The sequence below is a fragment of the Idiotropiscis lumnitzeri genome, chromosome 16, assembly GCF_059441095.1.
Source record: "Idiotropiscis lumnitzeri isolate Australia: NSW breed Sydney's pygmy pipehorse chromosome 16, RoL_Ilum_1.0, whole genome shotgun sequence".
Classification (NCBI taxonomy): Eukaryota; Metazoa; Chordata; class Actinopteri; order Syngnathiformes; family Syngnathidae; genus Idiotropiscis; species Idiotropiscis lumnitzeri.
The window spans coordinates 841,102-913,190 of record NC_142406.1 but is presented as its reverse complement, the minus strand read 5'-3'; the positions used below and the strand labels follow the sequence as shown (position 1 = coordinate 913,190).

Sequence of the window (72,089 nt, the reverse complement as noted above, 5' to 3'; positions counted from 1 at the left end):
CCGCCTCCCGGACGTCCGCCCGAATGGCCCCGACGGGACTTGCTGGTCTGGCCTCCCGGACATCCGCCAGACCGGCCTCGATCACGGGTCGTTGACCCACCTCCCGACCCGTTCCGCCCACCCTCGTTCTGTCATGATCCGCGTCGGGCATGACAGGGTTTGTTATTGTTTTTGTGTGCATGCGGTCTTGTTATTGTTTTGATCAGCTGAGTAGGGGCGTTTCCCCTCAGCACCTCGCCCTCACCAGCCACGCACCTGCTCCCCATTAACCTCACACACCTGATGCCCATCCGCACTCCTAACGACTGGACTATATTAACACCTCATCCCAACAGATCATGGTCGGAACATTGCTTCACCTTGTGGACTGTCACGGCCGCTCCCTGCTCTCGTTCTCGCTCATGCTCACGATCCCTAGAATTTGCCACTGTCCTTGTTCCTTGTTTTCGCTCCCGCTCTCATCCCCCTGTATTTGTCACTGCCTTTGTTCCTCGGTTTTTGGTTCTGTTTGATCACGTTTAGTTCGTCTTTGTTATTTGCACCCTGCCACGTTTGTTTGTCCTAGTACCTTGTTTGCCTTTTGGTTTTGTTTTGTAAATAAATTCCCTTTAAGTTACCCTTATCCATGCTTCCTTGCATTTTGGGTCCACCCCCCTCCTCGCCGACCGGCGACCCTGACAGTCATGTCTTTGAAGCTTTTTCAAACGCCTTGGGAATCTTTTGTGCAACACGTCATATCTGTGAGTCGGTCGGGTTTTGCTGGGACGTTACAAAATGTTTGGGAAAATTGGGAAAATGAGATAAATGTAGGTCATGTACTCACCATACTTACGCTGTTTAACGATGAGATAAGATACCGTCTCCGTCATCAACAACCTGTGGCGGTCGCGCATGAACTGAAGATGTATGAAGATATGTTGGAAGCAAAAGTTAATCCTTCTGTTTTAACCATGACTTATAGACTTTTTACGACTTAGAGATTTCATATCATTATGTAGATGTTTGTGTGTGTAACCATATTTAACCTTGTCAGATGTTTTTTTTTTATGTCACCAGCATGTTTCATCGTATTAGCACGACTCACAAAGTTATTACCTTGCTGTGAACCAATAAAAATAGATGTTTGTCAAAAAAGCAGCATTTGTGTCCGTGTGTTTAGATAAATATTGGTGTGATGATTGAAACTAAATCATAAGCCATCATGAGCGTGAAGAGGTGGTTGAAAAAACTTTACTACGATCCCACTCAACCCGCCAGCTTTGGAGGCGTAGATCGCCTTCATTTAGCTGCCCGGGAGAAATTGGGTGAAAAAGTGACGCGTCATAAAGTCAAGGACTTTTTATCATCGCAAGATGCATACACCTTGCACAAACCGACTCGAATTAATTTCGCTCGGAACAGAGTGTTTGTTTCAAAATCTATGAATCAATTTCAGGACGATCTATGTGACATGCAGGCTCTAGCGGAGTACAATGACGGTTTTAAATATTTACTCACGGTCATCGATGTGTTTTCAAAGCGTGCATACGCGCGTGTCCTGATGAACAAGACGGGACCAGAAGTCGTTCGAGCCTTTGAATCGGTTTTGCTCTTAGCGGCGTCCCTCAAAAATTACAAACAGACGAGAGGAAGTTATTTTTCAACAAGCATTTTCAAAGGTTGATGAAAAAACACAATATTCATCATTTTGCAACTGTCAGTGATTTGAAAGCCTCGGTGGTCGAAAGGTTTAATCGAACTTTAAAAACCAGAATGTGGAGATATTTCACCGCAGAGAACACACGTCGTTATATCGACGTATTACAAGATCTACTCGACAGTTACAACAAAAGTTATCATACAAGTATAAAAATGAAACCTAATCAAGTCACTCCAGAGAATACTTGGCAGGTCTTCCAAAACCTGTACGGCAACCTAAAACCTGTAGGTAGTGATAGAATAAAAATGAAATTTAAATCGGGGGATCTTGTTAGAATATCAAAAGTGCGAGGCGTCTTTGACAAGAAATATGAACAGAGATTTACAGATGAACTGTTTACGATAGCAGAGTGTGTACCACGTTTTCCGCCTGTTTACAGGCTTAAAGACTACGACGGCAAAATCGTGCGAGGATCTTTCTATGCACATGAACTCTAGAAAGTCACGATAACTAAGGATCAAATCTTTCATGTGTAGAAGATTATCAAACGGCGTAAAGTCGGCGGACAGAAACAGTTTCTCATACGTTGGAAGGGCTGGCCTATAAAATATGACAGTTGGGTCCCCGCTACACAAGTCGTGGATCTATAAATAAGAAGCTTTTACAAGAACTATCGACATTTGACACCATGGATCCGAATCTCGAAGGTGGATTTTACGTCACACTCCCCTCCAATTCAAGTTCTGATGTGTATATAGACAATACGATAGCGGAATACAGAGTGAATCTGGCCCATCACATAGCTCTCGAAGGGAACTGGGAAGTGGCGTTGAGTGAAATATCATATCCCCATACATGGTTCAACGTACGTGAAGACCATTCAACTTTTGAATATGTGGACACATGGGAAAACGGGGCCCCGGCTGAAGGTACTTTGATACCTCAATACCTTGACGAAAGCAAATTCACCATCAAAACTTTAACCCTGCCTGCGGGTTACTACGATTATGTAAAAATCGGAAACAATGTGGATGCTCTCCTCAAAAAAATCCATCCAGAAAACAAAGTCATATATACACCGCTAAAGGGGAGATTTTTTTGGTCAGGGATTGGTTGTTTCAGGATACGATTCCATGCGCCATTAGCTTACATTTTTGGGGCATCCCCCGATGAATGGATTAGCTGCGGACCACAGTGGACAGCGACCCATCATCCCGCGGATATAAAAGCGAGCATGTACCATCTATATGTTTATACAGACGTGGTGTATCATCAGGCAGTGGGTGACGCTTTTGCTCCGCTCCTGAGAACTATACCTATCGAGGACAGTCACGGAAACATTGTGTTTAAAGCCTTTAACCCTCTTTATTACATGCCAGTCAGTAGAAGGCATATTGAAGATATAAGAATCAAAATCAAGTCGGATCAGAATCAACCCGTGGAATTTACACACGGGAAAGTTATCGTCACTCTACACTTTAGACCCAGATAGAAAAAATGGTGGTGTTGGAGACGCATCCTGATCTTTACCGTTTTGTCGACTATTATGAAAACCAGGCGGGCGGCTCGTTATCCGGTTTTCACGGATTACCTGTCCAATACGGCCGAGGCTTGGGATCAATCTTTGCCAAATTATTTAGTTTTGTGAGTCCATTAATCAGAAGAGGGTTCAGCGTCGCCAGACCTCACCTGCAAACGGCTGCGAAAAACATTGCAACGGATGTAGCAGGTCGGGTGTTAGAACAAATACACCGTAAGGCGGAGCCTCAAGAAGGTTCGGGTTTAATGGTTCTGGCGCGAAGACCTGCAAAACGGCCCGTCGGTCAGCGGTTGAGAGCACCTAAAAAACGCAAACGCACATCCAAGAAGAAATCAGTCACAAAAAGGAGACGACGAAGAAACAAGGGAGACATTTTCTCTTTAGAAATATTGACCAACGTTTTTCTTTTCATCATGGCTCTTTTACACCACAAGTCCGCAGAGTGCACCCTAACGGAACTCGACTTGTTTACCCCACCCATGACACAACTATCGATCGAACAAAGTCAATATGTGGAAATGTTACCTATCTCAGCTCTCACCGATGATGGTCCTGTGGAGTTTTTCGTGCCTGCAGAAGGATCCAAATATCTCGACCTGTCAGACACCCTGCTTCGACTGTACCTGAAAGTGCTCAACAGAGATGGTAGCAATTCGTCGGCATCATTAATTAATTATCCTTTGAATACAATATTCTCACAAGTGGACGTGACGTTGGGCGACTGGTTGATTTCACAATCTAGCGCAACCCATCCATACAGAGCTATGATAGAGACATTGTTAAACTTTTCAGAAGCCTCTCTAAAAAGCCAATTCACAGCGGCTATGTTTTACAAAGATACACCAGGACATATGGATTCAACAGCCTTAACGGGGGATGCTGTTAACAAAGGTTTGATACGCAGAGCGGAATTTGTGACGGGTTCCCGACCATTCACCGTGATAGGACCTCTACACACCGACATATTCTTTTGTGAGAGACATCTTCTCAATAACGTGGATCTGCGAGTGAAACTCATCAAAGCCAACGACTAATTTTGTTGAATGAGTCCTCCCGATATGAACTATCATCTGAAAATCATGGGCGCATCCCTCTTTGTGAAAAGAGTCGCCGTCTCACCGGCCATCTCTATCGGTCATGCAGCGGCGCTCAACAAAGAAAATGCTTCATACCCGTTATCAAGAATTAACGTGAAAACTTATTCTATCCCCCAACATTCCAGAACATGTCAGCAAGACAACCTTTTCCTCGGCCATACACCTCGTTATGTGGTGTTAGGGCTTGTCAACCACAACGCCTTTGTGGGCAGAAAAGATTTGAATCCTTTTAATTTTTCGCATCATAATTTGGAATATTTAGCGCTATGCCAAGAAGGGGGACAGATTCCAGCCAAAGCTTTCCAACCCCAATTTAATGCGGGAAACGCTGTTCGAGAGTTTCATAACTTGTTTACAGCGATAGGAAGACAATTGAAAGATTTACCTCTTTGCATCAACCGCGAGGATTTTTCAGGCGGATACGCGCTCTATGTTTTTAATTTAAACCCCAATGATGACTCGGGAGATCTTGCAACCGTCTCCAACGGGAGTTTGAGGTTAGAGATGAGATTCAGAGTCCCACTCCCTCACACAACCACCCTTATCGTGTACGCATGCTACGATTCCATCCTGGAAATTAATTCAAAACGACAAGTCTTGGTGGATTATTACTGATGAACGGGAGAGAGCTGGAGAAACTCATGGAACGTCTACAAGGGAGGCGTTTACGCTTTGGATGAAATAAATTCGCTGCAACCTACCCCACCAATCTTCTACATCGTCAACACACATCCTCGCAACCTACCTGGAGAGCATTGGCTAGCTCTAACGCTGGAAAAAGATGGAACGAGTACTTTTTTCGATGCTTTTGGATTTCCCCCGGAATTTCAATATTATCCGCAAACCATTAACTCATTTTTGAAAAAACATTCCCGCCGTATTTTGTACCATAACAGACGGCTACAACACGAACTGTCAATCACCTGTGGTCAGCATTGCGTCTATTATTTAACCCATAGAGCTTGCGGGTTGAGTTATCAGGATGTGTTAGCATGCTACAAGGATGATGTGTTACAGAATGACGCCATGGTGTCTACCTTTGTTGAACATTATCATACGTGTGTAGAAAAACCATGTAACGGACAGGCGGCGTGTTCTTTTCACAAATTTAAAACGTGTCATTGTCTGTAATCATTTCAAAATGTTTTTATTGAATAAAACATGTGTAAAAAACATACAAACATTTTCGATTTTTCATTGACACCTATGAGGGGGAATAACCCAACCACTTTACAGAAGCATGTCTTCTTTTTCTACTCATCTTCTTCCTACTGGATGTCCTCTTCTCAATATCACCATCATGAGAGCTTAACGACCCTCGGAGTTTCAATCTTCTGAACTCATCGCGGGCGTGGGGGTTGACGATGGTGGTTTCAGGAATATTGAGTTCGTATAGTGTGCAGAAACTCCTTCCAGCCTCTGGGTGTTCGAGTCGCGATGTTTTTGCCAGTCACAGTAATCTGTCTGAGTAAATCGGTCATATGAGATCCTTTTATCGGTTTATCTTGATACATAAATTCGTGACGAGGGGTCCAACTTCTATGAGTGTCCTTGAGTTTTCTCAAAATATAGTTGGTGTTTTTCCGATAACGAGTCGGAACGTTTTGCAGGATATCGAACCAGGACTCAGTTTCATCCCCCACCTTTTTGTCTTGCACTTCGACAACCAAGCTCTTTGAAGGGTTCAAAACTTCTCGTGTTAGCGGTAGGGCCATTACTAGGGGTCGTTCTTCCGAATCAGTTTTTACCGCTAAATGAGGCTTCGCCTCTGTCATGATCCGCGTCGGGCATGGCAGGGTTTTGTTTTTATTTTTACCTTTCCATGCTTTTGTGTTATTGTTTTGTCAGCTGAGTGGGGGCGTTCCCCCTCAGCACTCGTCCTCACCAGCCACGCACCTGTTCCCCGTTAACCGTCACACACCTGATCCCCATCCGCTCCCTTAATGACCGGACTATTTAAGCTCCCCATACCGACTACTCCGTGTCGGGTCATTGCCGCTATTTACGGACTATCACGACCGCGTTTTGTTCTCGTCCATGTGCTTGTTCATATTCTCGTTCCCGTTTACGTCCCTCAGCGTTTTGCCCCTGCTTTCGTTCCTCGCCCTCTTTTTCTGTTAGTCACGTTTTGTTACCTTTGTTATTTTGCTCCCTTCCCGGTTGTTTTTCCTTGTTGAATCCCTTTAATAAAATCCCCTAATGTTATCCATTTTTCTGCCTCCTCGCCTTTTGGGTCCACCTCCTCCTCGCCGTAAGGCGATCGTGACAGAATGACCCGACCAAGAAAGGACCCAGCGAGGGGCTCACGGCGGCGTCAAGGACGCCGTCGCACGGACAACCGCCCTCTCAGCCTGCCGACCAGGCCCGCACCGCGTCTGTTTCATTCCCTTCATCTCACGGTTACGTAATCGACGGTCTACCTGTAATTCCTCCACACCTGATTATAGATTCGGATCACGACGACGATTTTGAGCACCATGCCCCTTCACCCACTGACTTCCTACTAGTTGCCGACACCATCGATGATTCTGAGCACTATGCCCCGCACGTTTTTGTTGACTCGGATCACGAGGACGACGCCGACTACATCTACGCTCTGTTAGACGCCCAGTGCAACCCGGACTCAGTTAGGACCAGTCACTTTCTTCCCCCCGAACAATTCCTGACACCTTTTTCGTTTGAGTTTTTCGAGACCACCTCCCACTCTACCTCGCGCGCTTCACGTCCCAAATCTCAGAAGTCACGGTCACGTCGCACACCTCGTTCACCATTGGTTTCAGCACCTGATCACGTTCCCCTGGCATCTCCTAGCTCACGTTCACCAGCCCCAGTAACCTTGGTCCCTTGTGTTCCCCGTTCCCCTGATTCCCTATGGAGGCAGGCTGATAGAGATCAGGGCCCCCGGTTCGGCTGCACCCGGCCCGCTGTCGCCTCCACGTCAGCTGCAGCAAACCACGTCGCCTCCACGTCAGCTGCAGCAGCCCACGTTGCCTCCACGTCAGCTGCAGCAACCCACGTTGCCTCCACGCCAGCTGCAGCAACCCACGTCGCCTCCACGTCAGCTGCAGCAACCCATGCAGCCTCCACGTCAGCTGCACAGACCATGCCGCCTCCACGTCTGTTGCAGCAACTCAAGCCGCCTCCATGCCAGCTGCAGCAACCCATGCCGGCTCCTCGTCAGCTGCAGCCTCCAGTGCCGGCTCCTCGTCCGCTGCAGCCTCCAGAGCCCCGTACCGGCTTCCCGCCAGCTGCTGAGCCCTGTCCTGGCTCCCCGCCAGCTGCTGAGCCCTGTCCCGGCTCCCCGCCAGCTGCTGAGCTCCGTTCCGGCTCCCCGCCAGCTGCTGAGTCCCGTTCCGGCTCCCCGCCAGCCGCTGAGTCCCGTTCCGGCTCCCCGCCAGCTAATGAGTCCCGTTCCGGCTCCTCGCCAGCTGCAGAGTCCCGTCCCGGCTCCTCGCCAGCTGCTGAGTCCCGTTCCGGCTCCCCGCCAGCTGCTGAGCCCCGTTCCGGCGCCTCGCCAGCGTCCCAAGTTCTCGATCCAGCGGAGCACGTTGTGCGTCCGTCCCTAGTCCACGTTCCATTACAAATTGAGCTCATGGATGTTGGACCCTGAGTGCAACTGGGCCCTTGCTGCTGCACTGTGGGAGGCAGGCTGCCCTGGCACCTATCTGATCAGTCAGGAGGAAACCGTCCGCTAACACCGCGACTGCATCCATAAGTTCACGTAATGTCTGTTCATGCCAACCATCTGCCCTTGATTAAATGATGTTTGATGCCCCCTATCTGGATCTGTAGTATCCGTCTCGCCGGAAGATATATCGCATTGTGTAAATGCGCGTGAATGAGGGTCGCTGAAATGCAGATACTGGAAAAGGGTAAACTCGGATTTAACTGACAATTACAAAGTATTATTACATTACAAAATAGGCCCCTGTGCGTTATATTTTATATATTAAATGTTTGCGTCAAAAAGATGCTTTTACTTATTTATTTAATACTATATGGAATATCTAGGAAAAGAACATAGTCCTACTTATGTCAAAAAGGTATTTATGAACCATGATTTGTGACCCCTATGATTTACGACCCCCAATAAAGGTGTTTATGACCCCAATATAAGGTGTTTATGACCACAATAAAAGGTCTTAATGACCCCATGATTTATGGCTCCTATGATTTACGACTTCCGGGTAACGTCATAGCCTTTCCCACGGTCAGGTACGTCATAACACCGCCCATTTCCTGGTACGTCATAACCCCTCCCATTTCCTGTCACTTCATGTACGGTTGCCATCTTGGTGTGTAGTTCCCAGCATCCGCCATGCTGTTTTGTAGTCATCTGTGGTCGCCATGTTGGATTGTAGTCCATGTTGATAAGAAATAGCATCCGGCTAGGTTAGATATAGCATGTAGCTATGCTAAGATATAGCATGCTGTTAGGCTAAGATATAGCACCTAGGCTAAGATATAGCATGTAGCTAGGCTAAGATATAGCACCTAGGCTAAGATTTAGCATCCAGCTAGGCTAAGATATAGCACAGAGTTTAAGATTTAGCATACAGCTAGGCTAAGATATAGCACCGAGTTTAAGATATTGCATCCAGCTGGGTTAAGAAATAGTATGCAGCTAGGTTAGGATATAGCATCCAGCTCGGTTAAGACATTTGTACCGACATTTGCAAATCATTAATGCATTGTTATTACTTTCCAATGGGGGTCTGAAATAATCATTTGTTGAACCAATAAATTTGGACGGGTTATTAAACAAACCATATTAAAACGGAAGAAAAGTAAACATACTTACCTTTGTGAAACGTGTCTATATTTGGACATCCGGGTGGCAAAGCATCCCCTTCCTTTGCTGAAACAAGTCTAGACATGTTACCAACCACACGGGTTATTAAAACCTGGCAAAGAATTCCTTTGTAGAAACAGGCCTCGGCATGTTACCAATGATACAACAAGCCAGGACATGTGCCCCTTGGGCCGCCTATATTTGGACAGCCGGATGACGTCATTTATCCCACCCCCTGTCTCAATCCAGTATAACTAAAGCCCAAACCACGCTCCAGACAGACAAGCCAATTTTTTCCAGCTGAAGAGCCATACCTACACCTCATGAAAATAATGATGCTCAGAACAAGACGCCTCATGGCCCTGAGCACCACCACCCCGAGAAGGGTGTCACCCATCAGGGCACCTGAACGGGTCGAAAACAACATTGCAGAACTCTCTTCAGGTAAACGATGCAACTAATTATGAGTTACATTTCTATAATCCATATCTATATAATATTTAATAAAAGTATCTTTGTATTGCAGATAGCGGTATGGACGAACCCACACTCGATCATGATCTGACTATGGTTGAAAAAGCTGTCGATGTAGAGACCGTTACAACTTCAGACAGGAGCCGTACTGACACCCCTACAAATGTAGGCGAGGACCAGGTTGAGATGCCTGGTCCATCACACGCGAACCAGGCTGTGCCATCGTACTCTACATGGTTTGACGTCCTGGGAACCTGACCTACTACCGTCCCATCCTCGCACAACACCTACGAGCCGTCATATCGAGGATGGATTCGTCCTGATACTCCGCCTTCGACCCCTCCGATGACCCCCATATCATCTGCTGAATCTTCACAAAACGATGAGGTACAATGACCCAGTTGGTCCGATCAAGCGCTATCAAACATCGAGTATGTCTCCTCTAAGGTTCATACTATGACCGAACCAAACCCCAGCCCTGTATCTATTCCCGAGGGTGATGTACAACATATGTCATGGGTTGATCCTCCTAAGGGATGGGTTGATATGGATGTTGTAATAGTCATTAAAGCAGCGATTCTTTATATTCTCAATCGCTTTTTGCTAAGGTATCAGAAAAGACAGGGTTGTTTGTTTGTTGTAAATAATAAAAAAAAGCCCAGGTTGCGATGGTCTAACGGCAGAGTTCTTTAAGGCTTTTATGAAAAAGCTGTCACCTATTTTGCTTAATTTGTTTCATCACATGGAAAAAAAAGATCTGGTCCCTTCATCATTTTGCGAAGGTACCGTTACGTTAATACACAAAAAAGGTGCGTCTGAACAATTGAGCAACTATAGACCGATTAGTCTTTTGAACACTGACTATAAAATCTTAGCCAAAGTTTTAGCAGCTCGTCTCAAGAAAGTAATAGGTACCATCATCTCCGAAACGCAGTCATATAGCATTCCAACAAGGGATATTTCAGACACTATTTTAAATATAAAGTATTTAACTAAACACATGGCTGCCTCGTGCGGAATTCATGGGTAGCCTCGATTTCGAAAAAGCCTTTGATAGGGTGGAGCACTCTTTTTTATGGAAGGTGCTTGACAAATTTGGATTTGGGTCTTCTTTTACCAATTGGATAAAACGCCTGTACGCAAACGCAGCCAGTAAAATCAAAGTGAACGGACTACTGACAGGACCTGTTAAATTGGGAAGGTCAGTGAGACAGGGGTGCCCCCTGTCGTCACCACTCTTTAGCCTTGTTGTAGAACCACTAGCGGCCCTCCTCAAACAAAATAACAGCATAAAAGGCATTTGGACACCGAGTGGACGCGAAGTTAAGATTCTACAGTATGCGGACGATACGAACCTGTTTTTGGTACCACCAGCGCTGTGCCAAAGACCTGGGGTTTTAAAGAGGCCACGCTCAGCCAAAAAATTCTTGGTGTTTGGATTGGGGAGAACACTTCTCATTGTGATGAACAGCAATGGGAAACAGTTTTACCGCAAGTAAAATCCACTTTAGATATGTGGAAATTCAGGAATTTAACTCTGAAAGGGAAAACTTTGGTCATCAACAACCTGTGCATTTCAAAGTTAATTCACTCACTGACTGTCACTCACATGTCTGCGAATGTTTTAAATAGATTAAATTTAACATTTAATTATTTCTTGAGGAAGAGGGAAAGAGGTTTCATTGGGCACTATAGCTTGATTGGTGATGTCAAATTGGGTGGCTTAAATTTGATGGACATCGGTACCAAGAAGACTGCACTACGTTTAAAGCTGCTCAGAAAGTTTTTAAATCCTGCCTTCTCTGCTCCCTGGAAGGACTTTCTTATGCCAATTTTAGAAGGTTTAGGCCGCTACAGCATTTTTAATCTCTGCCAGATGTTGCCTCGCACGATGTTCCCCCCTCTGGACCCCTTTGAAATGGAAATCTTAGAGGCGTGGTGGGCATTTCACAGATATTTTGTTTTGATTACTAGTGCAAGCCATTTTAAGATGGTAATAGTTTCATGTTACTGCTTATTTGTACATTAGTTGCAATGGCTACATCTGACCACTAGAGGAAGGTGTTCGCTGCTTGCGTGTGTGGCAAAAGGGGACCAGCGCATTCTAGAGCGAAGAAGAGCTACACGTAAGCTGGAAACAGCAGTACAGAGCGAACGCTGTTAATAAATGTTAATATTTTGTGTTTCAGCAACCCAAAATAAAACCCTTCAAAAATTAAATGTGTAGCGACAGATTGATAAGGACAAGTCATTCTGCACCCGCTACACATATACATATATATATATATACATGCATATATATATATATACATACAATCCTTTACTTTAAAAGCCAAACTTACTCCAACGCATGTTCGTTTTTTTGTACTCAAGAAGAAAAGAGTCAAATGAAGACTCAACAACTGATTAGAGTTCCGATATTTAGTTTCTTCCATTTCTGGAGTTCAGGAAATAGTACAAAGACAGATATCTGGGCGACATCTTCTTAATCTCACGAGAAAACTGCACTCGGGCGAGCACAGTCGAAAAATGCGCGCCATCTTTCAGCCCAGCTTCAGTTTTTATAGTAGTTTTTTATGTCAAGTGTAATGTAGGTTGAATCGGTTGAATCGGTCGTCCTCGCTCCCTCCCACGGCACGTGTCCACGTCCAAGGGAAGGTCCTCCCCAGGTTAGTCATCGTCCGAGTAGTTGATGATGGTCGATTCCCGTCTGGTCCCGTAGACTGGCACGCCAAGGCTGGCCTTCTCCGGCGGGCCGTCTCTCCGCTGGCATTCTTCTGTAATCTTGTTGGTGTGCATGTGTGCGCGTGTATGTGCAAGTGTATGTGTGTGTATGTGCATGTGTAGGTGCAGGTGTATGTATACAGGTGTATGTATATGTGCCTGTGTATGTGCAGGTGTATGTATATGTCTGTGTGTGTATGCGTATGTGCATGTGCTCCGATCTCCAATTGTTATGTCTTTCGGAATGTGTTTTTCTTTTGATAGTGTCTGTGTGAGTCCTCCAGTGCCCAATTTGGTATGTTTGCATCCCTACAGCCAATGTGGAGAATGTGCTTCGTCATATTTGCCATGAAGTGCTGTGAGTGTGAGTGCAGGTCATGGAAGTGCTATGTGCGCAAATCTATTCTCACTACTGAGAATTTCAATAAAGTTCACACATTTCAACTAAGTACTATAAATTTAGCATATGAGAATAATATCATAAATCAGTAAACATCAGGACTACAATCCCAGTCATTCTTGTGACCCGTGCTTCTAGTTTCATTTGATAAATGCTTCTTGTTTCATCAATGTTTAAAATATTCAGTAAATATGCACCTGCTAACTTTAATTATCGACATTCTGTCCCGCATGTGTTTAAAATGATGCCAGTAATCGTAATAGAATCCTTCAGCGTGATTGACCTTTATTATTTATTTTTTTTCCCCCCTCAAGCTTTGCTTCATGACGGACTCATTTTATTGCCAAACCTTTGGACTCCTTGAATTGGACAAAAGCAACAAAAGCGTCTTATGGAACGTGCTTGCCAAAGGCAACATTTGGAAGCAGGCCAACATGATTTTGTCTTGAACTTTCAAACGTATTGTTTCGGTCTGCCAAGAAAATCTTTTTGCCAAACAGGATGTCAGGTATCGCCTTGCGGCGACGAGGAGGTGGACCCAAGAAGCGAGGAAGCAGGGGTAGGTGAAACTTAAAGGGGATTTATTGCGGAGCTTAACAGGGACAAACAACGGGGCGCGGACAAAGAAACAACAAAAGGCAACTAAACGAGACTAAACTGGAACGAGGACAAGGACCAAACACGAGACGGGAACGAACAAGGCAGACAGGGAACGATGACAAGAGCAATAACGGGAACAGGGCGTGGTCGTGACAGTCCAAAGGTGACGCGGCAACAGGGGGCAAACAGGGTAATGACCCGACACTGGGTTGAGGGCATGGAAGGCATAAGTAGTCCGGTAATCAGGGGAGCAGGTGTGTGCTCGTTGATGCGGAGCAGGTGCGTGGCTGGTGAGGGCGAGGTGCTGAGGGGAAACGCCCCTGCTAAGCTGATCAAAACAAACAGGAAAAAGCACATGGCAGGAAGGAGGGGAGAAAATGACAACGAAAACAATAACAAAAACCGCATGCATACAAAAACAATAACAAAAGGCTGTCATGCCCGACGCGGATCATGACACAGGAGTTGCTTGTGGAACCTTTCGGTCCTCTGCGCAGGTCAACTTAAATTTGACTTGTGAGTTTCTTTTCAGAACATAGCAGTGAGGAAATGTCGTTGAATTGTCCCGACTGCCCCGGCTTGGTTCTCCTGGACGACGCGATGGCCGTGAAGGGGGCGCACCTGGTGGTGAACCAGTTCAACCGCGAGGGCAAACATCAGAAATACTTCACGCTGCTGGAAATTTCTCAAGTGACGTCCAGGGTGATTACCGCTTGCCGGCTCACACGGAACTGTCCCCCCCCCCCCACCCTTTTTTTTTTTTTTTTTTTTAAATTTCCGCTTTTCATGCGGCAGTACATCCCAATCACCGGCGAGCTGTACTGGCTCCTGGTGAGTCTGGTGGAGACGACCTGCCCCAGAGAGGGCGAGCATCATCCTTTGGAGCCGTGCGTCCCTCTTTGCGACGATCAAGCGGTGAGTTGGCGTGCGAATGAACAGTCAAACGTTTGTCCTGGTGATTTTTTTTTTAATTCTCATTCTTGCCTATCCTGTTCTCGTGCTGCTTGTTGACCAATTGTCGACTTGTTTTCTTTCAGACTCACGTCTTTTGTGAAGCTTCTTTTTTTTACTTTAAAGACCACCTTCGAGATCTTTCGTGTGAAACGTATCCCCCAAAGGTGAGGCGACAACAAAAGCGCAAGACCTGCATGTTCACTCAAAGTTTAACTTTTCTTTTTGTGTTCCACAGAATTTGATCTCTCACTTGGTTGTTGCGGCCAAATCCACGTGCGGCCCGTTCCATCAAAGTCTGGAAGCGTTTGCTTGCAAGACTCAACTGGGCGTCGGCACGTCCGCCGTCCACCACATTTGTCCTTTCCCACTTCATGTGCCACTGGCTGTGTAAAACCCGTCAACTTGCGTGTTACGCCCAGCTCTTCTAGGGAAGGAGGGAAGTAACATAAACCAAGCTGTTAAATGGTGTGGAAAGAGTTTACAATTTATTTTTAGTAAAGCAAAGAGGTAGGTTTTAAACAAATGATCTTAACCAAACGGTATTAACAAATGAGTACAAATAACAAAAGCAAGTGTCTTGAAAATTCACAAAGTCCAACCAAGCGACACAACGAGCGCAAGCGAGGCGAACCGAACTCTAAAGTTCCAGCCGCCCTGAGCAGCTGGACTGAGGTCCCTTTATTGGTCCCAGCTGCACAGGTGGAGCTCGTTGATTGGGACGTCCATGATTAACGAGCAGGAACGAAGTCCACCAACGGGGAACGAGCAGGAACGAAGTCCACCAACGGGGAACGAGCGGGAAAGCAGTCCACCAATGGGGAACGAGCAGGAAGTCAGCCCAGTGATGAGGCACAAGTCCATTGACTTTACAAACAAAAGGGTGGAAGAGTTACTGCAATACAACAAGGGCGTGGCCTTGTCGGTGGGCCCTAGCCCAGGGCCATAACACTCCCCCCCTTAAAATACAAAACAAAATTTTATATCAAACATAACATACACAAAATTCAAACACAGGTGACGTCATAACTGTACTCTGGACAGGGCATCCGCAATAATATTCTCTGACCCCTTCTTGTGGCGAATTTCTAAATTAAATCAGCGCCCACCTCAAGAGACGTTGATTATGGTTGTACATTCGCGAAAGAAATACAAGAGGGTTATGATCGGTAAAAATTATGACCGGCAAACAGCTGGACCCAATGTACAACTCGAAGTGTTGGAGAGCAAGCAACAGTGACAACGTTTCCTTTTCAATGGTTGAGTAATGTAGCTGGTGCTTGTTGAATTTACGTGAAAAGTAACTGATAGGATGATCTACCCCACTGTCATCTTCCTGCATCAGGACTCCACCAGCCCCGCCGGCACTGGCATCCATCTCCAACTTGTAGGGCCGTGAGGAATCTGGAGCACTGAGAACAGGGGCATGACACAAAAGTGATTTAATGCTATTAAATGCCTGTTGACATTTTAGGGTCCACTTGAACTCAACTTTGGGACTCAATAAGTTAGTGAGTGGTAGAACTACAGTGGAAAAGTTGCGGCAAAAGCTTCTGTAATATCCAGCCATGCCAAGGAAACGGCGCAACTCACGGCGAGTGGAAGGAGCAGGATACTCAATTATCGCTGCAACCTTGGCGTCTATGGGACGTACTTGGCCTTGGCCAACTTCACGCCCCAAATAGGTTACAGTAGCTTTTCCAAACTCACACTTGGCTAGATTAAGCGTGAGGGAGGCATTGGCTAGTCAACTAAAAACTTGTCTGAGTATGTTAAGGTGATCTTCCCAAGTCGTGGAGTACACTATTAGATCATCTAGATATGCACTACAGTTGGGAAGATCATGTAGAACTAGATTTACTAACCGCTGGAAGGTGGCCGGTGCATTGCACATCCCAAAGGCCATAACAGTGTATTGTAAAAAGTAGTCAGGCGTAACAAACGCAGATATTTCAGATGCACGTTCAGTTAGTGGCACTTGCCAGTAACCTTTCAATAAGTCTAATTTAGTAACAAACCTGGCAAATCCGAGGTTATCAATACAGTCTTCCATACGGGGTATGGGGTACGAGTCAGCGATGGTAACGGAGTTAACTTTGCGGTAGTCTGTGATAAAACGAGGTGACCCATCAGGTTTGCTTTCAACTAGACAAGGTGAGCTCCACGCGCTGGAGCTCTGAATGGCTAACCCATTCCTCAATAGGTACTCAGCTTCTTCTTTCATGAGTGCGCGCTTAGCAGGGTTTACACGGTACGGATGCTGAAGAATGGGTTTTGCGTTATTTACATCAATATCATGTGTCATAATTGAGGTGCGACTTGGTACATCACCAAAAAGACAGTGAAATTCAGTGATTAAATCGGTAGTGTTTTTCTGTTATCCCGGGGATAAGTGGGCAAGCCGTGAAGGTAAGGTTTTTAACATTTGTGAGTTTGGTAACCGGACACTATGTGCTTTACAAACATTTAAGCCGTCGTCGAATGTCGTCTCATTGGTCACAACCAACGCAGATGCGGTGTGAATTGGTGGCTGTCCACATTGTGTGCGATCCGGTTTAGGAACAGGTACACGAGAACGGTACAGTTTTAACATGTTAATGTGGCATATCCTTGTTTTGCGTTTTCTATCATGGGTGTTCACTGCATAGTCGGTACCACTGAGTTTTTGTTGTATTTCGTATAATGCGCTACCAGGAACAGGAAGCAAAACAAGCACTTTATCGCCGACACTGAAGTCACGCTTCACGGCCTTTCTGTCATAGTGACGCTTCATCTTTGCCTGTGCATCGGCGAGTGCAGCATGGGCTATTTTGTTTGCCTTTAGAAGGCGCTCTCGAAAGGTGCTAACATACTCAAGAACAGTCGGTGAAACTGCCGAGGACGGTGATAACATTTTCTCCTTTAGCGCCTTTAAGGGACCGCGAGGAGAGTGAGCAAAAACCAACTCAGCAGGGCTAAATCCTAAAGACTCTTGGACTGCATCACGGGCGGCAAACAGAACGAACGGGATCCCCTCATCCCAGTTTTCAGACAATATTTGCGTAACATAGATTTGAGTGTTTGGTGCCAGCGTTCAAGTGCACCTTGGGATTCAGGATGGTATGCGCTGGAAACTACATGCTTAATCCCGAGACTGTGGACAATTTGATTGAATAGCTTGGACTGAAAGTTTGCTCCTTGGTCCGTCTGAATTATTTGCGGAAGGCCAAAAACTGAAAAGAATTTAGTCAACACTTTGGTAACGGATTGTGAAGTAATTTTTCGCAACGGAATCGCTTCCGGAAACCGAGTGGCAGTCCACATAATAGTGAGTAAATACTCATTGCCGTTTTGGGTTCTGGGTAACGGGCCCACGCAATCCACTATCACCCTATCAAAAGGTTGGTCTATGGTAGGAATAGGGTGAAGTGGCACCGGTGGAATCAATTGATTTGGTTTACCCACTAATTGGCATGTGTGGCAGGTGCGACAATGTGCGGCTACATCCTCTTTCAACCCCGGCCAAAAGAAGTGGTTGAGGATGAGCTGTGTTGGAATTTATCTTTATATCAATGTTAGAATTTAACTTTAACCCAATGTAAACTCAAATAAGTAATCTGACTCCAATTTGCGACCTTACCCAACTCCCACACATCCAACAATATGCGCGCTCGTTCTGCAATAGAAAGGTATCAGGAAGCCGGCATTTTCACACACGAGTGGATTTATTCCTAACACACAAATCTACAACTTGAGTTTGGGTCCCTCTCAATACAGCTCTACACCTCTCATACCACCAGCGAATGTGTTCTACCCCCGAGTTGCCCAGTCCTGATTCATACTATACAACATGCAAAATGGCACAGACAAAGGCATCCTGGCATGATTCTATTGGCTATGTGTATTGCAGTTAACTTTAGCTCGCTCTCATTGGTCTTTCTCCTCCCGCCGAATCCCGTGGCTCCTCCTGCGTGCGATTCCCCCGATGGCCGCTCCTTCCCGGAGTCATCTCGTCTCGCTCAGCACCTTCGGTTTCTAAAACATTCCATTCTTGCACAACCCCCGCAACCAGTTTCTCGCCACCAGTCACACTCTCAGCATTTTACAATATCACATTTTCATACATTGGATGCACCAACATCTAATGAACTATGTTAAGCTCAAACTCTTATATTCCTTTAATAGTCAAAAGTATGAAATCCTTTAAGTGTAACTGAAGTTTAGACCATGCTAATGACCAGACATTCAGGAGAGGAATGCAGGAAGATTAGATCACAGCTGCACCACAGGAGGTGTGAACGAGACCCCTCTGAAACAATGGACTTCCATGCCAGGATCACAAAAGTGGCTCCGAGCCGTCTAACCTTTGTTCAGTTTTAAATTGACTGCCATTTACATTATCCTTTAGCTGGTAGGTTTTAGAATAGAATAGAATAGAATAGAATAGAAATGTGACTCCTAAGTGTCCCGACCACTGGCTCTCATGTGCCAAAGCTAAAATGTGCGGTCGATATTTTCTTGGTACTACCACCTGATAAACTGCGTGTAAATTTGAGTCAGTGGGTTTGGACCATTTTCGCATTAGTACTTTTTGGTCAATGAAGTAACCCGTGCGTGCGTTGTCAAGTTGGTTGCTACTCACAACACTGTCAAACAAGGTGCGCAAGCTTGGATCCACTGTCTGCTCTGCACATAGGTGGTCACGGGAACACGGCAACTCTGGACCGGCTGTCGGAGTTACAGAAGCAACTTTGGTTTCTTCAACTGGTTCCTGGGTTGCATTAGGCTCAATTTTAGGTTCACCTGTTGCATCCAAGGGTTCTGAAAGAGCAGACACAAAAATGCTATCGCCCAGGTCAACGTCAGTGTTTTTACGCGACTGAGCACGCGTAATGGCACATATGGGATATATCGCTGAAATACTTTCGTCACCTTGAGGACTGTCCAATACCTCCAAGGAAGGAGTTACTTTACCCCCTGCGATGTCATTTCCCATTAGCATTTGCACACCCTCTATGGGCAACTCAGAGCAAACGGCAACAGGGAAAGATCCATTAACAAGTTGTGATTGTATATGCACACGATGAACAGGATGGGGACTATATCCCATATTTATTCCGCGAAGTACCGATCTGTATCCGCAATAGGATTTATCCGAAAATAGTAGTGCATTAGCCAAGATTACCGAGTGAGAGCCACCAGTGTCTCGGAGAATGCGAATGGGGCGCTGATCAGAGGGTTCACCCGAAAGGGAGGCTACTCCCTCAAAAACAAATGGCTTAAAACAGGGGTCAAATGGTTGTTTATCGTCTGGGTTCAAACCAACTGTATCCGATTGAATTAAACCAACGCCTTTGGTTTGGGGTGCAGACCGATCCGATTTCTGTTTTAACACAGGGCAGACTGAGATGATATGTCCAGTTTTATGGCAGTAAAAACACTCTCGGTCTTCATTGGTGAGTTTAGGAGGCGAAGTGCTCATAGGTGGGGGTACATGGGAACTTTTTACAGGATTGGTAAAGACATTTCTGTGGGTTAATGCAAATTCATCAGCTAAAACAGCAGCTCCAGAAAGACTGGTCACTTTTTGCTCATTTAAGTAGACAACCACACGTTCTGGGAGATTTTTCTTAAAGTCCTCCAACAACATGAGTTCCCTAACAGCGGAAAATGTTGCAGCTTGCACAGATGCACACCATTTATCAAAAAGAGTTCCCTTCTCCCGAGCAAATTCTACATAAGTGCGGTTTGGGGCTTTTCTAAGATTCCGAAATTTTTGCCTGTTTGTCTCCGGCACTAATTGGTAAGCACGCAAGATGGCAGTTTTGACGGTATCGTAACATAAACTTTCTTCAAGGGGCAAGGCCGCAATTACTTCCTGTGCTTTTCCAGACATTTCAGATTGTAAGAGAATTGGCCAAATATCACGTGGCCACTGTAAAGCCATCGCGATTCTCTCAAACGCTGAGAAATATGCATCAATCTCATTCTCTTGGAATTTCGGCATAAGAGGAATGCATTTACTTACATCAACGGGGATGAGGGTCTGGAAGGTGGAAGACAGGCCTGCCCCAAGGCCAGGGCTCGACAGGTTTCGCTGAGCTTCAAGCTCCAGCCGCTTGAGTTTGACAGCTTTGTCTGCCTCAATCTCCATTTTACGCACCTCCAGTTCCACATGGGCTTTGCGGGCACTCTCCCTTTCCTCCGCTTCCAACTGGAGGCGAGCTAGATGAACTTTTAGTTTTGCGTGCCGCTTTAAGAAAGTCACGTGACCACGACCAGAATCGTGTCGACACAGCGGTCGCGCGCCAAACTGTGTTAATAAGGAAGCGCATCTGTCAACAGGATGGACGCTCAAAACAAGCAGCGAGTTATTGGCGTGTTACTTTGCATTAAATATCCGCAAGATGGAAGACGTCACTGTTGGTGCGCACTCAGAGGTGCAGCGCTATACGTCAGCAGGACACGTTGCACGGACGGAAGACCCGCTCTTATACTGGAAGTCCATGGAGGCAACGTTCCCTCACCTATTTATATTAGCCACACAGGCGTTGTGCACACCGGCCTTGTGAGAGGATCTTCTCAAAGGCGGGGGAAATTGCCTCAAAAAAAGAAAAAGACTGAATAACAAAACGCCGGAGAAACAAATTTTTTTTAAATAAAAATCTTTAATTACAATGAGTCCATTGTCATTCACAACACTTTTACTTGGGCATTCAGACAGATGTTCACTTAATTTATCAACTGCGTCTCGAATATCAAAGATTTATTTGATGAAATTGCGTGTATGTAAAAATAATGTGAAAGCAAATGCCTAATCAGAATCAGAAATCCATTTGTCATTGTACTCAAGTGTGCAACGAGATTAGAGAGCTGCCCTCTCCCGTGCAATACAACAATAATTCAGTTAAATATATAAATTAGATAAATAAGAGAATAATTAGTGCGATGGAAAGTAATACGAAATAGGATATATAAAAACACATCACGTCGCTAATCAATGGAATTGGATAAAATTAGTTTGACAGATCAGTGTCAGATGACCCTGTCAAATGTTTCCTGCAAGTCCACCAGGTGTCAGTATTCAGCAACACAGTGTCAATACATTGTCAAGTCAAGTCAAGTCAATTTTATTTGTATAGCCCTTAATCACAGACAGTCTCAAAGGGCTTTACATAGCCACAATCGACATCCCCGATCTTAACCCCCAGGAGGGCAAGGAAAAACTCACAAAACCTCATTAGGGGAAAAGTGAGAAACCTTGAGAAGGGACCACAGATGGGGGAATCCCCCTTCCAGGATGACCAGGCTGCAATGGATGCCAACTGGGCAACATTTGACACATACAATGATGCTATGCAATAATAGATGAGATAATATAAGAGTCAATTGAATGAAGTGCTGCAGGAAGATGACTTCAGTGGAGTGGGTCCTCATCCAGGGCCGTAATATCCATGGCAGCATATCCGAAGATGAGCCTTCGATCTTGTACCGGTCAGTTGGTGTAAATTCAGTACAGCCACTTCCAAGTGAATCGCCATCACCTAATTCGGGGAATTGGGAACAGAAAAGAAAGAACAGAAATAGCAAACAGGCCAACAAGTAGTTCAATGAAGTGCTGAAATAAAAGGAAATCAGAAAAGGCGCTGCATGAAGACAACTTCGGCAGAGCAGGTCCCTTCCCGGTTCGTCAGTGCCGTAATCTTCAAAGCATGTCCCCATCACCTAATTCCCAAGCAGGGGAAGGAGGGGGCAGAAAAGAGAAGAAGCGGCAGTAAACAGGCCAACAAATAATTAAATTAGATGCTAAAGTATATAAATAAATTGATCAAATGTCGCGCTGCAGGAAGACGACATCACTGGAACAGGTGCATGCCCAGTTGGTCAATGCCTTAAACTTCCTAGTGGGTCACCGTCACCTAATCCCCCAGCCGGGGGAAAAGGGGGCAGAAAAGAAAACAAAAGAAAAAAAAAAGCGGCAGTATACAGGCCAACAAATATTTCAGCTAAATGCACAAGAGTATAAATGCGTCTTTAATAGTGTTTTGAACATTTCTACTGAGGTGGCGCCTCTAATATCTGAGGGAAGTGCATTCCAAAGCATTGGTGCCCGAATAGAGAACGCTCTAGAACCTGCGGACTTCTTTTTGGCTCGCGGGATCACTAAAAGACCAGCATTTTGTGAGCGAAGGTTTCGGGACGGAACATATGGTACCACGAGGTCAACGAGATAAGAAGGTGCTAAGCCGTGCAATATTTTAAAAGTAAGTAGCAGAAATTTAAAATCACATCTCAAGTGGACCGGAAGCCAATGCAAATTGGCTAATATCGGGGTAATATGATCAAACTTTCTCGTCTTAGTTAAGAGTCTAGCTGCTGCATTTTGAACTAACTGCAGACTTTTAATACTCGACATGGGGAGACCCGAGAGCAAAGCGTTACAATAGTCGAGGCGAGACGTAACAAACGCATGGATTAAGATTTCCGCGTCACACGTTGATAGAATTGGGCGAATTTTAGCAATGTTACGCAGATGAAAAAAAAACGCAGTTCGAGTAATATTTTTAATGTGCATTTGAAAAGACATAGTTGCGTCAAATATAACACCGAGATTTTTTGTTGAATCCTTTTGGATAATATTACATTTATCGATATTCAGAGTGGTGTCTTTGAAAAGGTACCGATGACGCGCTGGTCCAATGATGAGCATCTCGGTTTTATCTGAGTTAAGACGCAAAAAATTGAAAGACATCCATTGTTTAATTTCGGCAAGGCACGCCTCTAATTTATAGCAGTCGCGCGGATTCGTTATATCCAACGGCATGTATAATTGCGTATCATCAGCATAACAGTGAAAACTAATGTTATATTTCCGTATAATATCACCAAGCGGTAGCATATAGATGCTAAACAATAGAGGTCCAAGTACCGATCCCTGCGGAACTCCACATATGATCTTACAAAGATCCGAAGTCGTATTGCCATGAATTACACGGTGCGTCCTCTCCGACAGATACGAATTAAACCAAGAAAGCGCTGAACCTGAAATGCCAACACACGTTTCAAGGCGTTTTAATAATATGTTATGATCAACGGTATCAAAAGCGGCACTAAGATCGAGTAAGAGTAATATTGATGAGATGTCAGCGTCCATAGCTATGAGAAGATCATTAGTAACTTTAGCAAGGGCCGTCTCAGTAGAGTGGTCGGCTCTAAAACCCGATTGGAAAGGTTCAAATTGATTATTAGCAGTCATATATTCATTAAGTTGTTGCGCTACGACTTTTTCAAGAATTTTTGCAATAAACGGAAGATTTGAAACCGGCCTATAGTTGATGAGACTCTCTGGGTCAAGGTTTGGTTGCTTAAGTAACGGTCGGATAACGGCGGTCCTAAAAGCTGCTGGTACTACACCCGTGGTAAGTGATAGATTAATTATATTTAAAACAGACGGTCCTAGGGTCGTAAACAGTTCTTTAATTAGTTTACCAGGAAGCGGATCGAGCACACAAGTTGTCGGTTTTGCTGCACTAACCAATTTTGTTAGGCTCTCAAGAGATATTTTTTTTAAATTGACATAAGGTTATCGGACAGTTATCAGCTCCTAATGTCCCTATTAACACCATTTATCGCGGAATTCGACGGAATTTTAAGAACAGTGTCTTTAATCTCATCACGAATACATTCTATCTTCTGAGTAAAAAATTGCATAAAATCGTGAGCTGAATAGGAAGAGCTATCCGAGGTTGGTCGCTGTTGCGTTAGCATTGCTACGGTATCAAATAAATATTTAGGATTGTTTTTATGTAAAACAATTAATCTAGAATAATAATTAGTTTTGGCTAAATTAAGCGCTTCTTTGTATATTAGTAAACTATCGCACCATGCCTGACGGAAGACCTCAAGTTTGGTCGCACGCCATTTGCGCTCAAGCTTCCTACAAGATCGTTTCAGTACGCGCGTTTCCTCTGTAAACCACGGAGTAAGCCTCTTTGGACGAGTTTTAGTTTTTAAAGGCGCGACGGAGTCAAGCGCATTTAACAAAGCGACATTAAAGTTGTTTGTGAGATCATCAATCGTACCAATATAATTAGGAAACGAAGCAGTTGCTAAAGGGAGTAGCTCAGAGAGCGCAACGATGGTTGAGGAGCTAATGTTACGGCTGCTATAATTTTGATTATGGTCAGAACGATGACAGTGAGCCAAGACTTCAAATTTGATAAAGTAATGGTCAGATATAGCACTGGTATATGGTAATACAATTATTTTTGAAGATGCTAAGCCTCGGGTTAATACCAAATCTAGCGTATTGCCATTTATATGCGTTGCTTCATTTATTATTTGCGTGAAACCAAACATCAATTATTGTCCGAAACGCCACGGTAAGTGGTTCCGACGGGAGATTCATATGAATGTTGAAGTCGCCCATGATAAGTATATTATCCGCATGAGTTACTAAATCAGCTACGAATTCAGAAAATTCATCTAAAAAGCCGGAGTAAGAGCCAGGTGGACGATAAAGAACGGCAAGATAAAACGGCAGCTCGGCTGAGGATCGCATAATGAGAACTTCAAATGTTTTAAAGGAATTGCTAAAACGAGGACTAAGTTTTAGGTTAGATTCGGAAATGAGGGCTACACCCCCGCCTTTCTTTTGAGGGCGCGCAACATGCGAGCTCACGAAGTTTGGAGGCGAAGCCTCATTTAGCGGTAAAAACTGATTTGGTTTTAACCAGGTCTCGCAAAGACCAATCATGTTAAGATTATGGTCTCTAATAAGGTCATTAACTAACAAGGCTTTCGATGAAAGCGATCTAATATTTAAAAAACCGAGTTTCAGTAAAATAGGTCTATCTAAGTTATTCCGCGCAACAGGACTCCTGGTCATAATATTAAGGAGATTGCTTTGCCTAGGTCCCGGATTGTACCTCGAGCGACTATAAACGCGGCGAGAAATTCTGACGGTCGGAATCCGATAGTTATTTACCAGCTTTCGAGTGCTATTATTTTGAGAGAACGGCTCGTCGTCAATAAAACCGACCGAGGAGGAATGCTTAAACCCATCATGTATTGCCACCTCAGTAGAAATTATATCAGTATGAGATCTACCAGCGTATGGTGTGTAGCGCTCAAATCTAGAAGAAAAGCTATGTGTGTTGTCTAAGTCTAGCATAGCGCTAGTTAGCTCTAGCCTTACAGACTCCATACCCTTCCTTACAGGCTCACTATTCGCCTGCAGCCCGACCTGCTCTAATATGAATAGTCATGGAAGGCTCAAACAATAATCTATGTTTCTAGAAAGAGTGATGGCGCCTTCCCAGTTAGGGTGAAGGCCGTCCATCCTCAGCAGGTCGGGTCGGCCCCAGAAAGAAGGCCAGTTATCTATAAACTGCAGTCCCTGCTCACTACAAAAACTAGCCAGCCACTTATTTAGCGAGAATAATCTACTAAACCTCTCATCATTGCCTCTCGCAGGCAAGGGGCCAGAGACAATTACTCGATGCCGACTCATCTTTCTGGCGAGATCACAAGTCCTTGCTATGTTTTTCTTTGTGATCTCTGATTGCTTCATCCTAGTGTCATTGGAGCCAACGTGTATCACTATATCTGAATAGCTAGCGTTGTTTGCACTGCGCTGGTGTATAGGTGTCTTGCGCGCTAGCTCCATAAGATTAGCTTCTATGTCGGGTGCTCTGGCCCCAGGAATACACATTACTGTGGCTGGATTTTCAAGCTTAATGTTGCGGGTAATGGAGTCACCTATCACTAAGGTGCGGGAGCCATGAGACCGAGGTGGAATGGAACTGCTATGTGTCTTAACAGGCTCACCGCGATTAGCAAGCCGTTTACGGCCAATGCTAACCAGACTAGCAGGTTGGCTCCAACCCGTGCTAACAGTCGTGTCCGCCACGTTTACGCTTACCACATTACTCTGCTCTAGCTGGCGGACACGTCCCTCTAGCAGGGAGAGTCTTTCCATGAGAATGGTGCAAGTGTTGCATGTGGTGGTGCACGAAACCATAGTTGCGTTTACTCGCCCGGTGGATAAAAGCGGAGGAAAAGATGTCGCGCCGAAAGTGACGTCCTGTGTCGAAACGATACAGGATGCCTCATCTACCCATCACTACCAAACGGTATTAACAAATGAGTACAAATAAAAATTCACAAAGTCCAACCAAGCGACACAACGAGCGCAAGCGAGGCGAACCGAACTCTAAAGTTCCAGCCGCCCTGAGCAGCTGGACAGAGGTCCCTTTATTGGTCCCAGCTGCACAGGTGGAGCTCGTTGATTGGGACGTCCATGATTAACGAGCAGGAACGAAGTCCACCAACGGGGAACGAGCAGGAACGAAGTCCACCAACGGGGAACGAGCGGGAAAGCAGTCCACCAATGGGGAACGAGCAGGAAGTCAGGCCAGTGATGAGGCACAAGTCCATTGACTTTACAAACGAAAGGGTGGAAGAGTTACTGCAATACAACAAGGGCGTGGCCTTGTAGGTGGGCCCTAGCCCAGGGCCGTAACATTGTGATCAAAAATAAAAAACTAAATTCACATATTTGGTCTATTTATTTTTTTTTTCAATGAACTTTAGCTTTTTGGCTGACCTTTTGTCTGATATGACGGCATGCAAAATTTGTCATGCTGAGAGATTCGCACATGCAATACTCTGAAATGGATTTGATATTAAAAGTGTAGCTTACAAGCACCACTCTGGTTCCGAGTCAGAGTTGTCAGAAATCTCTCTGAATGGTGCAAAATTTTTTTTAATTTTTTTTTTTGGAAGACATGAAGTTGAATGTCACTCACAAAGTGAGTTTTGAAGCTGTAACGGAATTCAAATAGCGTTTGCGAAGGCTCCCGTCAGTCATTTTCTCTCTCTCTACTATATATATGTATATATATTTTTTTAAGCATATTTGAAGGTGTGCCACTACTTCGCACCTATATATATATATATCTTCCGGTTCCGGCGCCGCGCGAGTGGCTGCCTGTTTACAGCAGCGTGGCTCACTATTGAGCCTTTGTCAGGTTTAAAAGGTCCTGACGCCTTCATTAGACTGAATTAAATGCAGAGAACCAGAGGAATAACCAGGGAAGGTTTTGTCTTTTCTCCATCGCGATGGGAGGAGAAGCCAGTAAGTGAAGTAGACGTCTTGCCAGTTCACTCTCCCGCACTCTCACTGACTTCTTCGCCCATCCCTCTGGACTTTATTCAGAGAAAAACGAAACCTATGGAAAGTGAAACTTAAAACAAGCGTGTGGGTGTGCGCATGTGTGCTGAAGCAATGATGTGCGTGTCTGTGAGTGTGTGTGTAATTATCATTGATACAAATAGTGTATAAAAAACATGATTAAAAATACACAAACTATTTACATACTCTCACATTTCCCCCCTGTTTGTCGGATTTAAATCATGTCCATACGGCTTTAAGATGAGTCATCAGGGAATAAAACATATAAAAATACATTTCAATGTGCCTAGTGAAAAATAACAAAACAGTCTCCACGCAGAGCTTGTCTCTGGGGGACTCGATGCAGGCCCCTTGCCTCGCTGTAGGAGGAGACAGCCGTCTTTACCTCCCGGATCTTCGTGTGTGGGGCTTGGGCGACAAGTCCATATTCATTTTACGTTTCAGTGTCCAGTTCGAGTTCGTCATTGTCCAGTTCGAGTTTGTCATACTCAACATCAATCAGATTGTAATGTTACTTTTGGGCAACAAACATGCAATTAATCATCATTTTTGTCATAAAAATAATGCAACAAAAACAGACTACACATAACAAAAAATGAAAACCATAATTATCCCGATATATATTGTGTCTTTCAAATTCTTCATAGTGGTCATAACATCAATAATTGTTTCATTTTTAAAACTTTAAATGCAATTATGTTCTTCAATCAAGGTTCAAATTTCTTTATGTACGTCATTAATTTCCAAACCATATCTAATCTTCAACATTCGTATCTGTGGCTGGTGGTGTGGTTCTGATGTGCGTGTGGTCCGAGATTGTGACTCGGGTGGACTCCTGTTCGAGGGATTCGCGTTGCTAGGCCTTTAGCTGGAAACCGGTGAAGCTTGTACTGCAACTGGTGGATCCAGCTGCCACGCCCCGCGACCTTTGCAGCGTCTGGGTCACCGCCATCATCTGGCGAGGGCCATCTCAGCATTCACTTCCCCCAACGAAGTTGTTTCAGCACCTTGAAGAAGAGTTGGTCTCCCACACGGACGTGATTTCTGTAAATCAGAACATTCTTGACCAGCATTGGCGTCTTTTGGATCTTTTTCGGTCAAACATATTTTTCGTTGGTGGTTCTGATGAACCTGAGAGTCTATAGGGTATAGTGTCCTTCCTTCGGCTGGCATTGTCCTCATTGCTGTGATTGGAACACAGTCTGGCCATTGTCTCTTTTTTTTTGGCCATAACAGTTCAAATAGTGCGTTCCACAAGTCCTGCAGACTGTATGCACAGTGACGCTTTGAGTCCATTTTTTAACAACTGTCCCACTTGTTACAACATCATTCACAAAATGCATCATTTTCACTTCAAATCACTTCTTGAAATTCCAAATGTCAGGATAATTTGAGTACACAACACTTTTCCCAATCGTTTTTAGCATCAGCATGTGTTGTTGGAAACAACTTGATCCATTTTGAAAACATATCAATCATAGTCAAACAATATTGCAACCCAAACAAATAACAGTGTCCAAAAAAAATTTTTTTTTGTTGAAAAGTCTGTATGTGGGAACAATTTCATATCATACTTCCCCCTGTTGACACATGACTATCTGCTCGTGTGTCACTCAATGTTTGCATCATTGTCCACCCAATATGCATGTTCAATTAGTGGTGCCTTTTTCCCTGGCCTGAGATCAACTTGTCAAGTTGATTTACTGTGTGTGTGTGTGTGTGTGGGGGGGTGTGTGTGTGTGTGTGTGTGTGTGTGTGTGCTTTCATGAAACCTCTTGTGCTATGTTGACTCTGAGGTTATGGCTTGGCTCCAGCCTTTATTCAATCGTAATCGTGTCATTTTCTGTTCAGAAAATTTTTTTATTTACAAATACTTACTTAGACGTGCTTTATGCGCAACTTTTCTTTTATCTTTTGTGATTTTTAAAGCACCCGTTCGCCCAAAATCAACAGAACACAAGAACATTTTATCTTGACTGTGAGTTCACATTGTAACCATACAGCTCATACAAGATGGGAAACTCCAAATTTGAATTAGCTCACAACCGCCGACGCTCTTCCTGCTTATCCTAACAATTTCTCTCTTTTACAAGTTATCTGTTGGTATCGCACTACTAATACTCCCATCGCATAAAAGTCAGCGTGATTTCTTCCTACAACCTTGGTTCTCAGACACTTTCTTATCAGTCTGGAAGGTGCACCTGGTCTTCATGTCTTTACACGTCTTAACTCCTCCAGTCGGGAGGAAAAAATGTCAAAAAGTCAAGTCATGGGTTTGGTGAAAATTTGGACGGCTCCACAGTCGTGTGGCGCCTTCTAAATGGTGCGTGGAAAAAGAATGGCGCTGGGCTTAAATGCATCGCACCTTATTAATGTAATGTTACAATTAAATCGCCGTGCAATGTGAATGTCGTGTGATGGAATGTCATTTTTTCATTCCTTAAAGCAGCAGTGAAAGCTCTTGATCACACTCTTAAGTGGTTCTCTGCCACGAAATCCAAATTGTTGTGACTAATATGCAAATGGATTCACTTTACTGTGTTTCTGCAGCAACACAAGTCCATGAAGCCATTTTTTGCAGTCACTGTTTGCCCAAATGGCTGATAATAATAATTTGGTAGTGCATTAAGATGCTTTGTAAATACAATCTTGCAGTGTATCTCCACAAGTTCCAACATACACAACCCATTTTATGGCCATGATACTATTGTTTTAAACTCACCCTAAGCCTGTTGGGCTCTTTCTCTGCCGCATAAATTACAGCCCTGAGAGACTTTGGGCTCCAACTTTATCTATGAAAGGTCAGGGACTTAATGGAGGTCATGAAAGTGCCAAGGAAAGTGTTTACACAAAAGTGGTCTGGCAAAGATTTATTACTATTTTTCTTCCCGCTTATCACTGACAATGCGTCCTTTTAAAGTTTTGACTTTTGTTTAAATTCGCCCTTGCTTATTGATCCTGATATTAAAGTCCAATTGTCAGTGTATCACGGCCTAATAAGCAAAACGCATGTTGATGTAGAAGTCCTTCTACACACACTTTTTATGTTAGTTTTTTTCTTTCGCCATGTGATCTTCTGTTGCTTCTCTCTTCGTCCTGAAAAGTTATTGTTTATCACAAGACTCTCTGCTTCCTTCTTTTTTTTTTTAAATGTTTTCTCTTTTCCTTCCTTCTGCTCAACACGTTCAAGCTTTTTGTGCATAATTTAGAATCTTCTTTTCCATTTTACAAGTTGGCCAATTTAAATTAGGTTGTTTTATTTGAAAAGCCTGTAATTCTCTTTTTCCTTTTTCACATAATCACAAATTTCTTATCACAAAATGAACATGTTAATTCTACTTCAAAGTGGACAAGTACACATCAATGTTATTTGCAATTTCTAATTTCTTCTCTGCTTTAATGAAAATTATAGCCCTTGCCAAATTTTTCCTGTATCATTTAAAGTTCTGCATTTCATTGCATCTCTGGCCTACTTTAATATAAACATCATCAACTGGAATATGAAATCTAAAATATGTATTTCTTCAATTCACCAAAAAGCAAAATCTAATTTCTATCCTCCTTCTCTCATTCAAATGACAGTCTTTAATCACTGAACTCTTTCTGTAAATTAATCACATCCCCACAACTTGGGCTCTCATTATTCTGTAAAAATAAACCTAATTTCCATTCATGCAACCAACTCAGTGTCCTCCTGGGTCCCTCAACCACACAGGTTCTAATTCTGTTACTCTGTTCCATTTTTCCACTTGCAAATCTGACTATGGCCCCTTTCTCACTTGCCCTATCATTTGAAATTGATTTATTATAAGCAATCCTATCTGCACCAATGTCACATAAAAAAAAGGTAATTGGTGTCCCATTACCAATACGGTTATTTCAGCTCAATCATTTAATCAAAAGCCAATATCTTTTGTAAATTTATGAGAACCTCTTCATTTAAAAACTTAGTCATGCTGAAGGCTGCTTCTTCTCAAGGCAATTTCTTGCTATCTGGCCTTCTTTTAGTGTGGTCTTCCTGTGTGGTTGACGGCAGTTTCTGGCAAAGTGTCCTGATCTGCCACAATTGTAACAAATATCATCTCCGGTGGGAAGGCGTCCTTGTCCCAGCCTCTTCCACCTTGATAAAAGACCTTCTGACCTTTATTTTGATAAAAAGTGTCTATAGACCTCTGTTTCTTTTTATTTTCTATCTTCTCAGCATGGAGGGCGTGATTTACATACTCCTCCAGGGTACCTGTTGGCAGGCAAATGTAATGTTTATTTACACACTTATGAATTTCCTCTCTTGATCCTGCATGTAAAGCATTCTTCAACTGCTGTTGAAATGCCCCATCCACATCACCATCTTCCTGCAGCCCGCTGTGGTTTTGAAACACAGCTGTCATTCTCACTTTGTATTGCCCAAATGTCTCATCTTTTCTGTTTCTTGTCACCCTCTTCTCTTTTTAAGGCTACCCTCATCCAATATTCTGTTTCCTCAAAGCCATTTTTCTTCATCTTTTTGTGGTCTTTCTTTGTCTTTGCTATGATTGATTTCTGCAATGCGGCTATTTTTCGTGTTTTTGACTGACCATTAAAACCATGTTCAGTTATCCATGCGTCTAAATACTGAATTTTATCAGGATCCTGTTTTTTGATGAACTTCCTTATCTTCACTCATCTTTTTAAACCAGCCTAGGCGTCTGGGTTCAATTTCTTTATTTTTCAGAAAACGCACATCAGGCTATTTCTCTCTTTTCTTTTAAGCCTATCCCGTTGTATAAGTTATTTTATTTAATTTCAAATTTAAATGAATTTATCTCCTCAAATCATCTTCTTTATTAATTTCTTTTGTAAATTTGGGAATTATTTTTCTCAATAAGATCTCGTCACTCATAAGTAGCCTTTTGTTGGTTACTAATCCTTGATTCCATTTTATCTCTACTTCATCAATCCTTTTAGCATAATTCCAACCACTTTGATCACTCTCCCTGACATTTAGACACACAGACAGACACTCAGACAGACACACAGACATATACACGGGCCCACAAAACGACACACACAGTTCTCAACACTGAACAACTTCAAACAAGAATAACATGTTAGTAATAACAGCAACACAATCCATCTTTATCTTTTGCCCATAATAAGTCCTTTAATTCAACTAATATCGCTCATAATTATGTGTGTGCAGCCCTATAGGGCCAATGCAGCCTCTGCCACAAATGCACACTGCCACTTATACACGCAACACATTGAGGTGAGCGCTTTTTTGGTTTATCTATCTTTTATTGGGGGTTTTTGTCTTATCAATGCAGTTCTGTCTGATCTAGTTCTCATTCTATGTGGCGTTCCCTGATAATGTGGGTGGTGGGGGGTAATTCAGGATGCAGGGGGCAGTTGCAACCCCCCCCCTTCTTTACCTTCTTCAACAACCCTCTCTGTCATCCTCAAATACTATTCCTGTTTATAACCCTTATTGCATTATACGGGATAAAATACCAAATGGTATTTGTAATCCCCAATCACACCATTCACTCACTTTGCATACAGCAAAATGATCATTCCACATCTGGTGTTGTGTGTGCGGGTTTTTTTTTTTTTTTTCTTCAGCTTCTCTGCAAATTCTTCTCTCACTACCCTGAAACCTGATCCTTCAGGCTTGGCCCAGCCAGACCTCTTCTTTTGCTGTTGTCTGGTCCGCTACTTCTCCAAACCCACACACACACACACACGCACGCACGCACGCACACTCACGCACGTACGCTCTTTCTCACTGACTCAACCCTGTTTTTTGTCCTCATACACACACACACACACACCTGCGCAGCTATAAAGAAATTCAAATAAAAATAATAAAAACCACCAAAAATAATGCCTTATTATTCCCTAAATTTTAAATGTGAAATTGTGAGGAGACCTCTAAGTAATAGACGCCACCGTGATGTCGGTTTGAACGAGTTACGACCTAATTTCTTCTTTTTGTAACTCCCTAAACAACACGATCCGGTTTAGACGTACCGCAGGACGTTCTTTTTTACCACCGCGTTATCTGTAAGGGAGACCCAGTCTCCCGAGAAACCCAGTTTCTCAATGAGTTACGGCCTAATACTATTTGTAACTCCTTGAATAACGCGATCCGGTTTTTTTCTTTTCTTCTTTTTTTTTTATCAGACGGACCGCAGAACCGTCAATCAACGCAACCGTGCTTTCCGTAAGGGAGACCCAGTCTCCCGAGAAACCCAGTTTCTCAATGAGTTATGGCCTAATTATTTTTCTATAACTCCTTAGACGAGCACGATCCAGTTTCTTTTCTTTTCGACCGAACTACTGCAAAACGGCCGGCGCGCTCTTCCTTACTCACATAAATCACCCCTTACGAATTGTGTTAATATTTTAAATTTTAAAATGGTGGCACAAAATAATTTGAAAAACAATACCTGGCTTCCTCCGGATCCGCCTGGTCCGACAGGGAACCGACATCCGGGCGGACGGCCGCGCCGGAGCACAGAGGCCCGCTTTCAAATGGTGAAGCGCTGACGTCAGATTCGTTGGCCCCCGAAATATCCAGCGACGTTCGTCCGTCCGGGTGTGGCTCCCGGGTTGACCGGCACCAATAAATGTCAGGTTTTAAAGGTCCTGACGCCTTCATTAAACTGAATTAAATGCAGAGAACCAGAGGAATAACCAGGGAAGGTTTTGTCTTTTCTCCATCGCGATGGGAAGAGAAGCCAGGAAGTGAAGTAGACGTCTTGCCAGTTCACTCTCCCGCACTCTCACTGACTTCTTCGCCCATCCCTCTGGACTTTATTCAGAGAAAAACGAAACCTATGGAAAGTGAAACTTAAAACAAGCATGTGGGTGTGCGCATGTGTGCTGAAGCAATGATGTGCGTCTGTGAGTGTGTGTGTAATTATCATTGATACAAATAGTGTATAAAAAACATGATTAAAAATACACAAACTATTTACATACTCTCACAGCCTTTTTCGTGTGTTTTTTCCCTTTACCCTTTTTTATTTTATTTTTACCTCACCTCAGCAATGGACATCCAACTTGCGGTGGTTTTACTGCTGTTGGGGGCTGTTTTTTGCGCGATCGTGTCCGGAGACGAAACTCGGAGCTACGGATCGATTGTGTACACAAGAGATCAGCTGTTAGCACTCCGTGCTAACCCCGCGTGGGCTCCCGGAGCGAGACCCGATATCCCCCGCGAGCTGAGGAGGAAGAGACGGGGATGTCGTGCGGGGGCTAAACGCCAGGCAAGGAGGAGACGATATCACCCCGTCCTCCCGTCCGTTATTATGGGGAATGTTCGATCCCTCCCCAACAAAATGGACGAGCTAACAGCGCTAACCCGGCACGAGAGGATTGTCCGGGAGGCTAGCTTGCTGGTGTTCACGGAGTCGTGGCTAACAGAGCTAACGCCGGACGCCGACGTGGAATTGGACGGCTTCCAAATACTACGCGCGGACAGGACACTGGAGAGCGGTAAGAGAAAAGGGGGAGGGCTGGCTGTGTTTGTTAATGATAGATGGTGTAACCCTGGGCATATAACTGTTAAGGATCAACTTTGCAGTCGGGACATTGAGCTGATAGCTGTTAGCATGCGTCCGTTATATTTACCACGAGAGTTCAGTCATGTGATCGCGGTGGCGGCATACGTGCCACCCTCTGCAAACAGTGAGACAGCCTGTGACGTACTGACTGCAGCTGTGAGCAGGCTACAAACACAGCACCCAAATGCCTTGTTCCTTATCTCTGGTGACTTCAATCATGCTTCTCCTTCCTCCTCTCTGCCTTCATTCACACAATATGTAACATGCCAAACCAGAGACAATAAAATATTGGACCTCTTCTATGCCTAACACCAATGAGGCGTACACGTCACTGCCCCTCCCCCCGCTGGGCAAAGCTGACCACAACTTGGTTGCTCTCCTGCCTGTGTACAAACCTCTCGTCCGCAGGCAGCCAGCTGTGACACGCACAGTTCAGCGATGGTCCGGAGAAGCCGAGGAGGCCTTGAAGGACTGTTTCAACACAACTGTGTGGGAGGTATTCAGCGAAGCTCACGGTGAGGACATTAATGGTCTAACAGACACAGTTACAGACTATATTAACTTCTGCATGGAGAACACCATTCCCACCAGGACTGTAAGATGTTTCTCCAACAACAAACCCTGGATCACACCGGACATTAAAGCTCTCCTGAAGGAGAAAAAGAGGGCTTTTGTTTCAGGCGACAAGGACGAGCTGAAGAGAGTGCAGCGTCAGCTGAGAAGGAGGATCCGAGAGGGGAAAAAGTCATACAGGATGCGGATGGAAGAACAACTGCAGCGGAACAATGCCAGGGATTTCTGGAGGGGCCTGAAGACCATCTCAGGCCACGGACAAGCAGGTAAGACCCAGAATGAGTTGAACCTATTTTTCAATAGGTTTGATCAAATGTCTGACCCCGCTCAGGCTTCCCTGATGCAGCCCCCACCCACCCCTCCTGCCACTGCGAACAAGACCCTCTCTCCCCCTCTCTCTCTCCACAGGCTCCAGTTCCCAGCCTCATCAGACAACCACCACTTCCTCCTGCTCAGCCTTGTTCCTCACAACATCTCAGGTGAAGAACCAGCTGAGGAAGATGAAGGCGAGGAAGGCGGCAGGCCCAGATGGGATCAGCTCCCAGCTCCTCAAATCCTGCGCAGACCAGCTGTGTGGAATCGTCCAGCACATGTTCAACCTGAGCTTGAAGCTGGGCAGAGTCCCCCAGCTGTGGAAAACATCCTGCCTGGTTCCGGTTCCGAAGACACCCCATTCGAAGGAGCTCAACAACTTCAGACCAGTGGCGCTGACGTCTCATCTGATGAAGACCCTGGAGAGACTGGTCCTCGTCCATCTGCGCCCCCTGGTCAGCTCCTCAATGGACCCACTCCAGTTTGCATACCAGCCTGGCATCAGTGTGGATGATGCCATCATCTACCTGCTCCACACTTCACTCTTCCACCTGGAGAAGGCGGGGGGCACGGTGAGGATCATGTTCTTTGATTTCTCAAGTGCTTTCAACACCATCCAGCCCGCCTTATTGGGAGACAAACTGGAGCAGGCGGGAGTGGCCCACCACCTCATCACATGGATTCACAACTACCTCACAAACCGGCCACAGTACGTGAGAACACAGGACTGTGTGTCTGACGTGCTCCTCTGCAGCACGGGAGCGCCGCAGGGAACTGTGCTGGCTCCCTTCCTGTTCACCCTCTACACCTCGGACTACAAATACAATTCCACAACCTGTCACCTGCAGAAGTTCTCTGATGACTCTGCGATTGTCGGCCTCATCACTGACGATGACGATCGGGAGTACAGAGGGGTTACGCAGGGGTTCGTGGACTGGTGTCAGCAGAACCGCCTCCAAATCAACGCTGGCAAATCCAAAGAGCTGGTGGTGGATTTCCGCAAGCGTCGGCACTCTCCACCTGCACCAGTGAATATCCAGAGAACAGACGTTGAGAGGGTCTCAACTTACAAGTACCTGGGTGTTCATCTGAACAATAAACTGGACTGGAGCGACAACACAGACGCTCTCTATAGGAAGGGTCAGAGCAGACTCTTCCTACTCAGGCGGCTGAGGTCCTTTGGCGTTCGGGGAACACTCCTCAGGAACTTCTATGACTCGGTGGTTTCATCAGTCATCTTCTATGGAGTGGTCTCCTGGGCAGGAGGCATCTCGGGCCGAGACAAAAAGAGACTGGACAAACTGGTGAGGAGGGCCAGCTCTTTCCTGGGCTGATCCCTGGACTCTGTGGACTCAGTGGGGGGCAGAAGGATGACGGCAAAACTGTCATCAATGCTGGACAAACCAGCCCACCCATTCAATGACACTCTGAGAACACTTTACAGCTCCTTCAGTGACAGACTTTTACACCCTCGCTGTACCAAAGAGAGATTTCGCCGCTCCTTCCTGCCGACTGCTGTCAGACCTTTTAACAAGAACATTGGGTCAGGCCTACAAACAGGAGGGCATTAGTGCAATTGTGCAGTCCTAGAATGCAATATACACTACTACTGTACTTTCAGCCAAGGGTGTACTTAAATATTGACCAATGATGTATTTTGTTTACCATTACAGTATTCTTATTACAATACTTCTATCACTGTAGTATTTCTACCACTGCAGGGTGTTCACTATTACAGTACTTTTATCATTGCAGTACTTTTATAATTACGGTATTTCCTATCATTGCGGTACTTTTACTATTACAATACTTCATCATTGCAGTATTTTTCCATCGTTGCAGTACTTCTACCATTATAGTACTTTTATCATTGCCGAGTGGTCTAAGGCGCCGCGTTCAGGACCCAGTCTCCCCAGGAGGCCTCGGTTCGAATCTCGAATTTCCCCATTGTGGGACTAATAAAGGGAATTATTATTATTATTATTATATTATTTATCATTGCAGTACTTTTACCATTACAGTACTTTTATCATTGCAGTATTTTCTATCATTGCAGTACTTTCCTGTCATTTCAGTACTCTCACCATTACAGTACTTTTATCAGTGTAATATCTTTATCATTGCAGTATTTTCAATCATTCAGTAGTTTTTATCATTACAGTGTTTCCCCCTCTGTATAATGGACAGGCATTAGGAGTGTTTCCTTACACTTAGATACGTTTATACTGTGTATATTTGCATGCTTTTTATGAATGTCTGCTGCTAATGTTACACATTAACGGCTACATTACGCCGCCGACTCTGTGTGATCTATATCTTTGCTGCTGTAACACTTCAAATTTCCCCATTGTGGGACTAATAAAGGACATCTTTATCTTTATCTTTATATATATATATATATATATATAACATATTTTCGCACCCAAAAGACGCGCCGTGTCAAAGGGCGCAACACCTGTTGAGGGTGCTATTTCTGTCTTTGAAACATATACTGGGCGCGCCCCCTGACAACTCAGCTGCTGTGAGCATAGCAATAGCTCGGCTGACCACGCTGAGACAGCCGATGGCATCTCACTCTGTCTCAATAGCATGAGCATTCACTCCATTTCTATGGTAGATGCCATGACACCATTGACAATTACTGTCATTAACAATGACTCTAGCCAATAATAGGTGCATTGGCAATAGCCTACTAGGCAACGTCAGGGGAGGGACTTGACTGTTCACCACACTCCTTAGAGTCACGGTTTCAAATAAAAAAAATTTAAAAAAAACTCAGCATACAAGCAAACAATGAAACATAGAAATAAGATTAACACAAAACATGTATCTCTCATGCCATCAATATACCCAAAAGAAATGAAAATAACACAAAAGCCACTCAGCCTTAGCCAATTCCAAGCAATGGATTCTGGGAGCCACTCAGACCCATAATCCCATAGCTGTTTAGAGAGATTTGCATGGCTGTTTAAAGAGATGTGCTGTTATGCTTTGGACTTTTTGTCTGTTGTCTAAACCTGGGACGTTTCTTGCTTGCAATAACATAAATGATAAGACAGACTACAACATTGTGGACAGCTGCCCTTTGTCCAGCTTTCTCCTACATCATCACCCAAACACCATAGTCATAGTGTATAGTCACGGTCAATAAGAAGCACAGACAACCCTCACTTTGTCCAGCAGGGTGTGCTAACATGCACTCTGAACAGCCCACTCATTAAAAGGGTTGATGGTCGTGAGTGATACTTTGTCCATATAATGGGCGCGTCGACTTACAAGGCGCTTTGTTTGTTTTGGGGAAGACTTGGGACTTATAAGTGCGCCTTATGACTGCGAAAATATATATATATGTATATAAGCTTACAGCACCTGGTATTCCCAGGCGGTCTCCCATCCAAGTACTAACCAGGCCCGACCCTGCTTAGCTTCCGAGATCGGACGAGAACGGGCGTTCTCAAGGTGTTATGGCCGTAAGCAACAACTGCTTTCAAAATTTTGCATTTTATACATGTGTGACGGGCCACTCCTGGTGGCGATTTGCAGCACCACGTCGCTGTCGCTCCGATACACCACGGACACTCAGGTGGATTTTAGAATTGTTTCTTTAATTTAATTCTGCAACACAATGTGGCAAGAGCAAGAGTAAAGTCGCAACCATCTTGAGATAATCACTCTGCAATCCTCGTAGCTCTAACTCACTGACAACACAAACAAATTAAATCTGACTCTATAAAACCAAACAAAGTACTTGTTACAAGTGTGATCGTATAGTGTTTTAACTAGAATACAATTACATCCAACCTTCCTGGCAATACAATTCTATGACTATTTACAGTAAGAAAAAGAAAAAGAAGATATTCACTCTCATTTACAGAGTGACCCTGAATGCATCGCACGTAGCAGACACGTAGCAGAACGTGACGACGTCACATCGCAAATGGCGGCAGCGCTTAACTGCAGGCTCGCGCAAATACACTCAAATAAATGAAAAACACGACAATAAAAACAAGATACAATAAAACAGAAAAGAAAATCACATTACCTGCAACACAATGTGGCAAGAGCAAGAGTGAAGTCGCAACCATCTCGAGATAATCTGCACAACACACGTGTTTACAAATAAATTTAACAGTTGACAAAATGTTACTTTTACAACAGTACAAGAATCGATGTGGGCTCATGACAATCAACTGAACTACTTGAGCGCACCACAGCAACATAAACGAACCAAATCATAATAATAATGTGCATTTGTTGGACGAGCCACGAGATGCGACTTACCACTCTGCAATCCTCGTAGCTCTAACTGACGCTACGCGGGATGCAGGTGCCACATTGTGTGCCATTGCGTCACTTCCGCCATCATTTAACAATGTATATATTTTACTCCGTTACATACACCCCCCTTAAATTATGCGGAAGTGAGGCAACATACATAAAGACAATGAAAGTGTAGTATTAGGTGACATATGTAGGTAGGAACCTTACGTATGTACTGTGGGCTTGGGGGCAAATAATAAACGTTACGCAATAATACTGCACGGTGTGTGTCGTTCCTCCTGTCGCCTCCTGCCAATATAGTTCGGCCAGACTCACGAACTAACAATACATGGTGTCAGAAGTGGCAGAAGAGGGTCTTTTTGGAGCTGAATCTTACCGAGAGAGTGTCCCGCGTACACGCGAGTTTTCGTTTCATACGAGACAGTTCAGGCTGCGGGGGCGAGCCCGCGTAACGGCAAGATGTCTCAGTTTCAAGTCTCTCCACCTGAAAAATTTACGTTCAGGGCTGAAGACTGGACGAAATGGATAAAGCGTTTTGAACGGTTTCGCATTGCGTACGGGCTGGAAACGCAAGCAGACGAGAATCAGGTGAATACGCTTATCTACACCATGGGGGAGGAAGCGGAGGACATACTAGTTTCTCTCCACCTGAGCGCCGTGGAAGCGAGTGACTATGTCACAGTCAAAAATAAGTTGGACACCCACTTTGTGGCTCGCAGAAATGTCATCTTCGAGAGGGCAAAGTTTAATTTGCGTCAACAAGAAGAGGGGGAGTCGGCTGATGGCTTTCACACGGCACTACATTGTCTCGCGGAGTACTGCGGATACGGGGCTCTTCACGACGAAATGGTGAGAGACAGATTTGTTGTCGGCTTGAGAGATAAACGTTTATCAGAACAACTGCAGTTGGACCCAGAATTAACACTGGTGAAGGCAATTACCAGAGCTCGTCAAAGTGAGCAAATAAAGAAGCAACAGGAGGTGTTAAAGTCTAACTTTAAAGTTGACATCGCCAACACTCAGCTGGACAGCGTGCACGCGCGCCTCCGCGGTGACGCGCGGCCGAAACAAATGCCGCGACAACATGGAGGAACATTTAAAAAAGCACCGATGGACAGACAGAGACAATGCAAACGATGCGGTGATCCAAAAGGACATAGTCTGCAACAATGCCCAGCTAGAGAAGCAATGTGTAATTACTGCAAGAAAAAGGGGCATTATGCAAGAGTGTGCAGAACGAAGAAAATAAAAGGAGTGAATGCTGTCATAGAGACTGATGATGAGGCAGAAGTTGCATTCCTTGGCTCCTTGTCAGCCGATAAAATGACCAGTCCGTGGATGACAGACATAAACATGGACAATTACAGTGCAGTGTTTAAGATTGACACTGGCGCGGATGTTACAGCTGTTTCAGAAACACTTTACAGCCGTGGTAAATTCAGAAGACTGGTGAGACCTCTTAAAGTTCTGAAGGGACCAGGGGGCGCACGTCTAAAGGTCAAGGGCATGTTCACAGCCACACTCAGTAAGAACAATAATTGCGTCAAGGAGAACATATATGTTGTGAAAGGGCTGAGCACACCACTGCTGGGCGGGATGGCTGCGATGAAACTGCAGCTGGTCGCTCGACTGGAGAACATCAGCCTGGTCTCCATGGAATCCATAAAGGAGGAGTTTCCCAAGCTTTTCAGTGGATTAGGTAAAATGGAGGGTGAGTACAACATTGTACTGAAGCCTGGTGCACAACCTTTCTCTCTTTCGACGCCCCGACGTATTTCTCTCCCACTCCTGCCAAAAGTTAAAGAGGAGCTGAAGCGTATGGAGGCGCAAGGAGTCATCTCTAAGGTGGAGGTGCCAACGGAATGGTGTGCACCAATGGTGGTGGTGCCGAAGCGGACTTGCAAGAGCAGAGTGAGAATATGCACAGACCTCACTGAACTGAATAAATCTGTCATGAGAGAAAAACACCCTCTTCCCTCAGTCGAACACACCTTAGGTCAGTTGGCAGGCGCTAGGGTGTTCTCAAAGTTAGATGCCAATGCTGGTTTCTGGCAGATACCGCTATCCAAGGAGTCTTCTTTGCTGACTACGTTCATCACTCCGTTTGGACGCTACTGTTACAACCGTCTGTGTTTTGGAATCTCATCTGCACCGGAACACTTCCAGAAGCGTATGTCGCGCATTTTGGAGGGCCTGGATGGAGTTGTATGTCAAATGGATGATGTGCTCATCTGGGGAGCGACGCAGTGTGAGCATGATGAGAGACTGAGGAGTACTTTGTTACGTCTACAGGACGCGGGCGTCACACTGAATGAAAAGTGTGAGTTCTCAAAGAACACAATAAAGTTCTTGGGACAAGTTATCGACTCATCGGGGGTCAGTGCAGACCCTGACAAAGTGAGTGCTGTAAAAGTTATGAAGGAACCAAGCAACATCAGCGAGGTGAGACGTTTCCTAGGGATGACAAATCATCTTGGCAAGTTCCTACCTCACCTGGCGGAAAAGACGCGTCCTCTCAGAGACCTGCTTAGGAAGTCCAACATGTGGGTCTGGGGACCACAACAGCAGCAAGCATTTGATGGCATTAAAGCGGACTTGACGTCGACCCCTGGGCTGGCGTTATATGACCCAAATGCTGAAACACTGGTCTCTGCTGATGCATCCTCCTTCGGGTTGGGCAGTGTGCTTCTCCAGAAGCAAGCTGATTCTCGTTGGAAGCCAGTGGCGTATGCTTCGAGAGCCCTCAGCAGCACCGAACAGCGATACGCCCAGATCGAGAAAGAGGCACTAGCTTCGACATGGGCCTGTGAGAGGTTTTCAGAGTTTCTCATAGGAAAGCAGTTCCATATCGAGACAGACCACAAGCCTCTAGTTCCCCTGCTGGGCTCCAAGAGTCTAGAGATGCTTCCGCCACGCATCCAGCGTCTTCGTATGAGATTGATGAGGTTTACTTATACTATCTCTCATGTAGCTGGTAAGAACATTGCAACTGCGGATGTGCTGTCACGGGCCCCTGTCAGCGCCACGTCGGACGGGTTGCAAGAAGAAGAGGTCAACTTGTATGTTGATTCTGTCATTGCGAACCTTCCTGCTACTGAATCGAGGCTGGTGGAAATACAAGAAAGTCAAGTCAACGATGCCATTCTCCTGCAGCTGAAGAAGTTCTGCCTGGAGGGATGGCCGGACAAATTTTCTGTGGACCGTACAATCCAGCCCTATCTGCCGTTTTCTGGTGAGCTCACAGTTCAGGATGGACTACTGCTGTATGGCTGCAGGATTGTGATTCCAACGTCGCTTAGGGCAGACGTGCTGTCCAAGCTTCACGAGGGCCACCTTGGGATTGCTAAATGCAGGGAGAGGGCGAAACAGTCTGTGTGGTGGCCAGGTCTCAGTACAGATCTGTCCAGGACGATTGCGGACTGTGATGTGTGTGCCAAGGAGAGGACGACTCTCAGAGAAACAATGATGCCTACTGAGTTCCCATCGAGGCCATGGTCCTTGGTCGGGGCTGATCTGTTCCGGATAAATAACAAAGATTATCTGGTTGTAGTGGACTATTTTTCAAGGTTCTTCGAAGTGGCTTGGCTGACGTCTACTACATCGGAGGCTGTGATCGAGCACTTCAAGTCTATCCTTGCTCGTCATGGAATTCCCGAAGAAGTGCGCTCCGACAACGGGCCACAGTTTGCTTCTGTGGTCTTCAACAAGTTTGCCTCGGAATGGGGATTCAAGCATGTGACGTCCAGCCCACGTTTTCCACGGGGTAATGGTGAGGCTGAGCGTGCGGTGAGGACCATAAAGGGTCTTCTCAAAAAGTCTGCAGACCCGTATCTTGCCCTTATGGCCTACCGTGCTGCTCCCTTGGCGAATGGCTACAGTCCCACGGAACTCCTCATGGGGAGGAGGATAAGGACACCTGTTCCTGTGATTTCATCTCAGCTTAATCCCAGATGTGCGGACATTGAAGATTTGAAGACTACAGAACAAAGGTACCGACAGATGCAGCGTCAAAATTATGATCGCAGACACAGAGCGCGTGATATGCCACACCTTCGACCAGGAGATCAGGTGTGGGTCAGGGACACACGAGAACGTGGCACAGTTGTGTCTACTGCGGGCACACCGAGGTCCTATGTTGTCGAGACACCCGGCGGTAGGCTGCGAAGGGTCTGTTCTTTGACTGCATGTTGTTGAGCAATCTTTGCGGCCACATTGAGGTCTCTCCTCAAGCAGTTCACAAATTCATTGTGGCTGACAACGTTGGTATTCTCCAGAACATGATGGAACATAATGTCAACAGGCAAACGAGGGACTCGTCCAAACATCAAGTAGAACGGTGCAAAGCCTGTGGTCTCGTGCACTGTGCAGTTATAGCAGAATGTCAACATGTTCAGCATCTGAGGCCATCTGGACTTCGAGTTTGGGGGAAGCGTCCTGATCATGCCGCCCAGAGTTCTGTTGAATCTTTCGGCAATACCGTGGCGCATTGGGTGATACGGTGTCGTGTGGGACTTGTGCCCGCCTGCCATCTCAAGAAGGTCCTTGATGAGCCTACTCTCAAAGTTAGCCCCCTGATCCGAATGGATCCTTGTAGGGAACCCACAGACACAGAAAAATTTGTCCCACAAGCAGCGGGCAACTTGCTTTGCTGACTGGTTCCTGCAGGGGAAGGCGAGAGCCAACTTTGAGAAATGGTCCGTCACAACAAGGACATCAGTGGTCTTCTTGTCACCAGACTCCGCTGTCCAGAAATCAATGCACACCAGCTCCATTGGGAAAGAAGTACGGATGTTCTCGAGTGGTGCTCGGGCGTTTGGTTCAGGGGTCTTACCCAGGATGCATCTCTGGCACTGCTTTATGTGTCTCACAATGTCCTTCTCCATCCCAGTCCAGAAGAACCGTTCACTAGCCAGAGAGAGTGTTCTCGAACAGCCCTGATGACCAGCCGCGTCATGAACACCATGCAAGACTTGACGTTTCAGAGATTCTGGGGTGACGAACTGAAATACCTTCCGGTTCATGTGGTGGTCCCTCCTCACTCTGTAAAGAGTCCCATCACAAACCTTCAACTTCTTCCAGTGCCTCAACAACACAAGCACACAGCGAGACTCGTCAGCTCTTTCGCGTGCATTGGGTCTCTTATGCCGCTGAACAAAAAAGAGCACTCTGCTCAACGTAGCATCTTGCTGCTGCAGATTGCGTAACTGGCTGTAGGGGATGGCAACAGAAGGATCCTCTTCTGGCAACTGTAATGACGACAGGGTTGCGCCGGGTAGCCAGGAGACACCGCCAGTTTGCTGGGCATCCAAAACAGCAGACACCTCCTCAGCACCAATAGCACAGCCGGGCGACTGATTGGGAACTTGCCCTTGGGGAGCTTCTTCATCTGCAACACCCCCAGCAGTGTGAACAACCTGGCAGTTGGTGGTCAAACGGAAGGCATCCTGTACAGTGTCATTAACAACTCCTTTGACTTCTTCCAACAAGGACAGATAGGGTTCTTTCACCAGACGATGACTCACGCAAGACTGGACAAAGGGTTCACGGCTCAGGGCGTCAGCCACCGTGTTCTTGGGTCCTGGAACGTACTTCAAGTCAAAGTCAAATGCTGCCAGCTTTGACACCCATCTCTGTTCGCAGGCATCCAGCCTGGGCTTCGTCAGAATATAGGTCAAGGGGTTGTTGTCAGACCACGCAGTGAAGTGTCTACCTTTAAGCCAGTGGGGGAACTTGTCACATATGGCCCACTTCAAAGCAAGAAATTCAAGCCTGTGCGCTGGGTAGTTCAACTGGGCTCGCGATAGTGTCTTGCTAGCAAAAGCCACCGGTCTTGCAACCTTCTCATCAGGTTGAAGCTGGGAAAGAACGGCTCCAATGCCATCGAATGAAGCATCGACTGCAAGGATGAAAGGCTTCCCAAAGTCAGGATGGGCCAATGTCACACTGTGTGACAAGTCGTGCTTCAAGGTCTCAAAGGCTTCCAGACACTTAGCAGTCCAGTCTTGTGCTGTTAACTTCACATGACTCGAAGCGTTCAATGCCGATCTCGCCCCTCGTTTGGCTTTACGACCAGTTCTTTGGCCCGAAAGAAGTTTGAAAAGGGGTCTGGCCTTTATGGAACAATCTTCAATAAAATGTTGATAATACAACACCATCCCCAAAAAAGATCGGATCTTCTTCTGTGAGGGAGTGACGCCATCACTGTCCATCAAGTCGGACACCTGCACTTGGTTTATTGCCTCAACTTTCCCGGGGTCCGTCTGCACACCCAACTCGGAGATGACATGGCCGAGAAACTTCACTGATCTCCGAAGAAAGTGGCACTTCTTTGGCGCGAGCCTAAGATTATGGTTCTTCAAGCGGGAGAAAACGAACTCCAACCACTCAAGCGCTATCTGTTCTGTCGGACCAAAGACCATCAGGTCGTCAAGATAGCACAAGAGGCTAGTGAAATTCTCGTCCCCAAAGATGGAAAGCATCATCCGCATGAATGTGGCCGGACTGTTTGATAGACCTTGCGGCATCCGGTTGTATTCATGCAGGCCAAAGGGAGACGAAAAAGCAGTGTACTTCTTATGATCCTCAAACAGGGGCACGTTGTAGAACCCTGATGTGAGGTCCATGGTGGAGAAGAAGACATTCCCCCCAAGTGCAGCAAGGGCATCAGCTTGATGAGGCAGCAGGTGTGCATCACGCAGTGTCCTTGCATTGAGCCACCTGAAATCTGTGCAAATGCGCAAATCTCCATTCTTCTTCCACACAAGAACCAAGGGAGATGCATACTCACTGGTTGACTTTCGAATTATTCCCTTCTCTTCCATCTCATTGAGAGCGATCCTCAGCTTCTCGTACTGACTAGGCGGCACTCTCCGATAAGGTAGGTGGAATGGTCTCTCATCCACTAGGTGTATTTTGTGCACAAAGTCAGATGCCTCCCCACAGTCCATCCTGTTTCGTGAAAAGATAGACTCATGTCTTTCAATGATTTGGAAAAGTCGGTCTCTCCACATGTCAGACACAGCACACTCATCCAGATCCAGATCGTGCAGTCCGAGCTGGTCCAATGCTAGCCTAATTTCTTCCTTGGACTTTGGCTTTGCAGCCTTAGTGACAGACTGAGAGAGAACTTGGATGTTATCAGGCTGAGACAGATCTTCAACAGCGATGCAAGGAAACACATCTGCCAGTTTTGAGTTCCTCTTCAACATCACTTGTTCACTGGAGGGGTTGATGACTTTCACTGGAAGCCATCGATCTGCACCTTGATTGAGTTGGTCCAATCATGACTGTGCTGCCGATCGACATCGGTGCGGAGGCAGGAAGCTTAGCCCAAACAAGGTGTTCACTATTCGGTTGCAACATCACACATTGACGTAACTTCAGAGTGCCAACTTTGTCAGGCACATTCATACCTCTCCATTTCTCTGTGTTGGAAAGGAGTGAGAAGAAGTGGTGGGAGTCCTCATCAATGGCACTACTGGGCTCAGATATGAGTCGCCAGTAGCTGTCAGTCCTCCTCATCAGCTTAAGAATCTTCTTGATGGCATTACTACCCAGAATTATGTCATCCGTTTGTCCAGGCACCACAAACAGAGGAACAGCCAACTTGCAATCATACACTTCCATTTCCACCTCACATACTGCCGAAGGTGTCACCTGAAGACCTCCACATCCAATAATGACAACATCGTCCGCAGAGTAACGTTTTAGCTCCGGGCGGAACTCCAACAACCGTGCCACAGCAGACTCGCTTATTGTGCATCCAGTCGAGCCGCTGTCAATCATTGCCGTCAGGGAAATACCTGCTACCATGGCAGTGGTATAGAACAAACTGTTTGACCTCTGGACCTTGTGTGTGCCTTGAAAGATGATAGTTTTGCCTGGGGGGACACTGGAAGCGAGCGATTCCAACACTGATTCAAAATCATCCGTAGCGCTACTGGGAGAGTCGCCAACTTGATCCACATCGTACTCCCTTGGATGCAGACCCATTAGTTTCCCGACTGCGGTGACTGTGCGGACTGAGCCTGTGTGGGGCAGTTGCGTCTGGAGTGATCGGGTGAGTAGCACAAAAAGCAGAGCCTGTTTTCACGGCGGTGAACAAGCGCGGAGTGTTCAGGACTGGCACAGACAGCACATGGGAGATTGTTCAGACCTTCAATCCTCGGGAGACTTGACTTGCGCTGACCGGCGGCAGAAGTTGATGGAGCAGCTCTCTCTAGCAAAATCTTCTCCAACATGGAAATGACACGCTCGAGGGCAGTCAAGTCTGTCGTCCTGCCTGAGTGAGTTACCTGACTGTCAGTATGGCTTGTGGCAGCTGAAAGCATCTCCATTTTGTTTACATAAACATGTTCAGTGGGGTTCCTCAACGCCGCAGGAGGAGGAGCAGCTGTTGGACTCATCTCCGTTTGGTACTCATCCAGCATAGCCTGGACTTCAACTGCTGACCACTTGTCGATTGTTTTCGATCTAAATGTCATGGAAAGTTCTTTACAAGGACAATTCTTGATAAACATTTGTGTTACTTCAAGTGAAGAGCAGTCCAAGTCTTTGCCCTGTTCTCTGAGGCGGTTAGTGGCAATGTCAGCTGCATGATTGAGCCGCAACCAATAGTCGTAAGCATCCTCATCACACTTTGGCAGTGTAGTGTAAAAGTCTGCTAGGGGAAGCGGTGAACAAGGGACAGCAGCAAAATGTTTACGAAGAACGCCATAGATGGCATCTGGGTCCTGAGTCACATCAACTGCACTGTTTCTCGCGCTAACTTTTACAACATATTTATACAACATACATATATATATATATATATATATATATATATATATATATATATATATACATACATATATATATATATATATATATACATATATATATATATACATATATACATATACATATATATATATACACATACATATACATATATATATATATACATATATATATACACATATACATATATATATATATACATATACATATATATATACACACATATACACATATATATATACATACATATACATATATATACACATACATATATACATATACATATATACACATATACATATATATATATACATATACATATATATATATACACATATACATATATATATATATACACATATACATATATATATATACATATATATATATATATACACACATATACATATATATATATATATATATATATATACATATATATATATATACATACATAAATATATATACACATATATATACACACATGTATATACATATACATATATACACATATATATACACATACATATATATATATACACATATATATAAAATTGTTTTTCACAGGACAGCGACAATATGCATTTAAACTAAAGTAATTAGGTAATCGATCTATTGTGGACAAAAAAAACTATTTTTTGTTACTATTTTACGTAAGTTTTACTTTCAAGAAACTTCAAACTAGCTTAAATGAGAGTCCATGGCGACACAGCGAGTCTCCTAGAATAAGAAAGTCTTCATTTGCTTCAAAGACACAAATTATCCAGGGACAACCTGCGCTAACTCCAGTTGTCATCAGGTTGCCAACTCCTGACGTACCAAAAAACTTTGATAGAAACTGAGACTACGTGCGTTTCGCTTTCTTAATCTTCTTACACCTCACCCTCTAGTTCTGTTGTTCTTTTCACATTTTTACACCGTGTAATGAAGGTCTGTTGAGCAACTGGAAGACGTGATTTTATTGATGAGTGTGGAAGGCACCGATTTCATAAGCACAGTTTCTTCTCACTCTGAAAAGCACAATGTTAACAAACGTTACAGGCAAAGACAATTATTTTCATTTACATGTTTGAAATAAACACAAAAAACATCATCATTAAGACACAATGGTTCTTCTGTCACTGAGAAAATTCACTTAGTGTCCGCAAAAGACCTTTGCAAAATTCAATACGTCATATTTTATTCAAAATCACTTTTGCAGCTTACCACTAAGTCAGCTCCAATCAGTTTAGTTTTTTTCTTTTTTGAAGATTCAAAGATCACTGCTATTCTCCTCAGCACACTTGTCTCTCTCAACATTTAGTGGAGAATCTTTTCGCATTAAAGGTGCAACTGATTGGCTTGTCTTCACTGTGCGTTCTTGTGTGGCTTGTTAAATGCGACTTTCGGGAGAAGGTTTTACCACAAACAGAGCAAGAATAAGGTTTTTCACCACTGTGTGTTCTTGTGTGGCTTGTTAAAGTTGACTTTACAGAGAAGCATTTTCCACAAAATGAGCAGGAAAAAGGTTTTTCTCCACTGTGTGTTCTTGTGTGGCCTGTTAAATGTGACTTTTGAGAGAAGCTTTTCCCACAAACTGAGCAGGAAAAAGGTTTTTCTCCACTGTGTGTTCTTTTATGTTTTGTTAAAGTTGATTTTAGAGAGAATCCTTTGCCACAAACTGAGCAAGCAAAAGTTTTTTCTCCACTGTGTGTTCTTGTGTGCCATGTTAAATGTGACCTTCGGGAGAAACTCTTGCCACAAATGAAGCAAGTAAAAGGTTTTTCTCCACTGTGTGTTCTTGTGTGTTTTAATAAACTTGACTTTCCAGCGAAGCATTTTCCACAAACTGAGCAGGAAAAAGTTTTTTCTCCACTGTGTGTTCGTGTATGTTCTGTTAAACTTGACTTATGAGAGAAGCATTTTCCACAAACTGAGCAGCAAAATGGTTTTTCTGCACTGTGCGTCCTTGTGTGGATTGTTAAATTTGCTTTTTGAGGGAAGCTTTTGCCACATTCTGAACAGGTAAAGGGTTTTTCTCCACTGTGAGTTCTTGTGTGCCTTGTTAAATGTGACCTTCCAGAGAAGCATTTTCCACAAACTGAGCAGGAAAATGGTTTTTCTCCACTGTGTGTTCTTGTATGTTCTGTTAAACTTGACTTATGAGAGAAGCATTTTCCACAAACTGAGCAGGAAAAAGGTTTCTCTCCACTGTGTGTTCTTGCGTGTTTTATTAAATTGGACTTTCCAGAGAAGCATTTTCCACATACTGAGCAGGAAAAAGGTTTGTCTCCACTGTGTGTTCTTGTATGTTCTGTTAAACTTGACTTATGAGAGAAGCATTTTCCACAAACTGAGCAGGAAAATGGTTTTTCACCACTGTGTGTTCTTGTGTGGATTGTTAAATCTGACTTTTGAGGGAAGCTTTTGCCACAATCTGAGCAGGCAAAAGGTTTTTTTCCACTGTGTGTTCTTGTGTGTTTTATTAAACCTGACTTTCCAGAGAAGCATTTTCCACAAACCGAGCAGGAAAAAGGTCGTTCTCCACTGTGTGTTCTTGTATGTATTATTAAACTTGACTTTACAGAGAAGAATTTTCCACAAACTGAGCAGCCAAAGGGTTTTTCTCCACTGTGCGTTCTTGTGTGCAGTTTTAAAGACAATTTTGAAGCTAATGATTTCCCACACTGAGAACATACACAGCATTTGTTGCTAGTGTGACATGCCCAATCACCTTTGGCTTGTTCATCGCCATCATCATCATCATCATCATCAGTGTCAGGAGATTGTGATGACGTATCATCATTCTGTGCTTGTGATGGTCCCCAATAGTCTGCAACACCTTCTTTTGTGATATGACGACTTGAGCTGTGACATGCCCTCTCGCCTTTGGCTTGTTCATCATCATCATCATCGTCAGGAGTTTGTAAGGGTGTGTCATCACTCTGTGCTTGTGATGGCTCCCAGTGGTCTTCATCACCTTCTGTTGTCATGCGATGACTCAAGCTGCTGCTTGGAGGCTCCTCCCCAATGTTGTCCTCACTCTCAGCCTCGTCTTCATCTTCACCCTTTAAAGGGACAAAGGTCAGTGGCTCCTCCTTTTTGATGTGAGTCAAGTCAGGCTCCTTTTTCACAGAATGGAGATATTTTTCACCGACGTCTGCAGGACAAAAAAAGAAACAAATTTGATTTGGTCAAGTCAAACCTCAGGCGGTGACTTTTTTTATACTTTATATATACGAGTACTGTCAAGTGATTATGACTAATTAATCACAAAAATATTCCATGATTAATTGTGATTTTTCGCATTTTTCAACTACTATTTTTTGCAACACTTATAACAGATATTTACTTGAATAATATCTTGGAATTGATGCAAAATAACCAAATATTAAGTATATTTAATTCAAAGACTGTTCTAATAACTTTGTTGGATTCTTGAATACGATCTAAATGGAGACATCTTTGCAGACATTTATTTTTGAAACATTTCTCAAAACTGCCCACAAGCGCCACACTCCAGCAGTCTTGGATTTTAAGGCCCAGTGGTAACTTAAACACAGTGTTTTGTTCTGTGACGTGCTAAAGACATCTAATATGGCACAATATTTGCAAAGTATGCAAATTATTTTTCAAGTAAATCAAACTGAGTTAAAATATTTAACTGAGTTAAATTTTTTGGGATTAACACCTGCAATATATATATAAATATAAATTATATATATATATATATTATATAAATATAAATATATATATATAAATATAAATATATTATATATATATAAATATAAATATATTATATATATATATATATATATATATATATGTCCTGCCTCTGCTAGGCAGATGATCTCCTCTTATTCAGACTTCCTGTTTGTAGTCCGTTACTCTCTCTAACTTTACTTATTTGGTTCCGTAAAGTATGCTGACGCCTTTAAGAGCAACGTAGTCAGTCACATGGTTAAAAATCCCGGAAGTAGTGCCGTCGTGCGAACGTTGCCTCGTTTCTTTCCGCCAGTTCTGTGGGTCATTCTAAACAACTACATCTTGAGCAGCCGTGGCATCGTCGGTATGTCTTCTTATTTTCCTTTAAGTTTAGCAGTTTCATTATATCTCATTTTAGTAGTGAAACGTGTGTTATAAGACGTGAGTCAATCTGCTTAAAGTGCGCAATTGGTTTCATACTGTCTAGCAGTTAGGTTGCTTGGTTGCAGTTCATTTGTTGTTTAACAGCGCCCTCTAGTGGCCATTCTGTGTCATAATTCTTGCCGTGTAAAATATAACAGCGTGTCAAGTTCAAGGATGTTTATTGTTTACAATAAATATACACTAATTTCAAACGCATACATTTAGACTGTTAAAATCAGTTTATTTTCACATTTGATAACAAATGCTATAATTGTCTGTTAATTAAGTTATTCATTTGTTTCATATTGCTGATTACACCCTTTCAATTGTCAATAAACCTGGAGTCGACTGGTCAAGCTGGTGTCCAGAGTCTTGATGAGCGGAAGGTGTTGAGCTTACTGCCTTCGTGTTCAGGGAACTTAAGGAAGGCACGACAGTGAAACGACGACCTCATCGCTGAAGATAGTACCAGTTACACGTTGGACACAGAAAATGGACCACAAAGAAGAGTCAATAAAAAGCAAATCTCACGGCCGATGTTCATCCATAGCATCTACTGGGAGTGCCGCAGTCCGGGCACGTGCCAAAGCTGAGGCAGCGAAAGCACGCCTTGCTTTCGCTGAAGAAGAAATCGTCCTTAAAATGGAAAAGGCGCAATTGGAGGCAAAAATGGAGAAGCTCTCGCTGGAGAAAGAAGCAGCTGCTGCTGTTGCCGAAACAGAGACTCTAGAAGCTGCTGTGGAAGAGAGTGAGCAAGCCAGCAGAATGCTCCAATTTGGAGAAGGTCCCTTTAACTCTGTAGAACGGACCAAACAATATGTTGTGGAACAATCAAGACAACATTCAGTCACATTACGACAAGAACATGTTCAGGATGAACCGGGTGAGCTAGACGCAGAGTCCCTGTTCTCTTTCGATACGACTGGACAGCTACACAGAGATCCAACAATGGCACAACATCTACACTCTCAGGACAAGAGCAATCAACGATGTATGGAGCCATCGCCACAAAACTCTATCCAAGCTCAAGGTCTCAAAACAGAGAACACTCCAGCCGGTGCTAAACTCCTCACCCACATATCACCAAGCAGAGTAGCAGCTCAGCAGTCCCAACGCACTCCAGGCACGCATTCGACGCCCAATCGTGCACATAGCTATCACAACGTTTACCAAGCGGCCAGCAACAAAGTTCCTCCACATCCCATCGTGCCCAGCCATTTACCACAAAACGCCAATCTCGACCAATCAGGCATAAACGAGTTTGTCAGATTCTTCACCAGGCGTGAGCTGGTTATCACAGGTATGACCCAATTTAACGACCAGCCGGAGAGCTACAGAGCTTGGCAGCGGTCCTTTCAAAACGCAGTGGCGGGACTCGACCTAACATTCAGCGAGGAAATAGATCTACTGGTAAAGTGGCTTGGGAAAGATTCAGCAGAGCATGCAAAACGTATTAGGGCCGTTAATATTAATCGTCCCCAACAGGGACTGCAAATGATCTGGGACAGACTGGATGCATGCTATGGAGCCCCTGAAATGGTGGAAGAGGCTCTCTTCCAACGCATCACCAACTTCCCAAAAATCACCAACAAAGATTATATGAAACTTCACGAGTTCAGTGACCTACTGATGGAGCTGCAAGCTGCGAAGGCGGACGGAACCCTCCCTGGCCTTCACTACCTTGACACGGCAAGAGGAAAAAATCCACTGGTTCAAAAGCTGCCCTATAATCTGCAAGAGAAGTGGCTGTCGATTGGATCCAACTACAAGCAACGCTATCAAGTTCCGTTCCCTCCCTTTTGCACCTTTGTTGACTTCATATTTCACCAAGCTAAAATCAGGAATGATCCCAGCTTCAACTTTGTTGGTCAAGTGGACACCTCGAAAGCCGTCAAGTCTTTCAAAACAAATAAACTAAGAGAAATCTCAGTTCACAAGACAGATGTATCCACTACTGAAAACAGAACTGGAGATGAGAACCCTGATCGCCAGTGCCCCATCCATAAAAAGCCCCACCTACTACGTAAATGTCGGGCTTTCCGCGAGAAACCCATCGAGGAAAGGAAAGCATTCCTCAAAGAGAACAAGATTTGCTATAAATGTTGCACGTCAACAAAACATATGGCAAAAGACTGCAAGTACACAGCTACATGCGCCGAATGTGGGAGTGAGAAACATAATTCTGCACTTCACCCTGGACCAGCACCGCAGACTGAGGAGCCACTTCCCTCTATACAGCATGGCGGGGAGCCAGCTTCTACAGAGTCTTCCGAGGTCACAAGTAGCTGCACTCATGTCTGTGGTCGAGATCAAAGTGCCCGGTCATGCTCAAAAATCTGTCTCGTCAAGATCTACCCTGTCAACTGTCGTGAGAAAGCAATGAAAGTCTATGCAATCCTCGACGAACACAGTAACAGATCCTTGGCTCGTTCAGAGTTCTTTGACACTTTCAACATACAAGGGCCCTGCTCTCCGTACTCCCTCCGCACCTGTTCTGGGGTGACAGAGACCATGGGGAGAAGAGCTTCAGGCTACCAAATCGAGTCTATGGATAGTAAAGTCAATCTACCGCTACCGTGTCTCGTGGAATGCAACGAGATTCCCAATAACAGATCTGAGATCCCAACACCCAATGCTGCATCCAACCAACCCCACCTCAAATCAATCGCTCATCTCATCCCAACACTCGACCAGAGTGCACCCATTATGCTTCTTCTCGGGCGAGACATTATTAAGGCCCACAAGGTCCGCAAGCAGATAAACGGCCCTGGCCATGCTCCTTACGCCCAAAAACTCGACTTGGGATGGGTGATTGTCGGAAATGTTTGCTTGGGAGGTGTTCACAAACCTGAGACAGTAAATGCCCTTTATACAAGGACACTAGAACAGAAACGCCCCTCCATCTTTGAACCCTGCCCAAACGTCTTCCAGGTGAAAGAGCGATACAGTCAGCTCCAGGGTTTCAATCATCCTAAACTACAGTCAACAGAGAAACTTACCTGCAGTAGAGAAAACGAGCAGTTAGGATCCACTGTGTTTCAACAAACAAAAGACGATAACAAGGTGGCGCCATCTATTGACGATATGTTGTTCCTGAAAATTATGGAAAAGAACCTAAGGAAAGATAAAGACAACAGCTGGGTAGCTCCGCTGCCTTTCAAGTCACCAAGGCGTCGTCTTCCCGACAACAAAGTCCAAGCTTCAAACATACTCTCATCACTAATACGGAGTCTCAACAGAAAGCCAGTGATGAAGGAGCATTTCTTCACCTTCATGCAAAGAGTGTTCCAAAATAAACACGCAGAAGCCGCACCTCCTCTGAAGGAAGGAGAAGAGCGCTGGTACTTGCCGACCTTCGGTGTGTACCATCCAAAGAAACCGCAAAGCATCCGTGTGGTGTTTGACTCAAGCGCCCAGCATGGAGGAGTCTCATTAAACAACGTGAAGTTGACCGGACCAGACCTCAACAATAGCCTGCTCGGGGTCCTCCTCAGGTTCCGGAAGGAAGCCGTAGCAGTGACGGCGGATATTGAACAAATGTTCCACTGCTTTCTCGTCAGAGAAGAGGACCGCAACTTCCTTCGGTTCCTGTGGTTCAGAGACAATGACCCATCCCAGGACATCATCGAGTACCGCATGAGGGTACATGTATTTGGGAACAGTCCCTCTCCTGCAGTGGCCATCTACTGTCTTTGACAGAGTGCAGAAAAAGGCGACACAGATGTCAAACAATTCGTTAACCGGGACTTCTACGTAGACGACGGCTTAAAGTCATTCCCGACAGTGAAAGCAGCAGTGGACCTGCTCAAGAGAGCGCAAGACACTCTCTCAAAATCAAACTTGCGACTACATAAGATCACCTCGAACAAAAGAGAATTGATGGAGGCCTTCCCATCCCGAGACCACGGGACCAACTTCAAAGACCTAGATCTCGGTTCTGATGATCTTCCCATGCAGAGAAGTCTGGGCCTCAACGGGGACTTGATGTCTGACACCTTCACCTTTAAATTAAGTGATGAAGAAAAACTTTTTACACGCCGAGGCGTCCTGTCGACTGTGAATAGCATCTACGATCCTCTCGGGTTCATCGCCCCAGTCACCATTCGGGGCAAGGCTATACTTAGAGAGCTGACAGACAACCACAGCGACTGGGACTCTCCCCTCCCTAACGAGATGAAAGAGATGTGGATCACATGGCGATCCTCTTTAGACAACCTTGTCAGTCTCCGGATACCTCGGACTTATGCAGGAACATCCCTCTCAGAAATGTCACACAGAGAGTTATGCATCTTTTGTGATGCCTCAACTATGGCAATTGGTGCTGTAGCTTATCTCAGGCTAACAGATGCAGAAGGCATAATCCATGTGGGTTTCGTCATGGGAAAGGCAAAGCTGGCTCCTCTCCCTGAACACACAGTGCCGAGGCTTGAGCTCTGTGCAGCCGTCCTTGCAGTGGAACTTGTTGAGCTCATCTCCTCAGAAATCGACATACAGTTGGACAACACTACCTTCTACAGCGACAGTAAGGTAGTTTTGGGATACATCAAGAACGAGACGAGACGCTTCTATGTGTACGTCAGTAACCGAGTCCTGCGGATAAGGAGGTCCTCTCGCCCTGAGCAGTGGCAGTATGTGCCCACGGAACAGAATCCTGCAGATATTGCCACAAGGTCAGTTACTGCCGCGCGTCTCCCAGAAACCAGCTGGCTGAGCGGCCCTACGTTTCTAAAACAACCCATGAAAGTCCAGCCTGAAGAAGACACCTTCGACCTGGTGAACCCTTCAACAGACCCAGATATTCGTCCCCTGGTGTCCACAATGAGCACGACCATGTCGACCAAACATTTAGGCTCGCAGCGCTTCTCTAAGTTTTCGAGCTGGAAGTCACTGACCCGCGCTGTTGCTCGCCTCACTCATATTGCTCGCCTCTTTCAGAAGAGTCCCTTAACCAAACGAAGTAGTTGTAAAGGCTGGCATCATTGTCACCTTGCCATCTCCATCAACGAACTTTCACAGTCTGAAAAAAACATCATCCACGTTGTTCAAGAAGAGTTCTACGCACTCGAGTACACCTGTCTGCAAAAGAGGGAAACTCTTCGAAAAGACAGCCATCTCAGAACCCTAGATCCCTTCATCGATGCCGATGGCCTACTGCGAGTCGGAGGTCGTATCAGAGAAGCACAACTCCACCAGGAAGAAAAAAATCCTCTTATTATCCCTGGCAAACATCATATTGCAACACTCTTGGTCAGACACCACCATGAGAAAATTCGACATCAGGGACGACCGTTCACCGAGGGAGCCATTCGAGCTGCCGGTTTCTGGATCGTTGGTGGGAAAAGGCGTGTGAGCAGTGTGATCCATGGGTGTGTCACGTGCCGTAAATTACGTGGCAACCCGCAAACACAAAAGATGGCGGATCTTCCGGCAGACCGTCTGTCTACTGATCCTCCATTCACGAACGTTGGCTTAGACACGTTCGGCCCATGGACCGTGTCTTCACGCCGCACAAGGGGTGGCCTCGCACAGAGTAAGCGGTGGGCGGTGTTATTTACCTGCATGAGTGTACGAGCTGTCCACATAGAGGTAATTGAATCGCTCGACACCTCAAGCTTCATAAATGCTCTCAGGCGTTTTCTAGCTCTGAGAGGTCCTGTAAAGCTCATCCGTTCTGATCGAGGAACCAATTTCGTCAGCGCTTGTAAGGAGCTAAAGATTCCCTCGAATATCGACCACTCTTCAGTCGAGAAGTTCCTCCTGGACCAAGGATGTGTATGGGAATTTAACGTTCCACATGCCTCTCACATGGGCGGATCATGGGAGAGGATGATTGGAGTGGCACGTAAGATCCTAGACTCCATGTTCCTCCAGCTAGGAACATCAAAACTCAGCCACGAGGCACTCATCACATTGATGGCAGAGGTTGCTGCTATCATCAACGCCAGACCTCTGATTCCGGTGTCTACTGACCCAGATGATCCTCTCATTCTCACACCAGCAACTCTCCTGACCCAGAAAGTGAGTCTTCCTTCAGCTCCAGTGGGAGACTGGATTAAGGACCTCCACAGGTCCCAATGGCGCCAAGTCCAACATCTGGCTCAAACATTTTGGGATAAATGGAGGAAGCAATATCTCGCATCACTTCAGCCACGGCGGAAGTGGCAGGCTCCCCACCCAGACCTTCAGCCTGGAAGCATTGTCCTTCTCAAGGACAGCCAGTTTGACAGAAATGAGTGGCCCCTCGGATTGATTACTCAAGTGTTTCCCAGTAAGGACGGCAAGGTACGTAAAGTCGAGGTCAAGGTCCCCAGGAGAGGTGGAACTCAACTCTACCAACGTCCCCTCACAGAGACAATTCTCTTACTTGATCCTGACAAGAAATAGAACTGTTTTGGGCTTTTATGTTGTGACATTCGAGAATGCCAAGCGGGGAGTGTCCTGCCTCTGCTAGGCAGATGATCTCCTCTTATTCAGACTTCCTGTTTGTAGTCCGTTACTCTCTCTAACTTTACTTATTTGGTTCCGTAAAGTATGCTGACGCCTTTAAGAGCAACGTAGTCAGTCACATGGTTAAAAATCCCGGAAGTAGTGCCGTCGTGCGAACGTTGCCTCGTTTCTTTCCGCCAGTTCTGTGGGTCATTCTAAACAACTTGCTACATCTTGAGCAGCCGTGGCATCGTCGGTATGTCTTCTTATTTTCCTTTAAGTTTAGCAGTTTCATTATATCTCATTTTAGTAGTGAAACGTGTGTTATAAGACGTGAGTCAATCTGCTTAAAATGCGCAATTGGTTTCATACTGTCTAGCAGTTAGGTTGCTTGGTTGCAGTTCATTTGTTGTTTAACAGCGCCCTCTAGTGGCCATTCTGTGTCATAATTCTTGCCGTGTAAAATATAACAGCGTGTCAAGTTCAAGGATGTTTATTGTTTACAATAAATATACACTAATTTCAAACGCATACATTTAGACTGTTAAAATCAGTTTATTTTCACATTTGATAACAAATGCTATAATTGTCTGTTAATTAAGTTATTCATTTGTTTCATATTGCTGATTACACAATGTATTTTGTGATTGTCAGTTTCACCCTTTCAATTGTCAATAAACCTGGAGTCGACTGGTCAAGCTGGTGTCCAGAGTCTTGATGAGCGGAAGGTGTTGAGCTTACTGCCTTCGTGTTCAGGGAACTTAAGGAAGGCACGACAATATATATATATATATATGACCCTTTGTCCAGCTTTCTCATGCCCCCTCACCCAAAAACGTGTTCACATAATGTATTTGTCACAGTCAATTCGAAGCATATATGACTTTGGCCAGCAGGGTGTGCTAACATGGACTCTGCAATGCCTCAAAGTGATCAGGTTCAATGGTCGAGAGAGTTGCTAGTCCATGCAATAGGCGCATCGCATGACAAGGCGCCTCTATTGTTTTGGGGGAAATTTGTGACCTTAAAGTGCGCCTTATAGTTGCGAAAATAAGGTAAATAAAATTGCAGCCCTCAAATATCATCTTAATCAGATACTTTCTGAAAAAAAATCTCTAAAGCCTTCACATTTACTAAGCAGACCTACAGGGTTCGAAGTTAACTTTAAAAACTGCTTGCCCATAGGGCAAGTGCCACTAAAATTTGCCTTGCCCGAGTGGCCAAATTACTTGCCCAACTTGGGCAAGTGACAATTTTTTTTCTCTTGCCCGAAGATTAAATTACCTTGCCCTGAGTGACTTTTTGTATGACAAAGTGTCTAATTACAAATTGCATGAATTTTTTGTTCGGACAGTTCCTGCCTAGAAAGAATTAAAAATACGTTACAATCATAAGGGTTGCTTATATAAAAATGTATCATGTATTAACACAATTAGGTGTCTGCTGACCCAGGATTATGTTATTCCTTCATGAGTTCTATGTTGCAGACGTTGCAGGCATTAAGAAACAGTCAATGAAGCATATGTCCATAAGGAGCTGGCAGCTGGCAGGTAGAACTGATCCTGTGAAAGCTAGACTAAGAATAAAATGTTTATGGTTGTAAAATGTGTGCCACAAATGTAAATAAACATATAATCTGATAAGCATAAATTAATCTTGTTTTCATCATCAACCATGAAACCCTACTCACAAGAGCAAATGTATCATCCTGTGCAGTTATTGAAAATGTTAATTGTAGTTTTAATAATTAACACATCTGCATGTTAAATTGGGAAAATGATATTACAGCAATCCAGATTATCAATTTTAAGTGCAGGAAAGCCTATTAATTGAGTAATCACATGAGTAAATTATGAGTGTGGGAAATTTGTGTATTCCTTTAAGACCAGTGCCTGTGGTGCTGCCTCCATAAGTTTCATAGCATGAACAGAACACAGTCACTGACACTATGTCAGGTCACATCATGGAGCTAATGAATTAACAGCTAGTAATGAAATATTACTCCCTTCCTTACTCACAACTGAATTGTCTACTTAAAAATATTCAAGCTATTTTAGTCATGTCAGAGGAATCCGAAATGTTCGGATTTGAACGAACTCGTCGCCACTTATAAACATGCACAGAAAGATGCGCAGAAGGTAAGAAAACCTCCGGCTGTCAATTTTCGGCCGAAATATCGTAGGTTTTTGTTGTGTTTTTCAAACTTCAAATGAGGATGCAACTACAGCGAGTTCCAATACTGCGGGATTTATTGACGTTCACTTTAACTCGACATTCACTGAACTAACTGATCCCCGTAGCGCCCCCCCATTGCCCCCGATAAGGCCAATGGACCATACCACCACATAAGGGGGTGTCTGGGTTAAACCATCACCATACAGTCACTACAAACAGATCACACCACAGTTATCATCGAAATTAAAGATATTTGACTGCTTTAAAAAATGCTTGCCCGGTCGGGCAAGTTGCCCATAATTTTACCTTGCCCGTGGCCAAATTTCACTTGCCCCGCCGGGCAATCGAGAAGCGGTTAACCGCGAACCCTGACCTATTTTGAATTCTGGGATAAACCGCATAAGTTGTTGGCAAGGTAACTGCGGTAAATATAAACTGATAGGACCATTCATAAAATAAAATCACAGTCCGGCTCTACTGTAACTTCACATAAGGATATTAATGACACATTTTATCAATCTCATAAAAAATTGTACACGTCTCAAGCTATTGCGTCTGAGATTATAAAGCAGTTTCTAAATAAGTGTAAATTAACCAACATTGTCAGAAAAGGACCAGAATTCACTAGAGTTGGAAATTACAGAGAAAGAAATAAGAGAAACGATTCAGTCTTTAAAAATGGCAAGAGCCCTGGAATATGGAATGAGTTCTACAAAAAGTTTAGGAATATACTAGCACCGTATTTGCAGAGGATGTATATGAAGTAGGGCTGGGCGATAAACCGAAAATTTACCGTTACCGAAATTTATTACAATGACCGAAATCATTTTGCCCATGTCGGTAAATTCGGTGAATAAAAAAAGAAAAAAGAAAAGCCTTTTGTCTGCGGCAATGTTCATGCCCCTTTAAGACCGCTACAGCGCCTCTAGTCATGTGACTCCACCCGTCTGTCGCTCTCGTTGCTGGCGATTCAAATCCAGAAGCTTTCTCACCACCCACAACACAACCATGCTGTCCTGAAAGTTCAAAGTGAGAAGCAAGGTTCGACAAGTGACAACAGCCCATGAACGGAGGCGACACCATACGAGAGAACGTCTCAGAGGTGGACGCGATAGCCTAGCACATAGCTAAAGATAAAGCTCCTCTAGTTACGTGGCGCGCACAGGATTTAAACGCTTCATGAAAGCCGTATTTCCCGATATGGACTACATCGGGCCGGGAGCTTAGACATGTCAAGCATTTTGCATCTACATCCGACTTGTGGTCGGGTCGCAACATGGATCCCTGATTGAGCCTAACTGTGCATTACATAGATGACAAGTGGCGACTGCGCACCAGAGTACTCAGACGGCACATTTCCCCCGATAATGCCCACTTGTTTATTTGGCTTGCATTGACATTTTCTTTCATTTTATTTAGCGTTTTTTTATTTGCCATTATTTACATCATGAGAGCATCTTGGCGCAATCTATTTGCAGAAAAAGATTTTGCAAGAGGTACCCTTTTTCTTTGTGACATTGTTCAAGTCATGCAAAGCAAGCTCAGGGTTCGCGGTTAACCGCTTCCCGATTGCCCGGGGCAAGTGAAATTTGGCCACGGGCAAGGTAAAATTATGGGCAACTTGCCCGACCGGGCAAGCATTTTTTAAAGCAGCCAAATATCTTTAATTTTGACGAAAACGGTGGTGTGATCTGTTTGTGTGCACTGTATGGTGATGGTTTAACCCAGACACCCCCTTATGTTTTGGTATGGTCCATTGGCCTTATCGGGGGCAATGGGCGGGCGCTACGGGGATCAGTTAGTTCAGTGAATGTCTAGTTAAAGTGGACGTCAATAAATCCCGCAGTATTGGAACTCGCTGTCGTAGCATCCTCATTTGAAGTTTGAAAAACACAACAAAAACCTACGATATTTCGGCCGAAAATTGACAGCCGGAAGTTTTCTTACCTTCTGCGCATGTTTACAAGTGGCGACGAGTTCGTTCAAATCCGAACATTTCGGATTCCTCTGACATGACTAAAATAGCTCGAATATTTTTAAGTAGACAATTCAGTTGTGAGTAAGGAAGGGAGTAATATTTGATTATTGGCTGTTAATTCATTAGCTCCATGATGTGACCTGACATAGTGTCAGTGACTGTGTTCTGTTTATGCTATGAAACTTATGGAGGCAGCACCACAGGCACTGGTCTTAAAGGAATACACAAATTTGCCACACTCATAATTTACTCATGTGATTCCTCAATTAATACGCTCTCCTGGACTTAAAATTGATCATCTGGATTGCTCTAATATCATTTTCCCAATTTAACATGCAGATTTGTTAATTATTAAAACTACAATTAACATTTTCAATAACTGCACAGGATGATACATTTGCTCTTGTGAGTAGGGTTTCATGGTTGATGATGAAAACAAGATTAATTTATTCTTATCAGATTATATGTTTATTTACATTTGTGGCGCACATTTTACAACCATAAACATTTTATTCTTAGAGAAAAAAATTTTTCACTTGCCCAAGTCGGGCAAGTAATTTGGCCACTCGGGCAAGGCAAATTTTAGTGGCACTTGCCCTATGGGCAAGCAGTTTTTAAAGTTAACCGCGAACCCTGCAAGCTATTTGGAATGTTCATACAAATGATTTTTGTACTTTTATTTTTCATTGAAAGTAAAGTGTACCAGTTGGTCAATAAAAAAAACAGTCAATATGCAATTCCTGCATTTATTTTGATTTTAGTCCACGTGGGAATTTATCGTGCATGTATCATTATCGAGGTAAAATTGCTCGATTTCTCGCGATATTGATTTGAGGTCATATCGCCCAGCCCTAATATGAAGGCCTCTGAAGTTGGTACATTACCACCGACATTAAATAGCACTCATTCCAAAGAAAGGGAAGGATTTACAGGAGGTAGGATCATATAGGCCAGTGTGATTACTTAATACTAATAGGCCTGCACGATATGCGGTTTGAACGTCGCAATTGCGATGTCGCATGCGCAATAGTTATATAGTGCAGCCCTACTTAATACCAATCAGACAATCTTGACTAAAACTCTAGCTCCGAGGCTTAGCCGTGACATAACAAAATTTATATACCCTGATCTGACAGGGTTCATTCCTAACAGACATTCCTCCCATAATTTCAGACATCTTTTGAATATTATATATTCCCCTAGATGACCTAAGGAAGACCTATTTATCCTGAGATTAGATGCAGAAATAGCTTTGACTGCGTGGAATGGTCCTATGTATATGCTGGAAAATGTTGACTTTGGAGCCAGATTTATTTCATGGGTTAAATTGTTTGGCTGGCAACCAGGATGTCCCCCGCCTACTGCTCGAGGACAGCTGGGAGAGGCTCCAGCATGTGCGTTAGATGTCGGCCTTATTTTCTCCCGAGGGAGCTCACACTAGTGATCATCACTGCTGTTTACATCCCTCCCGATGGTAACACAAGCACGGCGCTCTCGCTACTCGCGAGCGTCATCAACAAACAACAGTGGGCCCACCCTGATGGCATTCATATAGTAGCGGGAGACTTTAATCAGACCAATTTAAAGACTGTACTCCCAAAGTTCCACCAGCATGTTAAGTGCCCAACGAGGGAAGAAAACACTGTTGATCATGTGTATTCAAACATCCAGCACGGGTACAGAGCCATCCCCCTCAGCCAGTCAGACCACCTGTCCTTGCTGCTCACACCTGCGTACACCCCTCTCAGATGCAGATTCAGGCCCACAACAAAGACTGAAAACCTGGCATGAGACCGCCATGGGTGAATTACAGGACTGCTTCCATCTCACAGATTGGGACCTCTTTGATCATCAGAACCTTGCTGTTTACACACAGTGTGTACTGGACTACATCAAGTTCTGCATGGAAACTGTGTCCCTGAACAAGACCATGCGGACTTTCCCAAACACGAAACCCTGAATGTTCAGCCAGGTTCGTTCACTCAAGGCCCGTGACACTGCCTTCAGGTCAGGTGACAGAGCTCTGTACAGTGTGGCTCGTGCTGACCTGAAAAAAGGCATTAAGCAAGCCAAAGGGACTAAAAGAGGAGGCGAGAGTCCCACCTTGCCAGCAACAGACCATGGGAGGTGTGGCAGGGTCTACAGAGCATCACCAACTACCGAGGAGGTAGCATAACACCAGTAGACCCGAGTGCGTCGCTGGCGGAGGAGCTAAACTGCTTCTTATATTAATGTTAGGCCAGCAGAGATGGCCTTGACGGTCTACCACTGAATTATTGTTATATTGCACTGGAAAGGGGAGCGCTCCAATCTTGTTGTATGCTGAGTATAATGACAAAAAAGTTTATTCTGATTCGAGCGCAGTCCCTGCTTGCTTTAAGGACACTTTACTTTGTAGAAAAGGAATGTCTGCCGGAACCACTTTTGTTTCACAGCAGCACTTTGTTATTCCTACTTTGGCTGGAATTTTAATCGTTTTCATGGCATTCACAATTTTTCTATCTCCAAATTTTCAAGGCTTGCTGCTTTCCATGCTCGTCACTTTTTGTTTTTCACTTTCATCCAATCCCAGTCAATAGCGATCCAACCATTTTTCTCCACAGACTGTCCCTAGTACATGCCGTGTCAATTACAGCAGATCCAAGAGCTTCGACCGCGAATATCTCATCATTTGATTCCTTAGAAAACAGTGTTACGTTACACTCATCAGGTTGTTTGCTGTCCTAATTTTCACTTGTCATCTTCTTCGTCTTTTACCTTGTGGTATGTGCTCTGACAAATTCCACACTTTGCACGTCTTTTCTGAGTTTATCAAGTGGATTGGTGCCCGCAAATGACCCCCTAGCATGCTTATTTGGGGTTCGCGACTGTCCTCTTTTATTGTCTATATAGTAAGCAGCATCTTCACTCACGTTAATCGCTCCGCCTTATGTCTCGCTCTTCTCGCCAAACACCCGTTTGAGTCCGGATTTCATGTGCGCAAAGGTATGCGTTCCACACACAGTTAAAGCTAATTGCTTGTCTTTCACATCAAGTCCGGCAGTGTCCAGCAACTTATATGCCAGAAATGTGCCAGACGGAACCATATTGAACAAATCTTGTTGCATTTTTTGTTCAAAGTCTGCAATGTATTCCCCCATCGGAGCAGCAGCTTCCTTTTTTATCTGGCTGAACACTGAGTACGCTTCATAGGCCCGGTCCTTCTTCCTTAGCCTCTTCCTTACGTCTTCTGTAAGCGCACTCTTGCAACTGGATGAGAATCGCCCAATTAACAGAACAAACAGGGAAACAAATTTAACTTCATAGTGATTACAATCCAAATTGACAAATTACCAATGACAAACATGCCTATAAATATGTCACCACGTTTTCTTTTTTTCAGACCCAAAAACTTTTTTCTGGTGGAGAGCAAAACACGCGTACCTCGGTGACAGATTCGGCTGTCACATCAGCCTTCAACAGAGCTGTCACACTTCAGTGCAACGTGTCTTAAAATAGCTGATCGGGTTGGGGAACCTTCATACCAATGCTCCCTGAGGCGATCAAAACTGCGCTCCGGCAGGGCATGGACCAAACATAGTAATTCCAACAAGCTCCCTTTCCTCCAACTCTTCAAATACCTGGATCCCCTCAGATAAGTTTGATATTTCGCTTTCCGAGTCAATTTCTGACTGGCCTAATACACTTTCAATGGTGAGCAATGCCATACTCCCTTGGTATGACGTCACACTTTCAGGTTTGCCGCTCGGCAGAATCTAACTTTGGAAAAACTATTATTTTTTTCAAATATACTAAATAAAAAAATGTTTGTGCTTTATTATTTGTATTATGTGGAATTACTTTACTTTTGACACAAATAGATTTGATTTAACATTTACTTATGTCACACAAGGTCTTTAACTTTTGATTGATTGCGGTATGGGAAAAGAAAAGTCCAGAATCTCAGTCAGAAGTTACATAGTGTTAGAAAATAAATTATCCTTAGTGAATGAACGGATGAAGATGAGGGATTGAAAACTTTTTTCATCACTGCTTATCAACACACTTACGCTTAATCTTAACCGGATACTTCAAAGAGAATCTTTGCCACAAACTGATCAAGAAAAACTTTGGGCAGCAGTTTGGGTTCCTGTCTGACTAAAATGTCCATGAGAGAATCTTTGGCCACAATCTGAACAAGCAAAGGGTTTTTCATCAAAATGCGTACTTGTGTAACTTCTTAAGTGTCCCTTCTCTTTGAATCTATGACCACAACGTGAGCAGTAAAAAGGTTTATCACTAGTGTGGGAACTTTCTGTGTGGTTACCTAAGGCACCTTTTTTCAGAGAATATTTGTCACAATCTGAACAAACAAAAGGCATTCTTGTCTATGTTTTTAAATCTCCCTTCCGGGTGACTCTTTGGCAACAAACTGAGCAGGCAAAAGGTTTCTCACCAGTGTGGGTTTCCGTGTGACTATTTAACCTTCTCTTCTGAGAGAATTGTTGACCTCAAACTGAGTAAGAAAAAGTGTTGTCACCACTGTGTGTTCTTGTGTGATTACTAAAGCGTCCTTTCACTGAGACTCTTTGGCCACAATCTGAACAGGCAAAAGGTTTCTCACCTGTGTGTATTCTAGTGTTTTTTTTTTATCTCCCTTCCGGTTGAATCTTTGACCACAAACCAAGCAAGAAAAAGGTTTCTCACCAGTGTGGGTTCTTGTGTGACTTCTCAAGGTTCCATTCTCTGAGAATCTACGGCCACAAACTGAGCAAGAAAAAGATTTTTCACCAGTGTGTTTTTGTGTGTTGTTTCAAACATCTCTTAAAAGCATAGACTTTCATACATTGAGAACATCTCCAGTGTTTTTTGTCAGTGTGACAAGTCAGATCACCTTTACATCCATCATCATCAGCGTCGTCACTATCTGATAGTGGTGCTAAGAAGCCGTCTACTTGTCTCTTCCCCCAGTGGTCGCCATCACCTTCTGCTGTCGAACGTTGAGATGAGTTGTTGCAAGGAGGCTCCGCCCCTTTCTTCAAGGGGTCACTAGTTGATGGCAACTCCTCCTCCTCTTTAAAGTAACAGGGGATATTGACCTCGACTATTATGCAAGGGTGTTCTGGCTCCTCCTCTTTTTTGATGTTGGTATAATTCTGCTCATTTTGCTCATTAAGGTGGGGATCCTCTTTGTTTTCCTCAACGTCTTTAATGTGAGGGTGCGCTGGGTTCTGCTGCTCAGGATAAACATCTTCAGTGATGCCTACAAGACAAAAACATTTTCACTTTATCTATTTGTAATGCACAATCCTCAGTAGTAGATCAGAACGTCTTTGCTATTGGGCGGAAACGGTGTATACATTTTTTCAACTAAAACGCACATAAACCTTTTTGAGTTTTCGTCGACTACATTTTGGAAAACTAGACTAAAACCTTTTTGGGGTTTTGTCGACTAAAAATAGTCGAATAAGAATGACTAAATGTGACGAAAACAAATCAGCATTTTCATCCAAAAGACTAAGACTAAATCTAAAATGCCTGCCAAGAACAACCCTGGTAAAACGATTTATATAGAGAATAAAGGTTTTTGGAGAGCCAGATGAGTTAAGATTACTATTTAGTGTTGGCATTAACAAACTCACTAATTGATGGTAAATTATTTTTTGGGAGGGTGGGGATGGGACGGGTGTGGCTATCCTTGGTTATTAGTGCAAAGACTTGAACAGGGTGCGACATTGCACATTTTTGAGTGGTGGTTCTGTCAGAAGCGGAACTCCCCTTGTATATGCATGAAATAATGCAGTAAGTTTTATTGAGTTGTTTCATATATAGTGTCTTTAACTGTATTAGTTAAGACCCTTTCAGAATGTATTAGCGGAGGAGGACAAGATCTATAATAAGCTCAATTTAGATATTTTTGGATCAGGAAAGAGATGTTAGATATTTTCTTTTTTATCTATTTATTTTGGAGTACCGTATTTTTACGGCCACAAGACGCACTGCATCAAAGGGCGCAACACCAGTTGAGGGTGCTATTTCCGTATTTAATGCATATACTGGGTGCTCCGCAATACAAGGTCAGCCCGCGCTAGCGCAGCCCACGCTAGCTGTAGCCAGCTCACCAGGACTCAATCCCTTAAGGGATCGCTGCCAGAGGTATCACTCCAAGTCAATGACAGATGTCCTGAAACTATAAGGAATCACTGCCAATAACACTAGCTCTAACCAATAAGAAGTGTCATGGCAATACATCTACTAGACAACGTCAGGGGAGGGACTTCCCTGGTCACCACACTCCTTAAAGTCACGGTTTCAAATCAAAACCAAAAAAACTCAGCATACAAGCAAACAATGAAACAAAGAAATAAGATTAACACAAGACATGTATCGCTCATGCCATCTATATACACAAAAGAAATTATAGCAATGGCTTCTAGGGAGCCACTCGGCCTTAGCCAATTACAGCAACGGCTTCTTGGGAGCCACTCAGACTCAGCCAATCACATGTTGTTTAGAGAGATGTGCATGGCTGTTTAGAGAGATGTGCATGTTGTGCTTTGGGCTTTTTGCAGTGTGTTGTCTAAATCTGGGACGTTTCTTGCTTGCAATAACATAAATGATAAGACAGACTACAACATTGTGGACAGCTGCCCTTTTGTCCAGCTTTCTCCTACACCATCACCCAAACACCATAGTCACATAATGTATTAGTCACAGTCAATTCAAAGCATAGATTACTCAGACTTTGACCAGCAGCGTGTGCTAACATGCACTCTGAACAGCCCAATGAGTAAAAAGGCTGATGGTCGATTGTGATGCTCAGTCCATGCAATGGGCGCGTCGCTTTACAAGGCGCCTTGTTTGTTTTGGGGAAGATTTGGGACTTTAAAGTGCGCCCTATGGTCCGGAAAATACGATAATTAGGAAATAAGTAACGACTTGATAGCTAGCCTACTTTTAATGGGGAATATGGCAGCGGCCCAGAATTAAAGCACACGACGCTCCGCGGTGCGCACCGTTCAAGAAGACCACCTCCAGGGTTCATCGATGTGGAGTTTATCCAAAATTGACGCCGACTCGTGCTGCAACGCTGACAGCTTCATGAAATGGTTGCGAGTGGTGTTGGACGCGAACGTGCATGAGTGGAAACAGCCAGGCATCATGGGCACCAAGTCGCCGGTAAGAAGCTAATTTTGTTATGCTAACGTCGTCTGTTTAGCGACCAAAAGCTAATTGAGAAGAATGCACTGTTGTCACCCGTGGGGGGTGAGAGGTGTCAACATCGATAACTGGCGGCCTCCTCAGACTTAACAAAAGATTAGCTTAGCTAAATGTCCAAAATATAACCAGGCTGGGTTTGTGTGCACATTCTTGCTCTTGTCCACTTCAACCTGTGTAAGTGGAGAATCGATTGGCACGGTGTTTTGGATTTTGTGGAGGTGACCACATGAGCTCACATTTGATGTCAATAAATCCAAACTATTGTGCAGAACGCTTTTATACTTTCACAGGGTAAAGTGGACAAGAGTATAAATGTGCATTTGCATATTGGTGGCAATCGGTCGCTGTTTTAGGCAACAGAACTGACAAAGCGAGCAATAGCCCCTTTTCCAAAATAAGTTTCCGGTAAGAAAAGTTCCTGTGGCCCAGGTGGTTTGCATCTCCACCACAACTTATAGTTCTTGCTAAATCATGCAAATGTGACTGATGACGTTTCAGTGGGAGATGTTGCGTTACTTTGTTACTCATTACCCACAATCCTATGGCTCTTAAGCATCATTGCAGTCACACAATTCAGTCAACTTTAATATTGAGTCGTAACCGAAGTTTAATGCAACAAAAACTGAATTTTTCGAAATTGTGTGTAATGGTCAAATTTTGAGATTTCTTTGATGTTTATTTTGAAATGCAACATCAGATTTTAATGAAAGTACTTTGGTTGGATGCCTGAGGTGATCAGAATCAGAATCAGAACCAGCACTGGTCTGGTTGCGGTAAAACGAAAACCTAATTCTTATTTTTTTTTTTAATATCAGTTGTAATGTCAGTCATTGATGCACATTTAACATTAATTTCTCTTTCTATCCCAATTCAGAAGATTTCTTGGTGCAATTCTGAGTCCGTTTGCATTCCCCCTAGGTAAACTTATTGTTGCCTGTCCGCAGAGAAGCTTAATAACATTATTTTAAGTCCAAACTACTGGCGTGCATGCGTTGGCTTCTTTTTATTTTAAAAGTGCCCAACAGCACGCGCTTTGGGCGTATTACCGTAATGCACAGTATAAAAAATAACAGTGGCGGCTGGCTTGGCTTCATCTTTGCGAGTCCAGGCTGGCCTGACTGTCGCGAGCAAGCCAACCACATCCAGTACCGACACCGGCGATTGACCACAGCAGAATAACCACGGCTTTGTATTAATAATACATATAACCGTGATTATTATTTTTGTCCATAATCGTCAAGCACTACCGCCCGATATTGGATCTTAATAATGTTTTACGAAACGTAACACAATCTATAATAAGAATGATTTCGTCAAAAAAAAA

At 44.3% G+C, this 72,089-nt stretch overlaps 1 non-coding gene and 1 pseudogene across 2 annotated transcripts in view; both read right to left on the bottom strand.

The window, feature by feature from the left end:
* Positions 1-39,177: 39,177 nt before the first annotated feature.
* On the bottom strand, positions 39,178-39,296 carry LOC148320815 (5S ribosomal RNA). Its single transcript, XR_015839542.1, has one exon. It is a non-coding gene; the product is annotated as a 5S ribosomal RNA (ribosomal RNA).
* A 10,903-nt stretch (positions 39,297-50,199) lies between these two features.
* The window catches only part of LOC148320814 (uncharacterized), a 22,356-nt pseudogene continuing 466 nt past the window's right edge, over positions 50,200-72,089 (bottom strand). Inside the window, exons 2-4 of the transcript XR_015846833.1 lie at positions 68,391-68,807; positions 68,252-68,311; positions 50,200-52,018 (exon numbers count right to left, since the gene is read on the bottom strand). The product of XR_015846833.1 is annotated as an uncharacterized LOC148320814 (transcript). The remainder of the gene's footprint in view (positions 52,019-68,251; positions 68,312-68,390; positions 68,808-72,089) is intronic.